At 41.9% G+C, this 60948-nt stretch overlaps 1 protein-coding gene across 1 annotated transcript; it reads right to left on the reverse strand.

The window, feature by feature from the left end:
- Positions 1-22755: 22755 nt before the first annotated feature.
- RAB18 (RAB18, member RAS oncogene family) lies at positions 22756-58755 on the reverse strand. Its single transcript, XM_038755817.1, has 7 exons — positions 58615-58755; positions 45267-45322; positions 38002-38063; positions 28844-28916; positions 25687-25805; positions 25543-25609; positions 22756-24049 (listed from the first exon to the last, which is right to left on the reverse strand). The coding sequence occupies exons 1-7, from the start codon at positions 58680-58682 to the stop codon at positions 23874-23876; spliced, it is 621 nt and encodes a 206-aa protein (XP_038611745.1). The 5' UTR covers positions 58683-58755; the 3' UTR covers positions 22756-23873.
- Positions 58756-60948: the final 2193 nt, after the last annotated feature.

Raw genomic sequence — 60948 nt, forward strand, 5'->3', positions numbered from 1 at the left:
GAGGGGAAGGAGGCAGGGCGGGGGGGATGGGGAGGAGGAGAGGAAAAGGGGGGCTCAGTCTGGGAAGGCCTCCTGGAGGAGGTGAGCTCTCAGTAGGGCTGTGAAGAGAGCTAGCTTGGCAGCTGTGTGGAGGGAGGGCATTCCAGGCCAGAGGAAGGAAATTGGTTGGGGGTCGACGGTGGGACAGGCGAGAATGAGGTACAGTGAGGAGGTGAGCGGCGGAAGAGAAGCGGAGGGTGCGGGCTGGGCTGGAGAAGGAGAGAAGGGAGGTGAGGTAGGAAGGAATCTCTCAGACAATAGCTCCTAATTGCTAATGATTCCACTTTAGAAGCACCCACATTAGACGACATTTAGATGACTGTGACCGGACCCACTTCTCAGAATTAGTAAAGCCTTATGGACTGACACTTAGTCTGCAGAAAAAGATTATGTATCCCAGACTGAGCCCCTTCCTTCCTCTCCCCCTCATCCCCCTCTCCATCCCCCCATCTTACCTCCTTCCCTTCCCCACTGCACCTGTATATATGTTTGTACATATTTGTTACTCTATTTATTTTACTTGTACATATCTATTCTATTTATTTTATTTTGTTAGTATGTTGGGTTTTGTTCTCTGTCTCCCCCTTTTAGACTGTGAGCCCACTGTTGGGTAGGGACTGTCTCTAATGTCGCCAACTTGTACTTCCCAGGTGCTTAGTACAGTGCTCTGCACACAGTAAGCGCTCAATAAATACGATTGATGATGTATCAGCAAAACCGAAACACAGAATTAGGCGATTCTGCAGAATTCGGTTTCCCGGGAATCGTTCAGTGGTACTTATTGAGCGCTCGTTAGGTGCAGAGTCCTGTCCTAAGCACTTGGGAGAGTACAATGTGACAGAATCAGCAGACACCTTCCCTGCCCTTAAAGAGTTTACAGTATAGAGGATTGGGAAATACACTGTTCAACAGATAAAGTGGTAGAAAAACCAAACCCGGGACAGTGTGTCATCAAGACCCGGACCAAACTGAAGCTATAGGAATTGACTGAAGGCCTAACCCTTTTTATAGCTAATTGGTCTGGACCTACCACAGGCACCATCTTTGGAGCACTTCCACCAACTAGAGACAGGATCATGGACAATGAATTCCTGGATGGCTATCAGACCACCAACATCAAAGCAAATCCTGTGACACCTTCGCTAAGTGGGACATGTGAGAAGTTTGGAAAACAAAGAATAAACACTGCTTTCCATTTGCTGAAAGAGGGTAACTGCTGGGCAGGGTGGACTGAGGATGATTTTAAAGACAAAGTGAAGCGATGTGGCCTAACAGTTGGCAGTTGGGAATCACATTAGCAGGCAGGTCACAATCAGAAATGGAATGACGCTTTTGGAGCAAAGCTCTCTGGAAGGTCATGAAACAAAGAGGGAAAAACCAAAGTAATATCAGGTACTGTGGGAAATGTACGCAAGAGTGTGAAAAGAGGCAATCTTTACAGGCCCACTTAATACGGAAGCGCTTAGTACAGTGCTCTGCACACAGTAAGCGCTCAATAAATACGATTGATTGATTGATTGTCATACATTGGTCTTATCACTTATACACACACACCCCCAAAAAAGAAAGAACTCCCACCATCAGTAACATCTTTGAAGGGGGGCAGTTTCTCTCTTTCTCGTGTAAATGTCATTTCCTTTTCAATCAATCATATTTACCACTTACTATGTGCACAGCATTGTACTAAACACTTGGGTGAGTACTTGTTTTGTCCTGTTGTCTGTCTTCCCCTTCCAGACTGTGAGCCCGCTGTTGGCTAGGGACCATCTCTATATGTTGATGATTTGTATTTCCCAAGCGCTTAGTACAGCGCTCTGCCCACAGTAAGCGCTCAATAAATATGATAGAATGAATGAATACAATATAACAGAGTTGGCAAACATGGTCCCTGCCCACAATGAGCTTTCTTTTCAAAGATGCGTGTGTGTGTGTGTGTGTGTGTAAAGTACCTTTTCAGTTAAAAGAATACAATTTCATTCTTTTTCAGGTCTCAGGCTTTCACCTGCACTTCAGCTTTCCAGTACCAGTGTAAAAGGAGCCATTTGCTTTCATTTCTGACAGCGGATTGAATTCATCCTCAAAAAGATCCTGAAATATGTCCTTTTATTTCATCATTTCCACCTCTCTTGACCTCTCTCCATTGGAAAAACAAACCACAACTCCATCCTTGACTTGGTAATAATAATACATAATTGTGGTATTTGTTGAATGCTTACTATATGCCAATCACTGTACGAAGTGCTGGGGTGGACACAAGTAAATCAGGTTGGACACGGTCCCTGTCCCACATGGGGCTCACAGTCTCAATCCCCATTTTACAGATGAGGTAACTGAAGCACAGAGAAGTGAAGAGACTTGCCCAAGGCCACACAGCAGACAAGTGGTGGTGCCAGGATTAAAACCCATGACCTTCTGACTCCCATGCTCTATCCACTACACTATGCGGCTTCTCAGTACTAGCCACATGACTAGAACCACCGCTCCACCGCTTACCTGCTGTGTAACCTGGGGATAGTAACTTTACTTCTCTGTGCTTAGTTTCCTCATTTGTAAAATGGGGATTTAATACTTGTTCTCCCTCCTATTTAGACTGTGACCCCTCCCCCCATTAAGGCCAGGGATTGTGTCTGAACTGAGAAATCGACCCTAGTGATATGCTTGGTACATAAGTGCTTAATAAATACCACAAATATAATTAACAGGGGCTGATGGGAGGTCCTGATTGGGCAGAGGTTGGGCAGCTTCCCTCCTGGGCTTCAGGCCTCTAACTTTACTGCTTTTTTCTCATCATCATCATCATCATCATCATCATCAATCGTATTTATTGAGCGCTTACTGCGTGCAGAGCACTGTACTAAACGCTTGGGAAGTACAAGTTGGTCATACCCACTGACTTCAGTGCACTATTTTAAGCACAAGGGAGAGTTCAACAGTAGCGCGAAACATCTTCCTTTTAATGCCTTAGGGGCAGGGACAAAATGTTCTGTTAGATACCTCTCTATCTAGAGCCAAGTACATCGGAAACTTCAAAAGACTTCCGTACAGCGCCCAGTACAACAGACACTTTGTGAATTTTCAATACAAAGGAATTGATGATGGAATGAATGGTCCCATTCTCGGTTACAGAGGGGAAGATGGGCTGAGTGATTCCCTCCCTCACCGTTCTCTCTTGGGATCAGCTGTTACACACCCCTCTTCTCCAACTATTTCGGAACCGTACCATTAGGTTTCTTAAAATTTCATTCTGGCTCCTTCTTGTTTTGGACTGAAGTGTAATGAGGATCTAAACTGCACATTTAGAGCGCTTATCAAAGTGATTAGGGCCCCCAAGCAGCAGAAACCGGGAAGCCGTGTCAAAGTTGGCTACCACCCTGCGTGTGTGTGTGTGTTTACGTGTGAGCGTGCATGCCAACTCTGCAGTCATGCTCTCCACATACAGTCCAGCAGAGTGGCAACTGTGAGGGGTTGGAAAGGAGGGCAGGGAGGCTCCATTCCTCGATGGTTGCCCCGGGCCTTAAGAGCTTTGGCTGGAACTGGGAGGGCACTATTGGCAGTGGACCACTTTCCCTATTTGGCCCAATAGCCCTAATTAAACCCACTTCTATCCCCACCCCAATCATGTAACTGTAGCCTATGGCTGGTCCCCAGCACACCTCCCCCAGGAAAACGGGAGAAATCAGTGGATGGGGGGGGCCCTACGACTTTTGAATCCTGATAGATGAGATTTCCTTTGACTGGTTTCTCCACCCAGGGATCTGATGTGATCTTTAAAGCAAGCCAGTGCCTTCCCCTTACACGGCCCAAACACATTCCCAAGCTGCTTGCATGTATGCCAAGGGAACTTTGGCCCCCATCCTTCCAGAGGCAGAGTTCCTTTGGAAAGTGACTTCACTTGCTAAAGCCACAGGGAGGCACTGGGTACTTGCTGAAAATTTACAAGTTGGAGGCTGTGACTGTGGTGACTTTCTAATAGGTCTCAGTGTCTCTACCCCATCAGCTTGGTGGGAATCCCTACATGATAAGGCAGCTTGCCTTGCCCTTCATCCACTCCTTACCTGGTAGTCTGCTTTGGTTCCTTTTCTCATTTCTACCTCCACTGTATTCTTCTGAGCTCAGCTTCGGAGGAACCAAACCTCTCCCCAACTCTCACTTTTACTAGTGAGCCCCTCTGATGGCAACAATCCTCCATAATAACTCCCAAAATTGGGTTTCCCCTGACTACCGACTCTGTGTTTATAGACCACTGAAATTCAGGACCTGGCGTAGTCCTTGCTGAGCTACTGAGAAGCATTATTCACATTATAAAAACAAAATAACACGAACAGCAGTGGAAGCCTGGCAATCCCATGCTGCTGCTTATAATTACCTTCCGGTGCATGTTGAGGTTTTTGCCACATGCTATAATGTTTCCTTGTTTTGCTAAGAATGTCCTTTTACAACATTTGCTGAACTTGGATGTCTAGCTTAGCTAGTCATATGAGCCTGGAAAATGTAGATAGCATTGTGTTAAGGGAATGATTTATTGTGAATACTTGATCAGCTCACTTGTTTATGATCTGAGACTGTTTTCTCATTTGCAGGGTCAGTACCCAACTTGCTCAACACAGTTCTCTTACTCACCCAGGGTGACTATTGCATAGGCCAACTGCACTGGTCGAGGGTGGGAAGCCCCTTGTACATAAGAACAAAATTTTAAAATATTTTTGGTAAGTGGAAAAGGAGTCGGAAACCAACAGATATTCAGTAGGGCTAAGGAAAAGATAGTATACAGCCAAATATTTGAGGAATACACTGCACTAAAAAAAATGATTTCTGCTGCAGCATGGGTATTTAGGCTAGGCATGGTGACAAAACTAATTGTAAGGATTGATACCAAGACACTGTGAAATCTCCTCTGGGAGTCTTTACCAATAGTATGCATCGTAACAAAGGAACGGGAGAAATGCCATTATTGTGTCAGTGTTCTCAACCGCCCCAAATTCTGTTTCTAAAAGTGGCAGTAGGACACTTAGGGGAGCAGTGTGTTGGTTAGCCTCCTTGGCATCCATCCTAAAGTTTAAAGACAAAGGAGTAGGAGTGCAGCATGGCCTAGTAGAATGAGCACAGGTCTGGGAATCAGAGAACCAAGTTCTAATTTCAGCTCCATCATCCGCCTGCTGCTTCACAACTTCTGTGTCCCAGTTCCCTCATCTGTAAAACAAGGATGCAAATAGTTGTTCTCCCTCCTTCTTGGACTGTGAATCCCATGTGGTGTGTCCAGCTTGATTATTTTGTATCAACCCCAATGCTTCGTACAGTGTTTGGCACAGAGTAAGGGATTAAATATTATTAGTAGGAGTGGTAGCCACCGAAGCTAGAAAATGTAGGTTCAAAACAAAGGAATACCTTCACCTAAATGTTGAATTTGTTACCCCAGGAAGTTAGGCAGGCAGGGCAATAAGCAGGTTCAAGAGAGGATTGAACAATTTATGGATGAGAAGTCCATATTATCATCATCATCATCATCATCATCAATCGTATTTATTGAGCGCTTACTGTGTGCAGAGCACTGTACTAAGCGCTTGGGAAGTACAAATTGGCAACATATAGAGACAGTCCCTACCCAACAGTGGGCTCACAGTCTAAAAGGGGGAGACAAAACCAAACATACTAACAAAATAAAATAAATAGAATAGATATGTACAAGTAAAATAAATAGAGTAATAAATATGTACAAACATATATACATATATACAGGTGCTGTGGGGAAGGGAAGGAGGTAAGATGGGAGGGATGGAGAGGGGGACGAGGGTGTGACTAGAAACCGAGTCCTTAATCTAGAGGGGGCAATTAAGGATACTAGAAAGTTTGAGAAGGGTCTAAATGGATTTATGGACCATAGGACCATGGGGAGTTATTGGAGGGAAAACTAGGTTGTACTAAATCTAATCAATTGACATGGGTCCTCCAAACATCTTCCTGTCAGTGTCAGATACAGAATGAGTTGACTTGCCCATTGGTTTGGTTGAGTAATAGCCCATGTTTTTATGTTTAGAGGTTTGCCTCCTAATATTTCCCCTCTAACTTCCTTCTACTGACTCTTTCACCCTTAGGTAACCCAAACTCTTCATGAATAATAATAATGGTATTTATCAAGTGCTTACTATGTGCCAGGCACTGTACTAAGTGCTGGTGTGCATACAAGCAGATTAAGTTGGACACAGTCCCTGTCCCACATGGGGCTCAGTCTCAATCCTCATTTTACAGATGAGGTAACTGAGGCCCAGAGAAGTGAAGTGACTTGCCCGGGGTCACACAGCAGACAAGTGGCTGAGCCAAGCTTAGAACCCATGACCTTCTGACGCATAGGCCCATGCTCTACCCACTGTGCCATGCTGCTTCTCAACATGAATATGAACCTATTGGTGTTTGGAAAAAATCCAAGAAGCAGCGTGGCTCAGTGGAAAGAGCGCGGGCTTTGGAGTCAGAGGTCATGGGTTCGAATCCCGCTCTGCCACATGTCTGCTGTGTGACCTTGGGCAAGTCACAACTTCACTGAGCCTCAGTTACCTCATCTGTAAAATGGGGATTAAGACTGTAAGCCCCACGTGGGACAACCTGATCACCTTGTATTTCCCCAGCGCTTAGAACAGTGCTTTGCACATAGTAAGCGCTTAACAAATGCCATTATTATTATTATTATTATTATTATTTCAATGGTTTTCCAACCACTGTATGGAAATGTTTGCTTTGAATCTTCCACCTTCAACCTTCAGTGGGTGCCCCCTTTTCCTGTTGTGGAATTTGGTAAACTTATTTACACACTTCATGCTATTCTTCTCTACCTGAGAGGATCCTGCTTGTAGGCAGGGGAATAGGCTACAAGACCCTTTCATGGTCCTTTCCAGTTATATAACCTCCATGCTGGCAAACGATCTTGTGACCTGGCAGATTCCGGCACTAAAATGAAATGATTTAAATCCCTTATCTCCTAAATGAACTACCGAATAAATCCAACTGCCTGTGGGTCAAAAAGTCACCTATCTCCCTTTCTTCATGACATTATATTGTTACTCTCCTAGCAAATTGGATGAGAGCGTTACTAAGCAAGATGAGAGTGGTCACAAGGACTTCAGGGACCCTGGTTTTCCCCCTGAGCACTTCTTGGGCCTTTTCCACCTTGATGCTGCTCTTTATAAACAACAGGGATTTAAAAAACACTGAAAAAAATTAACATTTAAATTAACAGCTGCATCTTGTTTAAAATTCTTTCCTTAATTAAAACCTCCCTATTTTTCTGCAGTTTAAGGGATTCTTTTTGTTACTATTTTCCAGAGACAATCCCTTCACTTTGGTCCTCCAGTCGCAGCCTTGTATGCATCTGGGGCACAGAGCTAAAAAATATGGCAGGGGTGGCTTGTGGGATGGACTTCTGGCTTTTGCTCCACAAAATTTTGCAACCAAAATGGAAATTTTTTTTCAAGGGGAGGAAGGTCAGGGTTTAGTGGGGAGGAATATTTCCACGAAGAAAAAAACAACTCACAGAATCATCCAGATGTAGAAGTGTCCAAAACCCTGTGAAAGCCCATTGAACTCCGGGGAATTTACAACAGGCAACTGAACAGTGGGAGTGGAAGAGGGTTACATGAGGGTGCAGAGATTATCTAACATTTTCTTCGTTGTTCAGCAGCCCATACATGCACCAGCAGGACAACATCTGTCAGGGAGCTGTGGCAAAAACGCTCATCCTTTGTGACCTTACCAGCTAAGCAAGGAGCCAAACTCTGATCTCAGATATTCACATACAACTCCTCCTGAACTCATCTGAAAATACCCTGGGAATCTCTAGGGGCTAATTCTGGGCATGCGTGTCTATCTCGCTCTCACACAGAGACACACACTCTTGACTCAGACCTGCCAGACCATCCTATAACAGGCAAAGAGGAGAATGAGCAGGGTTTTTCTATAGAGGATAAAGCAGCAGAAGAAAGACTAGAAATGGAAAGAGGGGCTTGAAAGCAGAAGCTGCAACACTGCTGGCTGGAAATAGTTCAGGGATAGTTTGAGGCCACGTAAAAATTTGACTCCAAGCATTCAATTTGATAGTCTCAGTATCTGAAAATGCATGGGAGAGAAAATATCTCAATCAGTATTATTTATTGAGCACTTAGTCTGTGCAGAATACTGTTCTAAACACTTGGGAGAGTACAAAAAGGTTGACATAAACCCTGCCTTTAAGGTACTTACAATCAGTTAAGGAGATTTTAGACTGTGAGCCCACTGTTGGGCAGGGACTGTCTCTATATGTTGCCAATTTGTACTTCCCAAGCGCTTAGTACAGTGCTCTGCACACAGTAAGCGCTCAATAAATACGATTGATGATGATGATGATGATGAGACAGGTACAAATAAACTTTATGTAAAGGGAAAACTAGGAGGTTTAAAGATTTGTAAAGAGGTGCTCCTTGGTAGGGGGAGGCGAATACACAAATACCTATGGAAGTCCTGAAGTGCGATTGGGGGTGAAATAGGGTGGGAATATGAGTTATTATTTAGGGAAGACCTCCTGGAAGAGACAGATTTCAAAAAGGCTTTGAAGATAGGGAGAGCAGTCCAATGCAAAATGTGAAGAGGGATGCAGATCCAGGCAAAAGGGAGAGGGTGAGAGAGATCAGAACAAGGCCCAGTGAGCAGGTTGGTTTGGTGGGACTGAAGCACATGACCTGGGGTGGAAGAGAAGCAAGAATAAGTAGGGGAGAGAGTACACAACAATATAACAGACACACTCACTGTCCACAAGGAAAAGCACCTCAGCATTTTGGGGCATTTGATTGACAAATCCCAGAACAATGAGACCCCCAGATAGAGCCTGCTCCTTCCTGGACCCGGGAGTCCAAGCACATAAAGTGATTAAGAACAGTCGGGGGGTGGTAACAAAGCAGGTTGAGCAATTTAACTGGGCAACTCCAATCATGGGGTATTTGCACATTTTTCTAAAATTCCCCAGGCAGCCTAGAAAATTCCAGACCCCGGCTAAAATTCCAGTTAAGCTTCGATATACGGTCTCTCTACTTATAAATCAGAGGTGAGGTGACTTGCTCCAGAACAAAACAGTTACCCAAGTCTCTACGCAACACAACACTGTATGGGGTTGGGACGAGTAGGAGCAAGATATTTCTAAGTGATCCTTCTGTCCCTATCTAACCCTAAGGAAACATCCTCTAGAGTCTGGGTGCCTAATTCCCCTCCCCATACCCTGTACACATACACAGCACACATTCCCAAAGTATGCTTATAAATATTTTCGCTAGCATCAAAACATCCTCAGGACGTAGAGCGTAACAATGCTATCACCCAACAAAAAAATGGGCAAAGAGGGTCTGGGGCCTAGAAAGCTGAAGTGACTTGTTCAGGGGCATCCTGAACAAGTATTTTTTAAGCACTTACTATGTGCCAAGCACAATCAGATCAGACGCAGTTCCTGGCACAGAGTCTATGGGGGAGGAGGTTCTGGTATTTAATACTCATTTTACGGATGAGGAAACCGTTATTATTATGTCAAGCGACGTGCCCAAGGCCATACAGCTAGCAAATGATGAAGCAGGATTTGAACACGGGTCTCCTAACTCCCATACCTGTGCTCTTTCCACTAGACCACACTGCTTCTAGAGTGCACAGAGTAGGTGGTCAATGAATACAATTTTAAACGCTTATTATCTTTATTACTTGTAATTGGGCCATTTAACTAATTTACTGTTATTTGTATATGAAGCAGCCTGTCAGAAAAACAGATCACTTAAAATTATGTGAATTACTGTCTCAAAATATGTCTACTACACATTTAAAGAATTACAAGTAGCTTCAAATTTCAATATTCAGAATGTTTCCAAAAATAAGAATGAACACTTATAACTGCTCATAACAACCCACAAGGATATCTTTATTAAACTTCCTATATAAGTTGCTGACATTTGAATCTAGAAAGGGAAAGATCACAGATCCAGAATAAAATAAAATAGTTTCCTGTGATTCCAAGAGGCAAATGTTGGTACATAGGCTTTTTTTTTTTCTTTAAACAGATTTGCTTTGGGAGTTAATTGGCTAATTTGGATTGCAGAATAGCATCAAGCTATACAAATTTAGATCCTTGTCAATGACATCACATCTACTGATTTTTTTTTTAATGGGCAAGTAGTACAAGTTTATACAGAAGGAATAACTCGGAAAATATTTTCACGTTTCCCTATTGCTGGTACCAAGTTTGACTATATTTTCCATATCATTTAAAGGAGAAACAGCAGGAGAAAAACCGAGGACCTCGGTTCTAACCCCAGCTCCATTACCTGATTACTGTGTGCCCTTGGGCAAATCACTTCATTACTCAGTGCCTCAGTTTCCTTATCGTATAATGGGAATGAATCCTGCTCCCTCAGACTGTGAGCCCCATATGGGACTGGGATTTATATCTACCTCAGTGCTTGCAACAGTGTTTGACATACAGTGAGCACTTAAATACCATTAAAAACCCCCAAAAAACCTAATCTGAAGTAAACCTGGGACAAAGCACTAAAATTGGTGCATATAATTTCTGGATTAATTTTACATATATGTATATCCACACATAAGCACATATTCTCCCTACGAAACATCCAGACTGGAAGGTCTTTGACTGTGACAACCAGCAATGGGGAACAAGGAGATTTCCTCCAGGGCAGAGTCAGTTTTCTTCACTGGGATATGGATAACATGCTGTCTTTGGAAGCCAGTGGAATTTTCCAATACTCCATTATCTAGTGGAAAAAGCTTATGCAAATTTCCAAATAGCCCCCTCCCGACTTGGAAATGTCAGCAGATATTCCATCAGGTCTGAAGATTTATTGTTCTTCTTGGCTCTGCTCCCATATTGGTTTAGAGAAGCCCATACTGTCCCATTTTGATACAGCAATGACTGAGGTTTTACTGTTCACATTTTCAGATTCTGGACCCTAGCCCTCTTCAGAAGGGGATCAAGAAAATAGGGAGTTTACACCTAACCCACTGTAGAGCATTTCTACCCTGTGGGATCTCAGTAAGAATTTGGGTTAGAAAGATAATCATGATGAGGTTAAGTATTCATATCGACTGTTCCATGCTAAATATGTTAAAGTTTTGCTCCGTTCAGATTTCACTTTGTTTTATAAATAACCTACCATTGATATGTATGGTTTTGATTTCAGAAAAAGCAGTGTGCCTATCAAGTAGAGTATAATTTCAAGATTCATAGTATGCACTGAGCAGTCCAGAGTACTCAAGTCTTCAAGCCAAGAAGACAGTAAGGCCCTGCCATGTGGTTCTCATAACAGACTCAAAAAGTGCGTTTTGTAACCTAAAGAGACAACCGTAGATTAAAAGCAGACCCAACACATATACATTTCAGGATTCAGTACAGGTATTTTAATTACGTAACACATGTAGTAGTTTCTGGTACACAAATTGGATTTATATTGGTTTGTGTGGCATCCACAAAAAACTTCAATCTTTTAGATCCAGTTTGCCTCTGCGCTTCTGTGCATGTGATGATTTTTGTCTTACAATTTAATATTAGAAACTGGAGTTTTTAAGGTTCTCTCCTGCGATAGGGAGCGAGGATGAGCAAGAGTCAGGAAAAGAGATTGGTTGGAGTGGGTAGGGAAGGAAGAGGCGAACAGGGCCAGTCAAGCAGAAAATTGGATATAGAGGGATGACAGAGATGGGAGTCAGGGAGGGAGAGGTAGAGGATGGAAGAGTTCAATTAAAAGAGATCATAAGGAATCCCTCTGGAACTGGAATTGGAGGTCATTAAATGTTGGGATCTGTAAAGGGTGGAGATATCTGTCAGCATTGAGAGATAGGTGTAAAAGTGATAGCTAAAGGATGCAAGTAGGGAAGATATAGGTCAGTAGAAGATGGGGTTGCATCTATAGGGGCTGAAGTTCTATCAACAAGCTTTGGGGCTTAGCTAAGGACAAACATCAAATTATAACTACTTTGGTTGTTTTTAGATAAGGAGTTTTTAGTTTTACAATAGGATTTTGGTGCCCATGATGTTTTCATCCAGGATTTCTACGTGGCTATGGATCAGAATCAAGGGATGATCAAAAATTATAAAAAAATGACCACTTTTCTAAAAATTGTAGTTTCAGTCCCAAGAGGATTCATTGCTTTTTTCAAATACAAAACCATCATCTAGATGTTTCTAAAAATATACAGAAACTTACTCTGTGGATGATTGAGAAACTAAACTACGGATCTAAACTATAATGCTGACTTGATCATATGCCAGGAGACATACAGAGAAAGAAACTGCTTATATCCTATTAAACTGACATATTTTGACCCACTGACCTTACTGAGTTGCCCAACTGAGTGGGTTAGCAAAATAAAGACATATGGTTGCACATTAACAATAACCTCTTCTGTAAGCGAGTCATTTCCCATTGCATTCATGCATTCTAACTTGTCTCTAAGCCTAGTGGTAAAATCGGGACAGCCACATACCAGATTTGGCCTGAAGAACAAGTTATCCCTTGGGTAGACATCAGATGCTGCGGGGCAGGGTTGTTGCGATTTTCTCTAGGGGTACTCTTTCATACACTAATGCAGTAAATTGCCCAGTTTTTGATTGCTGCTTGGCTGCCTGCCAGTTCACTTGCTGCTATCGGCAATTCAGATTTTTAACCAATTACTTGAAATTTGCGTATGTGTTTTACGGTGTCATTTAAGCATTTCCATCCACCCATTTTACAAGAACCCAGTATAGGCTCACTATCCATAAGAGTTCAAAATGTGTCATGCAGGGCCAGACTAATGGTCTACTCAAGTCAGAATTTTATCTTTACCAATGCCACCAAAGGTTCTTGGAGGAATAGTGTAACGATAGGTTTCTCTGATACCATCACCAAGGCTTGAGAATTTAACCGTCAATTTTTCTTTGTAGGCCCCGTCCAGTGAGGTTGGGGGTACAGCAAGCATTTATTCAATGTTGCTGACTTCATTATAAGATTTCAAAGTTAGTGCTACCTATGTCTGCCCCACAAACCCTGTCCATGAAAATCCTGACCCCCTCTTAGGTTAACCCTGGGGGTGCAGTTTGGGGCCAGACATTCAGGCAGGATATACAACATCACTCTCCTCCCTCTATCACGAACCTCTAACTTTGGCATTATCCTTGCCTCATCTCTCACGTCAACCCATAATTCAATCTGTCAACAAATCACGTCAGTTCTACTTTCCCAGCACCTCTAAAGTTTGTCTTTTTGTCCCCATCCAACTGCTACTATGCTAATCCAAACATGTATGTCCTGCTTTGACTACTACATCAGCCTCCTTGCCGACCGTCCTATCTCCTATATCTCTCTCCAATCCAGTCCATACTTCACTCTGCTGCCTGGATCATTTTTCGTAAAAAAACCAAAACAAACCAACAACAAAGAAATCACTTAGTCCACCTCTCCCCACTCCTCAAGAACCTCTGGGGGTTGCCCATCAACCCCAACTTTCGAACAGAAACTCCTTGAAGCTTTAAAGCATTCAAATCGGCTCACCCCTATCTTATCTCACTGGTTTCTTACTACAATCCACAAACTCAATCTCCTCTGTTTAGCCAAAAATCCCTTGCCCATGTCCTCCTTCTGGACTGGAACTCCCTCCCGCTTCATATGCAACAGACCACCAGTCTCCCCTCCTTCAAAGCCTTGTAAAAATTACATTTCCAAGATGCCTTGCTCAACTAAGTCATCATTTCCCCTATTCCCTCTCATTCATTCATTCAATCGTATTTATTGAGCGCTTACTGTGTGCAGAGCACTGTACTAAGTGCTTGGGAAGTACAAGTTGGCAACATATAGAGACGGTTCCTACCCAACAACAGGCTCACAGTCTCCCTTTTGTGTCACCCTTGTATTTGGATTTGTATCCTTTAAGCATATGATATTTACCCCACCCTCAGCCCCACAACACTCATATACATACCCATAATTTAATTTAATGTTTGTACCACCCTCAAAACTGTAAGCTTCTGGTGGGAAGGGAACATGTCTACCAACTCAATTGTACTGTACTCTCCCAAGCGCTTAGCAGAGTGCTCTGTAAATATCATTGACTGATTGATAGAGGTTTTAGAGTTTGCAGGCCTGAGGGGGTAGGGCAGTTCTAGTCTTTCCTCACAAGCTTTCATGGGCCTGGGGGACTTTTATTTTTTTTTATGGTACTTGTTAAGTGGTTACTATGTGCCAGACACTATACTAATTGCAAGGAAAGGGTTACAAACATAGAGTCCCAGAACTAATTTGCTGTCTTACCAAGTCCCAGGAACTACCTAATTAAACAGCCAGGAGGGCTTGGGTGAGATGACAAAACTTAGCATTTCAGGGGGGTTTTTAGCTGGAGTGGCTGCCAGGGCGGGACAGTGATGAAGCTTCGGAAGTTGTTAAAGGCAAGAGGGAATTGGGTGCAATCAATACCTTGGAGTTGCCTGAGGCCCCCACCATTAAATCTGGTCCTATTCATAGCAACAGACCTTCCAAATAAGGGTTAGGCTGTAGGACCAGACTGACTATGAACCAGCTGGGAAATACCACCATGTCCACTTAAAAATAAGGTGGGGGAGATTTTAAGAGTAGAAGCTTTTCTACTTCTTGTTGCCCTTCTCTATTTGATTAAGGAAGTAGCATGGCCTAGTGGCTACAGCACGGACCTGGGTTCTAATCCCAGCTCCACCACTTGTCTGCTCCGTGACCTTGGACAAGTCACTTGATTTATCTGAGCCTCAGTTACCTCATCTGTAAATTGGGGATCAAGACTGTGATCCCTATGTGGGGCAGGGACTATGTCCAACCTGATTAACTTGTTTCGAGCCCAGTGCTTAGAACGGTGCTTGACACAAAGCGCTTAACAAATGCCATTATTATTATTATTACTATTATTATTATTATTACTATTATTATTATTATTATTATTATTATTGGAGCTCTCTGCACGTACAGAGTCAGTCACATGCCAGGCTGGCCCACACACGTAATGGCCTCCTGTGGATTTTATCAATACTTCAGAGGGCCAGGCCAGCTTTGATTACCCAGGACACAGAAAACAAACAGAAAGCCCTGATGTGGCAAGGAAGAGGATCAAAAGATCAGACATTACACGTAGGCTTAACAACTTTTTTTTGTAATGGTATTTGTTAAGTGCTTACTATGTACAAGGAACTGTACTACGTGCTGGGGTAAATGCAAGATGTTGGACACAGCCCATGTCTCATATCATCATCAATTGTATTTATTGAGCGCTTACTGTGTGCAAAGCACTGTACTAAGCGCTTGGGAAGTACAAGTTGGCAACATAGAGAGACAGTCCCTAGCCAACAGTGGGCTCACAGTCTAAAAGGGGGTCTCATATGTCTCATATGGGGCTTATATGGGGCTCATATGGGGCTTATAGTCTTAATCCCCATTTTACAGAAGTAACAGAGAAGTTAAGTGACTTGTCCAAGTCACACACCAGACGTGGCGGAGCCAGAACTAGAACTCAGGTCCTCTGACTCCCAAGCCTGTGCTCTTTCCACTAGGCCATGCTGCTTCTCAATGTGGCAGTACGATCATCTCTGGAGACACAGAACAACGATACAAAGTGTGGCCTAGAAGAAAGAGCATGGAAGTGGGAGTCAGGACACCTGGGTTCAAGACAACTCTGCCACTGATTTACCCTGTGACCACCTACCTTCCTTGAGTCTAAATTTCCTCATCCTCAGAACTGGGGAAAAAAGATGGAGTTGCAAACCTGTGTAGGACATGGACTGTATTTAATCTTATAATTTTGTATCTACCTTAGTGCTTGGCATATAGTAAGTGCTTAATGAATGTCATTTATTGTCCCCTTACAGAGAAGCAGGATTCAAGTTATCTGCAAAGGCTTGGAGACTACCGCTGAATTTTTGGCTTGTTCCAACAGCCATCAGGGAAAGCTTTGCCTTCTTTGAAGAATTCCTACATGAATGCCTACTGGTATAACTCACATCCTTCACACTAACTCCAGAAGTAGTGTCATTATTGGGCAATCCGGTGCTTTCTAAAATAAGGACAGAGCATGATTGTATTCTTCATCAGAATTTGGCTCTGCCAAAGACAAAACTGTGTTCTTAATTCAAACCATTTGGAGAAAGGAGGCTATTAAAAAGTACTCAACTTCCAAGAGTCAAAATTACTAAGCAATTTGGTTTCAAAAGTTCAGTGGAAAATAAAGTGAAGTCTAAAATCCTTTATTTCAACTAGTGCTTCCAGAGAACAGCACTCAAGGAAAAAACAGTTTCTACAATCTCATCTTATTCCTAAAAAACCTAAAATAAAATACACTGAGGTTAAGAAGCTTCAGTGAAGGAGGATTTTTAAAAAATCACTGGTGATAGCCCTATTGCTCCTAAATTGCCTCTACTCAAATCCTTAAGGAAAACGAAAGGTATAGCCGCTAAAGGGAAATAGCCCCCGTGCCCAAAAAGGCAAGATGAATTATGCTTTCATTTTCCCCACATACAGCACAGTCAACCACTGTGAGTGCTGGACTAACTTTGACTCCAGGCTGTTGTGAAGTCTGCCTGTTGACATCAGCATCAGCATGCCATTTTAAAACAACAGAAAGCCTTGGATCAGATTTTTAAAAAAGCAATACCTAACTGATCTCTGCCAGGAAAAAATGATAGGAAATAAATCATAAGGAAGCCAAGACCGACACATGAAGGCATACCTTGTAAACGCTAGGAGTCAGATTCAACTCCTCTTCTTCATATGCTGGTCTCATATTAGGCTTGGAGTCCGCATTTCCCAGGTTACTTAAGAGCTACTGCCCCCTCATGGAATACGGAAAATCTTTATTTAGAAATGACTTTTGCTTTTTAAAAAATATGGTTATTAAAAGTAATATGCAAGGAAGAATCTTTAAACCCTCCTGCTTTATTTATAGTTATAGCTATTTATGCCTACATTTTAGGGGCTCTCTGCTACGACACTAACCCAAATACTTACATCCTGCCCCCTTGCTAACCTCTCTGCCTCCTAGATTGCTCCCCATTCCAGTCCATACTTCACTCTGCTGCTCAGATCATTTTTTTTAACTGTGAAATCCACGTCTCCCCACCTACCCAAGGGTTGCCCATCCATCTTCGTAAAGAACAGAAACTCCTTACCATTGGCTTCAAAGCTCTCACTCAACTCACCCCCTTCTACCTTCTCTCGCTGATTTCCTACCCCAGCCCAGTCCACACACTTTGTGCCCTTAACACCAACCTACTCATGGTACCTCCATCTCATCTATCTCACTGACAACACCTTGCCCACATTCTCCCTCTGGCCTGGAACTTCCTTCCCCTCTATGACAGACCATCACTCTCACTCTTCAAAGACTTATTAAAAACCACATCTCCAAAAGGTCTTCCCCAATTAAGCCCTCTTTTTCCCCACTCCCTCTCCATCACCTATGGACTTACAACAGTATCCTTTATGCACTTAATATTCACCCCGCAGGACTAATGTACACATTTCAATTTACATTAATATCTGTCTCCCTTTCTAGGCAGTAAGCTCGTTGTGGGCGGGGAACATGTCCACCAACTCTATCATATTGTGCTCCCCAAACAATACTACAGTGTTCTGCACCGAGTAAGCACCCAATAAACACCAGTTAGATACATCTCAAAGTGCTATACATGGTTTTGTAAAAAAATCATGCCAAATTAAATCTCCTTTAATAATGAGACTAACCCCGGAGACGTGCGAGAAACAAATACAGTTTTACTAAATTTAAATGCGGCTTTTAATTCCATCCCACAAAGGGACCAAAGGGGTTCCCGTTGTTCTTAATGAGAAGCAGTGTGGCCTAGTGAAAAGCCCGGGGTCTATGAGTCTAAAGACCTGAATTCTAATGCCAGTTCTGCCAATTGCCTGCTGTGTGACCACAGGCAAGTCACGTAACTTCAGAGACCCAGTGGGGATTGAATACCTCTAGTCCCTCCTACTTGGACTGTGAGTCCCATGTGGGACAGGGAGAGTGTATCCCACCTGATTAACTTATTTCTACTCCAGGGATTAGAACAGTGATTGTTACATGGTAAGCATTTAACAAATACTATTTAAAAAAAACCCCAAAAACAACATAGGAGGGCAAGCTGGAGTTGCCCTTGTCCCATCCCTGATTCCACATAACAATAATAATGGCATTTATTAAGCACTATGTGCAAAGCACTGTTCTTAGCACTGGGGAGGTTACAAGGTGATCAGGTTGTCCCACGGGGGGGCTCACAGTCTCAATCCCCATTTTACAGATGAGGTAACTGAGATATGTGTATTCATCAGTCTTTCTACCTGTCACTTATTTCAGTGTCTGTTTCCCCTGCTAGATTGTAAGCTGCTTGAGTGCAGGGATCATGTCTACTGACTCTGTGTACTCTCCTAAGCACTTAGTATAGAGTAAGCGTTCAGTGAATGCTATTGTACACCTTGCAGATTTATGCTTGTTCATAAATTAAAATAAAAAAAAATGAAAAGACAAAAGTGACATGCTTCCCTCTCTCTCATCTCTTTCCTTCTCTCTCTTTCTCTCTCTCTTTCCCCTTCTCTGTCCTTTTCTCCCCCCCCCCGGCCCGGAATCTCATCTTGTTGTAGGCAAAACTTCGGTGGATTGATTGGCGAAGGCGGGATTTGAACCCCTGACCTCTGACTCCAAAGGCCGTGCTCTTTCCACTGAGCCACGCTGCTTCCTCCATAAGCCACCTGACCACCGCTGTCAGCAGTTGTCAGCTGCCACATTGAGGCAGGCCAGCCACACCGGGCAGGGAAAGGGATCGCATACCCACACCATTTACGGGGCAAGGGCGGGACCCTCTGCTAGGCACCTTGCACACTGATAACCCAACAAAAGGTTAGACAGCCACTTCGCCTGCATGTATGATTAACTTATTTGCCTGGAAGCAGAGGCCTTGATCAGACGACTTCTAAAGGCTCCTTCACGTTCTGGGATCCCTGATCCTACACCCCAAGAGATCCGAAATGAGAACTCCTTTAGGAGATTAAGTGGACTTAATTCACTCTACAACAAGAAAAACAGGAGTAGGGAATACCCTTATTAATAGTAAATGCACCCGAAACAGAGCTTGGTGGTGAGTCCAACCAGACACAAATGAACCTATCCCAAAAAGAGAGCTGAGGATTTATTTGCTAAGTTAGCTGAAGAACATCTGCATGTAGTTAAGGCAAGAAAGAAGTAGTTCCATGCCCTAACCTGATCCTTGTCAAGCCTTTCATCTATGCCTGGCTAAGAATGCATTAATAATCAGTGGTACTTACTGAGTACCACCCTGTGTGCTTGGGAGACTATAATATGATAGAGTAAGTAGATAAGATCCCTGCCCTTAAGGAGTTCCCCTCTCTTGAAAATCGTTTTCCGTGCAATCTATTCCTTTTCCAGAAGCAAGAGGGAAAAGGTCTCCCGGTGGATTCTTTAAGAGAATGGGATAGAACTAAGTTGGGATACCTCCAAAAGGTGCAGAAAATCCTAAATGATGTACTTCAATCCCCTCCCCTAAAGAAGACTGGAAGTATATTCAATTGTGGGGCGCAGAAACCCAACCTGCTCCAAAAGGCCCCAGAGACTCCTTGAAGAACAACTCTGTAGTAGCAGACACTTTTAACTTGGAAGCGTTCCACCATCTGCAGGAAGATGGTGCTTATTATGTTACCATATGTTAAATTTGTAATAGCCAAGCATCAGGCCATTTTCCTCTGTCTTAAAGCAAAAAACAAAAACACCCCACCTTAGCAGAATGTATAGTGCTCCTGACAGGATCACTGACCACTATCCTTTTTTGATCCAACAAGTGAGCAATCCTCTGAAAGTCCCTCAAAGTGATCCAAGAGAGTCTGGAGGGCTGAAGCTACCCCAATCATGGCAGTGTGGATTATGACTTACTTCATTCCCCCAATTCAATGCTGCTTCTCTCCCTTAAGATGGTTAATCATTGCAGAAGAGTGAGATTGCTAAAAGTTACCTGTTCATCCTGAACCTTGTGAAAGGGTGGGAAGAAAGCAAACTTGCACATCCATTTCCAGCTCACCTGCACCAACTAAAATAAAGGAAGCAGGAGCCTCTGCTATTTCAAAACAGAGCTTGTTTTTTTTTTTTTTTAAAGTAGATTGGAATGCATTTTGCATTAGCAGTATTCTCTGCAGAAAATTGTGCATTTGGGGGTTGACAAGGAAAGCCTCAACATTACAAATTTGACCTAGTGGGAGAACTTGACAGTGAGAGAAACAAAGGCACCACTGTAATATATGACTATGTGATTGCCTTATTTAAAAAATACATTGGAGAATGGAGGTGGTGAGTATGCCAGGAGAGGCGAAGGCAGATTTCAGGGTAAATGGGCAGGAAAACTGGATGGAATCTCTTAAGAGACATAGCATAGCCCAGAGAAAAGAACATGGTTCCTGGGAGTCCAGAGGATCTGTGTTCTAATCTCAGATTTATCAACTGTCTGCGTGTGACCTGGGTCAAGTCACTTTCCTATGCCTCGGTTGCCTCATCCGTGAAATGGGGATTAACTGCTTAGACGGTGAGCCCTCTATGAGACAGGAACTTTTTCCAACCCTATTTCCTTGCATCTACACCAGCAGTTACAAGAGTACTTGACCCACTGAAGTGCTTAAATACTAAAAATGAACAAACAACAACAACCACCAATTCACAGAGCACTATTTTAAAATCAGAGCTTTTAAATTATATACACTCACCCTGGAGGTTTCAATTGATCTTTGAGAGTTTCTTGAGTTCTGCAAAGTAGAATATTAATCATTTAATTTGCATGCGCTAAATATGGAGCTGGGTATTTTCTGACTAGTATTTCTTAGCATTCAGGGGATAAAAAATTTGATCTGTTGTAAACTCTCCAAAATTTTAGCAGTATATAGAAAGACAGCTCCACTCTGTAACTCAACATGATGAAAGACATGCAGCCTGACTTCTTATCAATCAAGTTTATAATAGTGATGTCACCCAGAGCCAGAATATGCAGCTTTAATGCAGTATTTTATTGTACTCTTGTAAGCACTTAGTACAGTGCTCTGCATGTAGTAAGTGCTCAAATACAATTGATTGGGCATTTTTAAGAGGCAATATATAAATGAGCAGAGAATCTCATACTCCTTAGCAGATATTGAAGTGTTGAAATTATTTTCAGAAAACTATGGTGAATCTTATTTGTGCTTGTATAAAGCCCTCTACTATAACCACAAAACAAATTGTGATGCATTTTAGATGCTTCAATTTCCAACAAAAGTGATGTTAACAAATATTACATCCAAATCTTCAATTCTGGAAACACTAAACTGTCTAAATGTTCCATAATTGCACTGACAAGATTGACATTCTATAATTTCAACTAAACTGTAGCAGACAGTGTATGCCTGTACAGAGGTCTTTCAGGTGGCTTTTAATATTGTTTTTACACAAAGGAAGCTAAAAGACACAAACCTCTTAAAGTTTATGAGCTTTTAAAGAACTATTTTCCCTCTCCTCATTTAAAGATAGTAATGACTGACCAACACTTAGTATAGTGCCTGGCATATACCAAGTGTTTAAGTACCATCAAAAAAACAAACAAACCAAAACACACACCTAAAAGCCAAAGCCTAAATGAACAATTATTTTGAAATGATTAAAAATAGAAACCCACAAGTCTTTAGATTCCAATACAGAAAAAGAAACATTCAGGCCTCCCAGCCAAAGATAATTTCCAGGCAAACAGTTCTTCAGCAGTAAGACATTGAGAGAGAAGGTCTTGCTAACACAGGCACTGAATAAAGAACTCTAATGCAAATTCAAAGCTTTAATGTAAGATGAGCAGGGATTACAGGAACACATTATGGATTAACTACCCACTTTAACTTTACAGCATTAGTAGTAATACATTATTTGGTGAAAATGTGTCATGTGTAAATCTGCAGTACCAACAAACCGACGTAAACAAAATAGAAGGCAAATTTTTTAAGTGTAGACCATTTATCAGAAAACCCTAATTGTTGAGAAATGATTTTTTTGAAAGCCACTCTGCAATACTAACATAGACAAAAGACATATTAGCCATGTGTTGATATGTAAAATAAACTGCCCATAGGCCTATAAATTGAATCATTAATTTAGCCTCCGACTAGCTGTAGGATATTATGGTGATTGGTTTTATATTCATTCATTCAATCATATTTATTGAGCATTTGCCTTGCGCAAAACACTGTACTAAGTGCTAGAGAGAGTACAATACAACAACAGACACATTCCCTGTCCACAATGAGCTCACAATCTAGAGGGGGAGATAGCAATATACATAAATAAATTACAGATATATACATATGTGCTGTGGGGATGGGAAGGAGGATGAATGAAGGGAGCATGTTAGGGCGACCAGGGTGACGCAGAAGGGAGTGGGAGAAGAGAGGAGGGCTTAGTCAAGGAAGGCTTCTTGGAGGAGATGTGCCTTCAATAAAGCTTTGAAGTGTGAGAGAGCAATTAACTGTCTGATAAGAGGAGGGAGGATGCGGGAGAGAGGTCAGTGGCGAGATAGACGAGATCGAGGTTCAGTGAGAGTGTAAAGAGCACATACTATCTTTGCTTAAAAGTATCAGAATTAATCAAACTGCATGCATAAAATGCACGAGAATACAAAGGCAAGAGTTTAGAAAATGGAATACTGTGGAAAAAGTTTATTAGTCTGTACAAGTTTTGATAAACCATTGGTTGCTTGCTACAATAAACCCAAGATATTACAACAGTATTTTCCCCATACATATGAAGAGTCCTGAATAGGTCTTTCCGCAAGTCACCTTAGTGTGTGTCTCTCCAATCCCTCAAAACAAGGAAATAGAATTCCAAATATCACCTAGCCATATAAAGTAACTATATAATAGAGATTTTCATAACAACAAACTAGCTACAGTTGATATACTCACACTGCCAACATTTATAAAAGAAGTGTTGGCCTTAAAATGTGGTACGTATGTTTCACAATAAGAACAAGCTATTCATACCCTTCTAGAACCAAAATCAAATAAAACCATAGTATCACTCTGTCAGATGCTGCAGTATGAAAACTGCTGTGTCAAAGTGCTTTGCATCTACGGTAGAAACCACAGGATTAAAACTCCAGTTAGGTAACTGAGTTATTGACTGAGGTGGATTAAAAAACAATGTAAGTCCCAATTATGTTCGACTTCCCGGTGCTAATTTAGAAGCATCATCAGAACAAACACAGTTGATAAGGTGGAGGTCATACTATGTAGGAATCAATTTTGCTTAGTATTAAGAAAAAAAAATCGGTAACAGCCAGCTTCCTGTAAAAGCTGAGTGATCATGCTATTTCTGTAATACTTGCAAATAAATTTACCAGGAAGAGCTCTGTTGCACTTATAGCTCCCAGAATTCTGAGTTGTGCACGTGAAGCAATCCAATAATCGGACGAAAAAGCATTTAACTATACAAAAGGAGACCAAGAGCAGAGAGTGTAGCAATGTATATTTGCTAGGTGTTTTTAAAAATTACATGATGGATGGATGACATAAAACTGAGTGCACTTATTAATGCAAATCAATTTTATGCTACATAAAAACCCAAAATTGCAAACTGTGCATGCTTACTATAACATTTTACCAGGGAGAGCTGATGAGTGGGGTTTTTTTGTACAAGTGTTCATTGCCATGATACAAAACAAATCTGTGCAAACTGCAAGGTCCCTAAAATAGCAGTTAATGAGTTTATATACAGAAAGGTGTCTGATTAAATATGCAAGAGACAGCACTTCCCCGGGTTTATAACACAGAACAATATCCACCACAGGCTCCTCCACCATGGCCTTCTTCCCCATGCAATAGGTTCACCCCTCGGTTCTGGTTTTCACTTTCCCAGAGCCCGGGGGTCTGAATGATCTTTTCAACGAGTTCTTCAAAGGCACACTGTACTCCATCACAGGTTTTTGCACTTGCCTCTGAAATCCACGAGAGAAATATTATTTTTTTTTCCTCGCTTCTCTTCAAACAGTGTTAAGGTTAAAAACACTAAGAGGAAAATAATCTGGTTAAAATGTTACAATCTGATTGTTCTCTGGCCATATCTGATTCAAATAAATTGTGGCTTTACTTACCAGGTTTTTGAGTGGTATTCCTCATTGTTTTCAGACTGGAGGCCCTCAGGTATTGAGCCTAGCATCCTAAATTGCAACATGCACATACAGGCATGCTTGACAGGCTTGGGAAAATTCAAGAAGGCTACAGGGCTAAATTCCTGGGCAAAAATGTAAGTATCTTAATGCAGGCTCATCAGGAAACCATGCTCTAACAGATGGTTCTTATTCAATAGTCACCTTACTCTACATATACAGGAGACCAAGAGCAAAATAAGCAGTCAAAATTCAAAAGTGCTGATCAACTTTCATGCAACGCAAACATCTGAGGTTAAAGATGGGGGTGAGGAGGGAATTCAGTTCACAGGCATTCTACCCCATTGGTAGCTTCAGGTGGGGCACCAAAAGCTTCAGGGCCAGAAGCCCTAATAAATATCAACAATACCACTGGCCTGTGCCCTAGGGTCCCAGAGGGCTTTGGGGACTCTTAAAACCATTTATTCTGCTGGTCCAGAGCCATCCTTGGGTGGCCAATAGTTTCTGAAAGCTGTGCTCTAACCATCCCTACCTCCCTCCTCCATTTCAGAAGGTTCAAGATGGTCCTGAAGAGGCCAGAGGGTAATGGGAGCCCTTGGTTCAAGATATTTACAAGCTCACTGTAACCTCTGGAGAGATGAAGATGGAGGATGATCCACGAACCATGTGAACGCCCAGCATAAGCTCTTCCTCACAGACAAAATGAGACCCCTGGGTTCAGGACAGGGCTGGCCCAAAACCCTAAAGTGACCAACCCAACCTACAGAAGGCACCAATCCCACCCCTCAAACAATTCACTGAGCTGAAAGTCTGGTAAAAAAATAGAATTAAATTAAGTGAAAAAATGGGAGGGGTAGGATTTTGGTGAGGAATGAATTGATAATCTAACACTCCTCTATTATTGCCTTATTGACAGTCCCCCTCTGTGGCTTAAGTCTGATAATTGCTAAAAACTGTTTAATGTTGTAATATCTACTGTCCTTTTCATTGAAAGAAGTTTAAAGCATTCAGGCTTGATAAAGACACACAAAAGAGCTTGATCAATGATAACATTTGCAGGGATACAGAAGATAAGATTTCTCGTGCCTTTCACGGTTTGTCTCCCTTAACCATGAATATCCCTGAAATACGAATCATTTGGGTTCTGCTGGGTGAGACTGTCTAAAAATCCCCAAAAATGTCACTAATAGCTCGAACTGAGACTTTTTCATTTTCCAACCCAATGCTCTTTTCCTCTAAGTTACACTTCCCCTGAAAGTTATGCTGATTTAATATCCATCATTTCAGGAGAAACTGTTATGAGAACACCCACACATACGTACCTATAAACAACATGGAATGCTTCCGTGCAAATTTTAGACCTTCGTTTCTATCAACTTCCCGATTTTCCTGAAAGAAAAACTTATTTATTAGTAAAAACTTTTGAAGCATAAAGATGAACTGTAGTAATGTTGATGCCTTCTTACCTTATCAATTTTGTTTCCAACAAGCATTTTCACTATGTCATTCCTTGTGCAGTATGTTTCCAATTCGTTTAACCAATTATCCAATTTAACAAAAGTGTCTCTTCTCGTAACATCATAAACTGAAACAGAAGGTTTACTAGTTATTTTTAATTTAATTTGACAATAAAGTGCTAATCCAACGTGTACCACATTTTTCGCTACATCAAAAAGTCTTTTTTTTTAAATATTACTAATGCCCACTGTGTCCTTTTAGATGTAAATCTATAAAACAGTTCACTTCAGGTACAGCTTTAGAACAAACACTGTGGCCTAATGGAAAGTACCTGGAGTCAGAAGACTTGGGATCTAAGCCTGAATCTGCCAAATGCTTACTGTGTAACCTTAGGCAAGTAACTTCTCTGTACCTCAGTTTCCTCATCTGCAAAATAGGGATTAAATATACCTGTTCTCCCTCCTACGTTGACTGTAAACCCCATGTGGGACAAGGACTGTTGCCAACGTGATTAGCTTGAATCTACCTCAGTGCTTAGAACAGTGCTTGACACATAGTAAGCACTTAAATGCCATCATTATTTAATTATATTATATAAAGCCAGTGCTTATAACAATGCTCCAGTGCTTAGAACAGTATTTGGCACATAGTAAGTGCTCAACAAATACCATCATTATTATAAACACAGTCCCAAGTCTGTTTGGTAATGGCAGTGTAGGATTTGGGAATTTGTAAACTGTTTAATTCACCATCCTGAGGATTAGGATGACATCAAGGGTGATTAATAGTTATATTTAAGTTATTAGGTATGTCAGGCGTAGTTAATGCCTCACCACCATAATGAGGGACTGCTAAAGCAGGTGTTCTCCCAATGAGGGAATACTAAAGCAGGTGTTCTCCCAACTTGACCCCAGCAGTCCCTAAGCAAAGGTTTCTGGTGGTGTTTATCACCTTCTCACTTTTGAAATATAGTATTTAGGTCAACTAGGATGAGATTAAAAGGCTGTAGAAGAACAGATAGTCTTAAAGGTAGCATTTAGGAAATTTTAACATGAAGATAGTCAAAAAACAGAAAGCCTGATCCATGGGGGTCCGTATGCGACCCTCTCATTTCATACACCTGGATGAAGTTCTAGGAAATATAATAATAATAATAATGGCATTTATTAAGCGCTTACTATGTGCAAAGCACTGTTCTAAGCACTGTTCTAAGAGCTGAGCACTGTTCTAAGTATTCTTAAGGGGAGCCACTGAATAACAACAACAACAATAATAGTAACAACAGCAATTGTGATATTAGTTAAGTGCTTAATCTGTTCTGAGCATAGACCATATGGGGCTCAAAGTCTAATCAGGAAGGAGACCAAGTAAAGAATTTGCAGATGAGGGAACTGAGGCACAGAGACATTAAGTGACTTGCCCAAAGTTACACAGCAGACAAGTGGCGCGGCTGGGATTAGAACCTAGGCCCTCTGACTCATTTATTCATTCAATCGTATTTATGTTGCCAACTTGTGCTTCCCAAGTGCTTAGTACAGTGCTCTGCACAGTAAGCGCTCAATAAATACGATTGATTGATTGATTGATTGATTGCTCCCAGGACTCCCAGGCCTGTGACTTCTCTTCCACTGGGCCACACTGCTTCCCTTATTTGAAGTATTTCCTCTTGGCAGCCAGCAAGTCTACTACTGTAATAGACACTTCACTTCTCAAACAAAATCAGGGACTTGACTGAAGTGTACTGCAAAGGAAGTTAGTCACAAAGGGTAGTCTATTATACAAAATGTTCAGAAGATTGTGGAAACTACAGACAAGAGATCCTTAAAGAAACACAGCTTCTCTCAACTGTCTGGAATGGCTTACAAGTGGCCTTATTTTCCCCGATTAGAGCATAATCTTCTTAAGGGACCTTTCTGCCTCAAATGAAGTGTTCTGCTGAACTGGAATGGTCACTGTCAAACATTAAATAAATAACATTAAATAATAAAACAAAAATTAAATAACATTAAATAGTCTTCTCTAGATTTTGAGCCCGCTGTTGGGTAGGGACTGTCTCTATGTGTTGCCGACTTGTACTTCCCAAGCGCTTAGTACAGTGCTCTGCACACAGTAAGCGCTCAATAAATACGATTGATTGATTGATTTTTTAAAAAATCTCTGCAGAGGACAGAGGTCTCTAGGGTCTAAAAATGAGAACCTGATAAGTTTTTGCTCTATTTCCTTAGCCTAAATCTTTGTCAGCTCATGGCATAAGTAACTCACCACTATTTCTACATATGAGTCTTAAAAGTTGGAGGATTAAAACAGAAATCTTAGGTCTCATTTTTTGTGTAACATTTGGTACTTTTCTTGTTTGGGTGACGAAAAGAGAATAGAATAGAGCTTCAAGTGGCATAATGGAGTAATAAAATATCCAATACCATAGACAGATTCCCAGCCGTTTACCACATACACCAAAAGACTTTCTAATACTATATTAGAAAGAGAACAATCTAGTCCCATAAGCAGGAAAATATTTTCCGCTGTGGTCCTAGGTTGCTCAGCTTCCCCACTGTGTCTTTTCACAGCTTAGGTAAATAACACCGAAAGAGAGACTTTCTGTTGGACATGGATCTTTGTGAATGCAAGCACCACCAAGGGAAAAGTGTTACTAAGAGGGTCACAGAGGAATGAACAGTAATCATAAGAAAATTAATCCAGCGTGCTGCATGCTCTCCAGCCTAGGCAAGACCAGCACTAAGACTAGGTGGAATTTTGGGTTCCAGCAGGCTCAGGCTGTAACTAATTCCATATTACGGCAAATCTCATAGCAGGATCCGAAGTTATTAATAATCAATGGTATTTACTGAGCAGACATTCCCTGCCCACAATGAGCTTAGATGGCATGAGTAAGCTCATCCTCTAGACTGTAAGCTCTTTTTGGGCAGGGAGCGTGCCTGCTAATTGTACTGTACTCTCCCAAATGCTTAATACAGTGCTCTGAGCATAGTAAATACTCAATAAATACAATTGTTTGATTGGATAAACACTAACGCTGGCCCTGGAAAAGCGAGAAATATATAGTATTTGTAAAAACTTGTTTGAGCGATGTTCTGGAAAGGGTAATTCCAATCACCTATTCTACATCAATGCATTGTTGAAGAGCACGCTAAAGGAAAAGCTTACCTAGTATAACACCTTGGGCACCTCTGTAATAGCTTGGTGTCAGTGTTCTGAACCGCTCTTGACCCGCTGTGTCCTAAAAGTGACAGTCAGAACTGATTGTAAGTCTTATGCAATAAATCTTTTCATCATCTTTCAACTACTGATTTAAAATAAATCTTGATTTAAAGGCTGGAAGATCCCCAAATAGTATTATTTTGGAATGTAGGTCCAACAGCACAGCAACCCAGATACCAAGATTTAAAGTACAACTGCTCAAGAGCAGAGAAGTCACTGATGGCAAAGATACTTGGGGTCCTTCTGCTAACCCACAACAGATGTCCGCGATGTAAAATGTAATGAAATGACAACATACACTGCATATGATTACATACTGCACGTTCTGCAGAAGCCCCCAGAACCCAGACAATTTCATCTGGGCTACCCTAGGGTAAAGGCGAAGCTTAACTCATTCCACGATGGCAGGCAGAAACCTGAGGCACCTTTAACTGCCTGGCCTCTCTCAAAACACCAGGCAGTGAGCGAGGGGTGGGCAAAGAGAGACATTCAAAACCACGGTGAGTGGAGGGTGAGACTCCAGATCACCCTGCAGTCCAATATGTAGGAGGGGAACCCCACAAGTCCCCAGGTCGGCCAGGGGCCACGTATGTCAGCTGTGAACTTAAGAAAGTAAAACTGACTCTCAGTCTTCAAGACCACAATAATTTTGGCATGTACACCAACACAGTACGTATGGCAGTGCAGAAACCATTTAGCAAACTTCTGTTTACCTCCACGAATTAGGGGACCCACAGACAGAATTGTTGAGATTTTTGTTTTTACATAATTATGGTTCTTGTTACGCACTTTATGTTTACCATGCTAAACACTGTGATAAGATACAAGACAATCAGATTGGACACAATCCCTGTCCCACATGGGTTCACAGTCTAAATAGGAGGGAGTAAGATTTAATCCCTGTTCTACAGATGAGGAAACAGACACAGAGAAGTTACTGGCCCAAGGTCATACAGTAGACATGTGGCAGAGCCAGGATTAGAAACCAGGTCCTCTGACTCCCAGGACGAGGTTCCGTTCACCAGGCCATGCTGTTTCCCCTAGGCAGAAAAAAGGTAATTCTTTGCTCATAATCTGAATATGACGAGCCATTATTTTGAAGTATCTTGGAAAACAAATTTAAACCTAAACCAACCACCCACCAGAGGTTTTGCAGCTTTGGGAGAAAAAAGCTCCAGGAGAGGAAGGAGAATGATGCTGGAAAAGGGAACGACAATAAATGCATACGTGAGTCTTCTAGTCTGAGTCAGTTCGTTAGGTTTTCAATTTATGATATTCTCTGTCCTTTGGTTTTTCTTTTTTGGTCCCTCCCCTAACCACCCTGGGGAATTTTGAGGATGGAGAGTGTTGCTGGAATGAAAATTTCAGTTTGTGAGACACATGATTGGGAGTATTCATTCCAGCAGCCAAAAGGAGAGCAGATGGAAAGGCATCAGCATCTGGTGCATGATGGATTGAGACAATTCCCTGAAAAGAGTAACTGGCAACTGAACTAGCGATAAATAAAAACTGCTTATATGGTTACGTTCCTTGGAATGATTTTAAGAACCAAGTAGCTTCAGCTGAACAGGTGCTACTTCACTTCTACATAGAGTTCAGGGAGCAAGGTTGACTGCCAAATGGAGTGTCCTCAACTGAATCCCTACACCTCACTGTTAGCTGCACGGCAGTTAGAGGATACAGTTCATTCCTGATAGAAAAGTGATTCACAAACTTAATTTGGGAAAGCAGAATGCTATGATCCTTATGGACAGTCTTAGGCCTATCCCAGAATGTCTGCAGGCTGAGAACTTAATGTAACATGTTGCCACATAAATTGAAACTTGGAAGGGAGAGAAGGGGCAGGTCAAAGATCAATTCCCTTCCCGAAGATGGGGCTGATTGGAAGAGGAACAATGACTTCTTGGAGGTGGGCTGGGTTTTAACAATGGTCTCCTTACCCAATTTGATGAAGTTCTCAACTGGAATTGGTGAACACTTGTGGCCCTCTGTCTTAAACTAGACATTACGAGATACAACTTGGCCTAACTGGAAAGAGCATGGGCGTAGGAGTCAGAGGCCCTGGACTTTAATCCCTACTTCACCGCTTGTCTGCTGTGTGATCAAAGCCACTTAACTTCTCTCTTCCTGTTTCCTCATCTATAAAATGGGGGGATTAAGACTGTGAGCCCCATGTGGACGTGGGCTGTGTCCAACCTGATTAGCTTATATCTACTTCAGCACTTAGAAAAGTGCCTGGCACATAGTAAGCACTTAACTACCATTTAAAAAACAAACAAAAAAACAAAAAAAACACTTAGGCCACATATGCCTGTCCTATGCTTTATCCTAAATAGGGAACAGAATTTTTCAATTGAGTACCTCTACAGAATGAGTTTAGTGCAGATGGAAACAATTGATATGGTCTTTAAATTTTGTCAACTTTAAAAAAAAGGCAATTGTACTTTCCAAGCACTTGGTACAGTGCTCTGCACACACTAAGCCCTCAGTAAATACGACTGAATAAAACCAAACTAAAAATATGAAGGATGAAGTTGAAGTGCCAATCAAGAAAGAAAAGAAAACAAATCAACATTCTCCTATAACCATAAGTGGCAGTGGGCTTCAAAAGTCAATCCAATATCCTGTTCAGTTATTAAAGGGCATCCTTTTGAGGTTAAAATGGGTGTTATGCAAGGTTGGTTCATTGCTCCAACACTGTTTGACATTACATCAGACCATCAATAAACTCCCAAAGTAGAATTACATTACCCAAAGAGATAATAATCTGTTCAATCTCAGTTAACTTTAACCTAAAACTAGGACCAACTAAGTCTCAATCACTGAACTTCAAACACTGATGCATACTTCCCCCAAAACTCTAGATTATTGTTGCCATCTTTACTGTAGTTTATGAAAAAAGGGACCGTCTCAAGTGCCAAAATGACTAGGGAACTTCATCAAAATGCTCTTAATGAGCATATTAAAACCCTAATAATTCCAATTCAAAGGCAGTTATTACAGGATGAGCATTATTTCCCATGTCTAGGAAGCTTTTTCAAAGCACGCAGGCATTCAAGAAGAAACTCAACCTTTCCGCAAGAGTCCAGGAGCAATTTGTGGCCATCAAAAGAAGTTTCAGAAATCAGCTCATTTCCCCTCAGAAGGATACAACATATAATCTGAGAAGTAACAGTGAGCTCTCTCCTCCTGGAAAGCCTTCTGAAAGACGCAATGAATGTGACTGTACCACGTCATCAAATGTTCAATTAGCACTCCTTATTTAACTGGGGACATGGAGATACAAACTGTTTTAGGCAATCCCAGATTTGCACCATCCATGTAAAGCTGAGACGGGTTCACTAGGAGTGAGGGAGCCAAAGTCGAATCTCCCCCATCACTGCAGGTTTGGGGGAGGAAAGAAGTTTGAGAGTTTTAGGACTGTCTTCAGCAGGATTACAGCTGTCTTCTGCTAGACGGAGGCAAGCTTCAGAGCTCTCCAATACGGCTCTTGCAACCTCACCACATTTTGGGGGGTTTGGGGAGTTCTTACAGTCCACAAACTCTTCCAGTCCTCCCTCCAGACCCTAACATCTTGAAAGTTCAATCACAGACTCCTTGCCTGACTTAATTCTCAGAACCACATGCCAGAGAACCCGCCCACATGCAGCAGGCTACCATACTATGACTTGGAGACTTAATTATACTAGCATCTTCTCATCTTAATCCTTTGGAAACCTAGAGTCTTAATGACCAACTGAAAATGAAATATAACTCTTACCTCACTTCCTTTAGACCCTAAATGAGAATTCAAGTAGCTTTAGATTCTAAAAAGAATTTGGCAAATATTATGTAACCTCAATCTCAAGGGAGCTAAGCACCATTTGTTTCACAGTTCTATCAAGAGAATAACAAAAACCCACTACATCCAATTCTCCTGTAACACAGGGGTGGATTCTTGCCACACTCTGTGTTAAGTAAAACTCATGTTATAATACCCATGTAAAATGTCACACGTATTTCATCGGACTCCTACTCACACTATAAAAATCATTATTACTGACTGAATGGCTGCTGTGTCAAGACGCTGTACTAAGCACTGAAGAGTAAACGTGAATTACTAGACATGATCCCCGCCTTCAAGGAGATGATAATCTAGTGAGACAGAGACCACAATAAATTACATATACAAGTATAAAATAAATACAGAACAGAGTACAAAAATATGTATTCCTTGGGGTGGAGGAATGGGGAGACTGAGTGTCCTAGTTCTTTGATGGTGCAGAGTGCTGAAATTGCAGTTGGGGTATCTAAGGTGGGGAGACCTTGTAGAGGAGATGTGATTTCAGAAGGGTTTTGACGATGGGGTGGGCAGCTGCCTGTTGGATATGGAAGGAGACGGAGTTCCCGGCAGGAGGGATATAATAAAAAAAACGAGGTCAGTAATGACAGATGAGACTCAGGCACAGTGAGAATGGAAGAAAGGTGTAATCTGGGGTGATGTGGGGAAAAGAGTGGATAAATCAGAGGGAAAGAGCTGATTGAGTACCATAAAGCCAATGAGTAGGAGTTTCTGCTTGATGTACAGAGGAATGTGCAACTTACTAGAGATTTTTGAGGAGTGGGGACATGAGTGTACAACATCATTTGAGGAAAAAAAATGAATCAGGTGGACTAGCAAAAGGAAAGACTGGAGGCAGGGGGATCAACGAGGAAGATGAGGTAGTAGCCAAGTCGGGAGATGACAACTGCCTGGCCTAGTGTGGTGGCCGTGTGGATGGAAAAGCAGGAGCAGATTCTGGAAATGATGTGGAGGAAGAACTAATAGGCTAAAAATATGGAAGTTGAAAGAAAGGGAGAAATGAAGCATAATGGCAGGGTTACAGGCTTGAGAGATGGGGAGGATGGTGACTGTGTTATCCGTGAATTTTTGCACAAGTGTATACGAATAATGGTACTTGTTAAGCACTTAATATGTGCCAAGTACTGTTCTAAGCATGGGGGTAGATATAAGTTAATTAGGTTGGATACAGTCCCTGTCCCACACACGGTTCACACTCTTAATCCCCATTTTACAGATGAGGTAACTGAGGCCCAGAGAAGTGAAGTGACTTGTCCAAGGTCACACAGCTGACACGTGGCAGGGCTGGGATTAAAACCCATGACCTTCTGACTCACAAGCCCGAATAGGTTCATGCCGAAGTTTCTCATTTTCTTCAAAAGCATCCTAACCAAAATTCGTAACAACAGTAAGCGCTCAATAAATACCATTACTAATGAGTCAATGCACTCAAATGAGCACTTGGCAAAGTTTGGACAAAATACACATACTTTGTATACAAAGAGTCTATAATTTAATGGAGGAGAGAACACACATTACAGCAGAAATGAGTACATGACTTTCTTCCTATACACAGATGTAAGAGTGCATGTATGTGCTATAAATGGTGACGATATACTAATCATGCATTGAGTGTACCTTAAAAGAAATATACATGACTGATCACTTTTTTTCCCTACGGGGCACACAAAGATTAGCCTTTGTTGTACTGATGAGTTTGCCAATTGCACTGCCTATAGCTTCTATTTTCTTGGCACTCTGCTTAAGGAGATCAAATTTTCCAACTGTTTCCTGCCCCACTGGTCTTTCTGGTGAAAGGACTCCCAACAATCAGCTGTGCTTGCCAAAGGGTTTGACACCGATCTTCACTCTGGAGGATACCATTTAATATGCAGTTGCTATGGAAAGCTGAAATGAAGGGCAGATAAGACGTACTATTCTTAGGAAAGATGTGTTGCAATATGAATTGCCTCAGTGTCAGTCAACTAACGGTGTTGGCGATCCTGTCTGGCTATTTGACTCAGGCGAAACTGGTGAAACTAACAGAGAAGCCAGATGTGCCTTTTGAAGTAGGCCCAGTTGAATATTGCCGCTGCTTTGAAGACACTTAAATTGGGGGCGAAGCTTGACGTCATCCTATTCTGTCAGTCTCCTAAAGGGCAGCCACATTTGGCCTTCTTGATTCAGTTCACCAGGTCTTTGTAAGATAATTTTAAGATACTACTACTGCCTAGATGGCAGAAAAATCCTAATATCTCTAATATATAGTTTACAAAAATGATACAATCAGTTTTATGTAAAGTGGTACATTTTAGTTCTCTTCCCAGTACTATATGCAACTGGTAAATGTTTAATTAAGTGGTAGCAATCAACACCACTCAATAATTGTTCATTTTCTTGAATGACAACTTGATTTTGTAGATTAAAAAATCTCCAATCATGTTTCGCAATGATAAACAAATGGAGATTTTTGCAGTTGATTCTTAATAGAGAAAAAATGTGTGAGGGCTGCTTGCTACTGCAGAATTACCACAACTTCATCACTCAACCTCTTGGAAAACACCCTGGGGTTTCCATTCCCTCTCACAGCAAAGAAGCAGCATGGCCTAGTGGAAAGTGTACAGGCTTGGGAATCAGAGGACCTGGGTTCTAATCCTGGCTCTGCCACTTGTCTGCTGTGTGCGACCTTTGGCAACCCCTTAACATCTGTATTTCAGTTCATTCATTCGTATTTATTGAGCGCTTACTGTGTGCAGAGCACTGTACTAAGTGCTTGGGAAGTACAAGTTGGCAACACATAGAGACGGTCCCTACCCAACAGCGGGCTCACAGTCTAGAAGGGGGAGACAGACAACAGAACAAAGCATATTAACAAAATAAAATAAATAGAATAGTAAATATGTACAGGTAAGATAGAGTAATAAATATGTAGAAACATATATACAGGTGCTGTGGGGAGGGGAAGGAGGTAAGGCGGGGGGGATGGGGAGGGGGAGGACCTGTGGGACATGGACTGTGTCCAACCTGATTACCTTTTATCCCAGTGCTTGGAATGGTGCCTGGCACATAGTAAGTCATCATCATCATCATCAATCGTATTTATTGAGCGCTTACTACGTGCAGAGCACTGTACTAAGCGCTTGGGAAGTCCAAATTTGCAACATATAGAGACAGTCCCTACCCAACAGTGGGCTCACAGTCTAAAAGGGGGAGACAGAGAACAAAACCAAACATACTAACAAAATAAAATAAATAGAATAGATATGTACAAGTAAAATAGAGTAATAAATATGTACAAACATATACACATATATACAGGTGCTGTGGGGAAGGGAAGGAGGTAAGAAGGGGGGATGGAGAGGGGGGCGAGGGGGAGAGGAAGGAAGGGGTTCAGTCTGGGAAGGCCTCCTGGAGGAGGTGAGTGCTTAACCGATACCATTAAAAAGAACTGGAGCCCCATTCTGATCTCTCCTGCAGCAGGGTGAGGTTGAACAACAGCATGAGAGCCAGCACTATCATTCAACCGCTATATTGGGGCCTATCCGGCTCTCGCCCGTGAGTTAGGTGAGGGCAAGTTGCCACACGCCTTCCGCACGTTCAAAATGCCAGGGCTGGGGTGACTCTGCCCTTTGGCATCTCAACAGTCTTGCCTGGGCACTGAAGAGCAGGAAACTGCTCCTTTAACCACAATATCTTGCAGCTCCCGTAGTATTTATTCTTGTCATTGGATGTGTTTTTCTGTCTAAAAAGCAGAAAATAAAACTGTTCCATTTTTCCTTTGCGCCCATCACCAGCCCTCCCATACCTACATTCTTTGACTGTGAGACCCTTGAGGAACAGAGACAGGAGAGGGCAGGGAAGAGGCACCCTAACGGGCCAGGTGGTTTGGGAATGGTGTTTTTGTGGTCCTGTGGGGTACAGACCACCACGGTGGCTTAGATTTGGGGGACAGGGGGAAAGAAAGGCAAAACTAGCTGTAGGTCTGGTCCCAGAAGGTGCCTGGGGAAGAGTATTTAAGCCTTAGATTTGTAGGTTTTAATCAATCAATCAATCGCATTTATTGAGCGCTCACTGTGTGCAGAGCACTGTACTAAGCGTTTGGGAAGTCCAAGCTAGCAACAAATAGAGACAGTCCCTACCCAACAGCGGGCTCACAGTCTAAAAGGGGGAGACAGAGAACAAAACCAGAATAACAAAATAAAATAAAAAGAATCAATATGTACAAGTAAAATAGAGTAATAAATATGTACAAACATATATACAACCACAATGAAACTCCAGCTACAGTAAGGGTCAGTTAAGTGTTTGCAATTATCTTTAGCATTTCTTTGATAACCCCTCTCTATTTGGAGGGTTTTACTAAAAAAAATTTTGAAATATTTCAAATCCAGATTAAGAATTAAGTTGACAGAGTGGGTACAGCGCAACTTCAGAAAGACTGTGGGGTCTGACTGAACAGTCAGACCATTCCAGAGGAATGGGCAAGAGATGAAATAAAAGAATAATAAGAATAATGGCATCTGTTAGGCACTTACTACGTGCAAAGCACTGTTCTATGCGCTGGGGGGCTACAAGGTGATCAGGTTGTCCCACGGGGGGGCTCACAGTCTTAATCCCCATTTTCCAGATGAGGGAACTGAGGCCCAGAGAAGTTAAGTGACTTGCCCAAAGTCACACAGCTGACAAGTGGCGGAGCCGGAATTAGAACCTATGACCTGACTCCCAAGCCCAGGCTCTTTCCACTGCGCCACGCTGCTTCTCTAATAATCACTCCCTGCTCTCCACCAGTGGACAGACAGACACCTCAAATCTCCCTTCTGCATTTACAGTAGGCCTAGGCCCAATATAACTTTTGGGCATTAGGAAGACAGAGCTGTCCAATCTAAGAGAGAACAGTTGCTAGTAATAGTGTGAAGACTATAGCTTGAGTCTGGGTGGGAAGCAGAAGGATTTTAGATGTTTCCGCATCCCTCCTGCGAATTATTGTTCATAAAACAACTCTCCAGGGTGAAGACAAGCAATACACCCAAGCAAAAAGGTTGTCCAAAGTCCTCTACTTCTGTTTTCAGCTATTCTTCAGGTCAATAAAATCTAGCTGCATAAAAAATAATGTCCTTGAGATAGTTTCAGGCTTTTCCCATACTAAAATCACACTTTTAAAGAAATGAGTATCTGTGATTAAATCAGCATCCTCCTTTTACAATACAATTGCGTTAGGCACCAAGAATATTTGAGCTGTGCACCTGTTAATTTACTTTAATCACAAAAAGTCTCTCATTCTTACCCATATTGCAAGTTTTGCCTTATTTCCATCAACTGAAATGGTTTTCACCTTGAAGTCAACACCTGAAAATGAAAGACAATTAAAATTTCCTATAGACAATGATCAATTTTAAGAAATTACATTAAATCTCCATAAAATGAATAAAAAGGAAACCTGAGCATGCTCTCTGCTTTAACTATTCATTTGCTTGAACAAAGCAACTTCTGGAAGACATTTCTCAAATGCTCATATCCTCAAATGATTAGGTCTTTGTTAGAGGGAATAAGCGGGTGCCTATTCTGTGTAGGGGACTGTCTGGGGAGCTTGGGATAAGACAGCAGCAGTAGAAGACATGATCAAAGAACTTATAATCAATAGGGAAGACATGTAGACGAGTTAAATAAAATAAAAAGTTTACAGTTATTGATCATATTATCAAAGCCAGGCAACTAAAAGTCACAAACGTTTTGGCTCACTCACCACCTGCACCGTCCTCAAAAGACAACAAAAAAAACCCCCAAAAACCAAACAACTCTCCCCTCCTCCCCTGAATTTGCTTCTTAGGGTCTTACCTGGGCCCTCAAAAACCTCTCCCTTTCTAGAAAAGGACATTGATAAATGCTAGCGGACTCATGTGTGAATAGTAGCTGCCCAAGCTCCCTTTCGAAATATCAGAATAAGTTGCTTCAGAGGGAAGAGATTAACACAAGAAATTTGGAAGATCTTATTAATTTATCACAGTCTGCTTAGTAGAATCAGATGAGATTAAGACAGATTTCACACGAATGCAACACCTGTCATTGAACCTGAAATACACAGACCAATTTCAATAGTTCAGGGGAATGGGGGCAGGGAAAAGGGAGAAAGAGAGAGTGAGCGAGAGCTAGCAAGTGACACACACACACACAGAGCCAAAAAAAAATCCCAAAGTTAAAACATGGCAGATTTCCCCTTTACACAAGAACTGCATTTATTGAATATGCTTTTTGGTGTTTTCTCTCTTCGACTGGATGATGCTCAGAATTTTGTTGAATTCTGGGGCTGCAGATGGCCTCTCTGAATAATAAAGTGAAGCAGGAAGAGGTGTGCATGCTTGGGTGATGAAAGGCATATACAGGTTCCTCACCCCTGGTCTTGATAAACCATTCTCTAAGCCATACATGCCCAACCACCTCATACAACTGACATCTCCACTGGGAAGGGCTAAACAGGTAATTACTGAAAGCTATCAGAACAGAAAACGATCTCTCAGATGGCTTCTGTCTAAAACAGCAAGATGCATTCATTCATTTACACAGCTCTCCTAGAATGGGGGAAAAAATAAAAATAAAAATCAGTGGGAAAAAGGAAAGGTACTAGGTGAGTGGGTAAGGTGAATGCAGTAGCATCCATTAGTTCCTCCATCACACCACCACCCAGAAGAAAAGGTTTCAGGTTCATGACTTGATGGACAAACCACATCAGCCTCCCCACTTCAAAGCCAGAGCTGCTCCTTTGTTCACGGGGTAGGGAGAAAGAGCTCTCCAACTGCATACACCCAAAAAGGCCAGGTATGTGTTTCTGTGGACCAGCTGTCTTCTTTCTCCAATCCCAGCTGAGCCTCTCAAGGAACACGGAGCGAGGGAAAAGGGAAAGAGAAGGGAGCTGCCTTAGATTCCAATACCCTCTAAGGGAACCCCACTGCTTCCTTAAAGCAGTAGAGGAAGCTGAACAGAGAACGTGGATTTCTGCAGAAGCATAGAAGTTTCACCTATGTCTTCCTGAACATGCCCCAAAATTGCATGTACTCAAGTGTGGTCTCCATCCCAAAATAAGACCTTTGTTTCAATATAAACATTAATGAGATTAGAAAAAAAACAGCTCTAACAACCCTCTATTTAGCCTGTTAAAGCTAAAGTCACTTTACAAAAGGAAAAATTCAGCTATCCCTTAAACAATATAGAGCCTCTGTACCAAAAAAATTCTAGACCTCCCTGCACACTCCTTTGACTGGGCCTAGCTCACGTTAGCCTGTTTATCCTCATGATTTTTTCTAAACTTAAAGTTATGTCTTTCACTCAGTTTTACAGAATTTTTCCCCTTTTGTGTGTAACCATCCAGTGGCTTGAAATGATTCCTCCAAAATTGCTGCTGCAAACAGCTTGTGGATTGGTTCCTAGCCCAGTCTTTATGCCTGGGTACAGCTGCCTTAAAAAGCTTTTTATGTCCCACTCTTTCCAAACATACATTGAGTATCAAAAAGTAGCAGTCCCAGAGCTTGGCTCATCTTAAAAAACAAAATGAAACAAAACACCCTGATACTCTCCATCCTCAAACTGCTGCCCTCAACTGACCCTAAACCCCCAGTTATACAGGTGAAACATCAGAAAACAAACACTTTGGTACCACATGCTCTGCCTGTAAATTACCAGAAGACAAACAAATAACCTGGACACCTCAAGGCATGGAAATTAATCTCCTGATCAACTGTATTCCTTAGCTACCAGTCAGGTTCCCGGAAATTGCTTCAAGTAACTCTTCTGGGAGGCACTGCCCTCCCCAGTGAGGAGAAAAGTGTTGCATTTTTTAAATCCAGGCTTATATTTTTTATTTAGAATATAAAACTTATATAAATTTATTGACTTTCTTTGTCTGCCAAATGCTTATTCACAAAAATACAGAAGCATTTAAAACACTTAAAGGGTAACCTGTGCTGATTGCCACTCCTGAGACTTTCATCATCTGGAGAGTCTTATTCTTTGCTCTTCCTGGGTCATTTTGAAAATGGAAGCCTATTTCAGTAGTTTGGGAGTTCCTACCTAAAATAAGGTGTGCTAAGAGAAGCTGTAAGTACAGAGCCACTACAATGTTACTGGGCTGGCAGTGAGGCCTAGTGGAAATATAGGCTGGGGAGTCAGGGGAACTGGGTTCTAATCCTGACTTCATCTGCTGTACAATCTTGGGCATTTGCCTTTGTTGTGTCTCAGTTTCCTCACCCATAAAACAGAGGCTTGATTTTAACAAGGCAGGCGATGAAGTTCTACTCACAACATTTTTTTTCTGGGGTGTTAATTTTCCACAAATTCAAATTGAAAAAGATAAAAAGACTTGAAGACTGAACTGTTAACATATGTAGTAATATGGATGAAGATATTGATCCTATTTTAAACACCTATACAAAATTACCTTCCTTGGGTAAACTTGGGCAACTTCCTTGGGTAAAATGAGGCACTAACACCTTTATTTTAAAATAGGTGGGAAAATACCAACTTCTTTATCATGCATGAAAAAGTATAGGATTGGGGAAAAAACAGGTTATATAAATTAAACGCAGATTTGTCAAGTTTGCATAGTAGTCCACGGCACCACCAGTTACTTCAGGATTACCTGCAACTGAAGCCCCACAAGGAGATGAATGACTTTTCCGGCCCAATCTCATACATCACTGAAGATAGGCTGATCAACCAGAGCAACACAGTTGGCAGACCCAATATACAGTCAGACACCTTCATGACACTACCTCCTTTGACAGGGCCCATCTAAAATAGGGGCAGCGTCTCAATTTTTATATGGTTCCCCATGGAAACATAGTTTAAAGACAATTCAAAATGAATTCCACGAGGGTGATAAGGAAATTCCCATATCCCTTCATTTAGTTTTCTAAGCTAATACCAAAATGACCAGTTCTTTTGCCTTTTACCATTGTGGCCTAAAATAAGATAATTTGAATGTTTTACAATGTATCCATCCCTTCACCTGGAAATTTGTTTTGAACATGCTGAAACCTCACAACTTGATAGGTGTTAATATAAAACCAATCAATGGTATTTGAGTGCTTATTGTGCACTGAGAACTGTACTAAGACCTGGGGAGCGTACAAGCCCACAAGGAGCTCATAGCCTAGAGGGGGAAGATACTGTTGTAGGGTATATTAATTTACAGTTATACTTTTGACCATCATGAGGGGCTCAGATTTAATGCTTACCTGTAAAATAGATAAAGCATCACACTGTGATTTGATAAGTATTGCAATGTGCTGGGTATAATTAAGACAGATAAGATATGCAAGTTAGGGCACGGAAATTATGGTATAAGTTTAGTGCCTAAGCCCTGGGAGCCAAGGGGACCTAAACATAGGACCTATCTAAAATAAGACCTTCATTTTCCTCTCTGTAAGCAAACAAGTCTAAAATCTTGTGGGAAGGACTGGGGAAAGTGAAAAAAAAACCACACAGACAGTGGGTTGTGGGGAGGAAGCCCAAAGTTTAGCTGACCAAGGTTAATACAAGAGCAAGGCAGCTTCTTGGTAGAGAACCAAGAATGTTCATCTCTCCCTCCCAACCACTGAATTTGGTGAAAAAAGCAAACAAGTTTAATGAGAAAGGGATCTTTGGGCTTGAGACTATCACATCACTACAGGAACAGCGTTGCCGTCATTAGCAACCCAGTTAATTGAATTTACAGGAAAAATAGAATTGTTCCCTTCTGCTACAGTCCTCCCTGCCAATGGGACAATTAGTAGAAAAATTACGAGGCAGGGCTCTTTGTTACCCAAAAAGGGAAAGTGGGGACATTGCCGGGGGAGGGAGGGGAGAGGGACACTAACAGAGTGTGTGCCATGATAACTCCATGCACTTTTATTTCAGCTTCTTCACTAGTGCATTAGTGATCCCAACACTTGTCAGCATTTATCAACAGTTTTTTACATGATGACCTGCACCAAAGCCATGCTTACATGGCTAGACAGACCCTAATTCTCTCACCCATAAACGTGACTCACAACCTGCACTGGCAGACAAAATGCACTTACTCATAAGCTTCCCAAACTCTGATGTCCCTCTTAGATGTTGCTCAAAATGATCCCTCAACTGCAACTGGTGCTAAATATTCTAAGGTAGGTCTCAATGCCCCTGACCACAGGACAGGAGAAGTCAAGCTCCCTCAACCCGGGTAGAAAACCTCATGATGCATGAACTTTTTTTTTGTTGTTTCCTCGGGTGAATCTTCCCACACATGTATCCTCCCTATTTCTTCAATGCTCCTCCAGCAATTTTTCTCGTGGGCTGTGATCAATGATTAACAAGAAACAGCATGTCCCAGTGGCTAGAGCTCGGGCCTGTGTGTCAGAAGGACATGGGTTTTAATCCTGCTCTGCCACGTCTGCTATGTGACCTTGGGCAAGTCACGTAACTTCTCTGGGTCTCAGCTAGCTCATCTGTAAAATAGGGATTAAGACTGGAAGCCCCATGTGGGACAGGGACTGTGTCCAATCTGACTGACTTCCATCTACCCCAGTGCTTGGCACATAGTAAGTACTTAAGAAGGACCATTACTATTACTATAAAGTATATGAGTACAGATCCTGATAGTGTTGGCTCTGCTCTCACCATTTGATTCCTTCCACCATCAGCCCATGAGGAATGTTGAGGGTTTTTACTTCTCTCAATCACACCTATTAAAGGTTATGCCAGGTCTTTAAGGCCAGAAAGAGTGGAGAAACGTTTGCAAGTTGGACGAAATTTAACGAAGCTGCACTCTGACCTCTCCAGTAAAAGTCTACCAATGTGTCGCTCAAGGAATGATGAAGAAGTTGGTCCCTGGATTTCTAAAGTTAACTTCAGTCCCACTCTACACATTTCCTTTAGATGTGTAAAGTGCATCTGCAGATGAGGTTACAGTGGGAGAACCAAGTGTGGATTTGGATAGAAACTCTGTGTTTGGAACATGAAGTGCACAGTGTTGAAAGTGCTTTGGTGTAAAAAAAAACAACGCAAAAAACCCAAAGGATGTGTTATTTTACTTCAAATTTTCTCACAACACACCTAGTCAGCTATAAAACATTTCTATGAGATGCCCCACTCCCATTTTATGGAGATATTTCCATTCCATTCATTTTTATAGACAACCTATATGATGCGTTGCGTTGCTCACCAAAGAGCATGGTTATGGATGACAGAGACAAGGTCCTTGATCTCAAAGAAGCTAATGGTAGTTGAGAGGTCAGCAGGCTTAGACTGGACTATATATTAAGTAGCAAAATGAAAGAAAACCTCAATTAAGCTGGCAACTTGATATTTAGCTAATTTTTATGCTTTAAATAATAGAAGTGTCTACTAGAAGCTATTGGTTTGCATGAAATTTGATAAGAAACTATCCTGGTCCAAAGCTTGTTAGAACAAAACTTCCATGCTGGGTTTTTTCCTCGTTAATTAACCAGCTATCAGGAGTTATTGTCCATTCAGGTACTTCCAGAGTTGCACACTGTTACAAGATTATATTTCTTTGCCTAGATTTTAATAAGCCCTTCATAAGCAAAGGATGAATAGTTATCATCCTGGGGACTTCTCACCAGAATGCCTCTCCCACTCACCATAATGGTACCTTTAGTAGTCACTATGGACCCATGCCAGGTGACTGAACAAGGAAAATGCCACTCCCAACTCCTAACTTTTCCTCCAATACTCAGAGACTCTTACAATGTTTTTGATAGTAAAGTGCACATTTTACAAATGCCAATAACAGTCTTCCTAAAATCTTGAGAAGCAGGGCTGAGCTTAAATTTCCTTCTGGTTAGACATGAAAGAAATAATATTCCTATCATAGAAGAAAAGCTAATCTAAAAGTTGTGATATTCCTTTAAAAAACAGATGACTGATGAACTCTGGCAGTGATTTTTAGCATAAAACCCTCTACGGATTCCAAAGCAACTCTATTTCAAGATGAAGGGCCCACTGTGACCAAGTTGTAATGATCTGATAATTATGTTTAATACACAAATGAAGCTCTCCAATTTTGATTTCAGTCTCCTGGGCTGCCAGACATTAACAGATCTCTTATAATGAGGATTGATCATTCAAATGCCAAGCACTTAGAACAGTACTTGGCACATAGTAGACACTTAAATGCCATTATTATTATTGTTATTAAGTACTATTTTGTATCTAGAGAGTCAATTCTGAGCACACTGAATAGTGGTTAATTTATCCCAGAGACTAGGTAAGAAACAAATATCATCACAGGCTTGGTTAATGGAGAAACTGAAGATAACATAGCCTCTCAGTTACAATAACCACTTTTCTACAGATTCTTTCATAATAACTAAGACTTAGAATTATTAAAGCTAAAAATTGAGAGCACAAAAATAAACGCATAATCTACTTTAATAAGGTGATAATCCTACTATTTACTTATGACTTTGAAAAAAATCATATTAACTAGTTTTGAAGCAAAGTATACCTTCTAGTACACAAAATACGTTTAAAGGTACTATGCCATTAACAACACCATTTTTCCTCACAAAGTCTTACCTATTGTTGCTGCAAGCTCCGGATCAAAGGTATCATCTGTGAACCTCAACAGAAGGCTGCAAGAGATATTAAGAGAAAATTTAAGGAAATATATTTTTGAAGAATCTCAGCAAATCACACAAAAAAAGGAAGCAACAGACACTAGATCACCATGGAAGTGTATTTACAGGAGAGTGAAAAAATGGCACCCACGGTGTGCAGCACCTGCAGCAGGCGACTGTGTGCCATTCGCGATCAGTTCTTCATGTAAACAAGGATTTTTTTTGTTTTAATGACACACTCTTCAAGAAGAAAGCTGGGTAGTGACCAATTTTATGAAAAGGCTTAACTGTAAAGTTAAATTTCTCAACTGGTCTATTTTTCCCTCTTCCCCTCACTGCCCAGATTTTAACTCAAACAGAATGATAAAATGCTTTCTGTTTTAAAGTATTTATTGAAAAACCTGAAATTTTGTACCATTCTCCATAGAACTATCTATACCCATTCCACCCCCCACAATAAAAAAGGTGTAGTGCAAGGAATGATATAGACTGTAAGCTTATTTGGGGCAGGGAACACGTCTACCAACTTTTATATTAGACTCTGAAGCACTTAGTATTCATTCATTCAATCGTATTTATTGAGCACTTACTGTACACACAGCACTGTACTAAGCACTTGGTACAGTGCTTAGCACATAGTAATCACTCAAATACCCAAGATTAATAATCAATTTGGTACTATAAAATTAAATTTTCCCTCAACTTCTGATGAGCAATTTTTTTCATGCAAATGATGATAAATGACTGTATTTAAGCTCATACACTGTGCAAAGCACTTAACTAGGGAGTAGGGTAAGTGCAAGATAATCAAGTTGGAGACAGTCCCTTTCCCACATGGGGCTTTGGTTTTATGTGGTAGCAGCATATTTTTCAATAAAATCTTTTGGGCTTTTAAGAGAAATAAAAGTGTTTACTACTCATTTTCCCTATTTCCCTGCTACCCAACTCAGGTTACGTTCATTCCACTAAAAAAAAGTGGGTTATATTATCACATAATAACAATAATAGCATTTATTAAGCGCTTACTATGTGCAAAGCACTGTTCTAAGCGCTGGGGAGGCTACAAGGTGATCAGATTGTCCCACGGGGGGCTCACAGTCTTCATCCCCATTTTACAGATGAGGGAACTGAGGCCCAGCGAAGTGAAGTGACTTGCCCAAAGTCACACAGCTGACAAGTGGCGGAGCCGGGATTTGAACCCATGACCCCTGACTCCAAAGGCCGGGCTCTTTCCACTGAGCCACGCTGCTAACGCCTCTTAGCAAAGAATACTAAATCACATCTTTAGAATCACATCTTAGCAAACTTCCCTATAAAGGCATTCCTCTTATAGGAAGAACAGATACGGAATCCCCATTTTACAGATGAGGAAACTGAGGCACAGAGAAGGTAAATGACCTGCCCAAGCTCTCACAGCCGGCAAATGGCAGAGCCAGGATTAGGACTTTTAGACCTATGCTTTTTCCATTAGGCTACGCTGCTTCTTTTTGATGATGTGGTCACCTTTGAAGAATGATGGGTGAGTCTTGGTCCTACATCATCATCATCATCAATCGTATTTATTAAGCGCTTACTATGTGCATCAAAACACTACGATCCTGAATTCAGTCCTGGAGGCTCTTTGTGGTAAGAGTTAGAAGTTCATGTCCCTATTTGTAGTCCATATTGTGAACAGTAGGTGATGAGTGAGGCTGCCTCACCATAATTTAGGGAAAAGAGGAAAGAGAAGAAAACAAGCGACTTAAAAAGCAAAGTCCGATAATTCACCTATTCATTACCATTCACTGAGCAGAAAGGGATCACAGTGACTCCACTGTGACAACATTCCTTTTTTATGGTATTTGTTAAACACTACGTGCCAGGCTCTGTACTAAGCACTGGGGTAGATACAAGAGAATCAGATTGGACAGAGTTCATGTCCCACATGGGGCTCATAGTCTAAAATCCTCAATTTTCAGATGAGGGAACAGGAACAGAGAAGTTACGTAACTTGCCCAAGGTTACACAGCAGACGAGTAGTGGAGCCAGGATTAGAACCCAGGTCTTAATTCCAGTTTCAGAACTTGAACCAGAGTCAGGATGAGAACAGGGAAAGCAGCTTTAACTGGCACAGCGGTAGAATATTCAGATTCCATTAATAAGTCAATTCCATTCACTGTGAGCAAAGATTAGAGTGTGAGGCAAATTGAAGTGTTTTTTTTTTAAATATATATAATAAACTTACAGAGTAAAGATGAAAGTAAAGACCCTGTGGTTATTTTAAAACTTTGTTAGGGGAGGAAGGTGACGGATGAAGGAGCAGAGGATGTAGTATTATTGAGAGCAGCAGATTTTTCAATTAAATCTTTTGGGCTTTTAAGAGGAGTAAAGATGTTCACTATTCACTTTACCTCCCTGCAACAGCTATCCAACTCAGATTATCTTCATTCCAGTTAAAAAAAAAAATGCGGGTCATACTATCACATTTTAGCATTCCCTACAAAAGCATTCCTCTCCTAGAATTTCTCTCTTTCAATACTTCCTAGATACTTAAAGGTTTTAAGGTATAAAGGAATATATTTTACTGACTTCAAGGAAGCATTTATAAATGGTTAAAGACAAATACAAATAGATGATGAGTATGTTATATTATTATTTGGAAAATTCTGAGATCTCAGATTATTTGCCAAGTTTTTTTTCTGCCAATTTTTTTTTCTGCCCTGGGATCCCAGAATTTTTGCATAAATTGATACTTTTTACCTTTCATTTGATACATCTTCTGTAAAATTAGATCCTGCATGTGCATTCTTCCCCAGTGCTTTGCACATAAGTGTTTAAGTACTACCTAGTAATGTATTTTCTCCACTGATGCTAATAAATGGAGGCATGTTACAAAATGTTCAGGGGTGACAAAACATGTAGTGACAAAAGTTTACATTCTGCAACTACATAGTGCAGGCTTACAAATGAACAGATACACAAAAATGTAGCTAGCCAGGTTTAAATAACATTCATTCATTCGACTGTATCCACTGAGCACTTACTGTGTGCAAAGCACTGTACTAAGTGTTTGGGGGAGTACAACAACAAACCAGCCAGGCCTTCTACCATCAAATTGCGATAAATGTGCCTACATAGTAGACATGTTTTGTAAAGAATTTGTCAGCCTACATTCCAGTTCCAGTTTTTCATCTTATTTTTTAATATTATTATTGCCGCATTGACAGAATATAACAAAGTGTTGCCATATTTGTCAGAACCAAGTAATGATGCAGCAAGTTATGGCAAGTTTCTTCTGAGGCTTGACACACTCATTTGTTTAGAAATCCATTTTGTGAACTAGAGTAGAGAACCAGCCATTTTGAAACATCAATTCCTTCAGTTTGAGAATCAAGATCTTACATTCTCACGGTGAACGTGATCAGTGCCTCTGATGACTTTACAAAAATAACCTGCCCTTTATTTTACTTTCCTAATCTAAAAATGAAGGTAGGAGGGGCAGTTACTGGGGTATTTCCCACAAATGCTAAGACATTCCCTTTGTTCAGCTTTAACTTGAGGCCCAGAAGTGAACTTTTGGCCTAGTACAGCATCAACTTTGGAGCCTTTCCCTGACATTTAACTTCTAAAAATATATTTTCTTTAAATGGAAGCATAACCTTCCCTTTCAGTAAAAGGTATCATTAAACGCCCAATCGAGTAATGGTATGTAAGCACTTACTGCGTACAGAGCACTATATTAAGCACTTGGGAGAGTAAAATTGTTGGTAGACACAACCCCCAGCCTCATCACCCAAAAACTGTCATAGCTGTGGTATTTTCAAAAACCGTGGAGACCTGAGATCTAAAACTTAAGAAGCAAAGACTTCAGAACCAAAGTCAACTCCCCCACAAAAATGCTCTTCTTGGAATACATAAACTCTTACACAAAATTTCATTAGTTTTATGGCTATACTTATTCTATCTGCAAATCTCACACTTTTTTTATTTTTGATACTCACAGTTGATCTGTCTCTCCCAGACACACATGCTTTAATAGGGATATCCCCATTTTATCCATCAGCAGAATGGCCAACCTAGACCCTGGGGCCTATCCAAAATTTCACAATCTCACCTCCATACAAGAGGATGAATTTAATAACGCAGAATACTGTTCTTTTCACCTAAAAACAGGAAATGCTACACCATATAGCCTACTGAATCACTGGGTGGTAAAATCATTTTTTAGCAATGAGTCAAAGTTTCAGGTAACGCGTATTTCTAAGGCTGTCAGAGGCGGTCTTAAGATTAATAAACACTAAAATGAAAGATTAATCGTGAAATTTTCACCTTATTGTATAAAAGAGACTCTTCCCACAATAGGCAGAGGACATTCTGGAATTATGAGTTTGTTTACATATGAAAGCTGGGAACAGTGCTTGCCACACAGTAAGCGCTTACCAAATACCATCATTATTAGTCATAATCAGGTGGCCCAGTAATGATGATAAAAAACTTGTATCAAATCATAGCTATCGTAACAATCCTGCAACGATTTGGGAGAGGCATATCTTCTGGCTGTTCAAAAGGTCAAAGTTTACCCTTTAACTCGAATGATCAGCTGGTTTGGCTAACACTGTCAGAAAATATACACACACATATTTTTACATAGAAGCAGCATGGCTCAGTGGAAAGAGCACGGGCTTTAGTACAGTGCTCTACATACAGTAAGCGCTCAATAAATACGATTGATTGATTTGGAGCCAGTGGTCATGGGTTCATATCCCAGCTCCGCCCATTGTCAGCTGTGTGACTTTGGGCCTGTCACAACTTCTCTGTGCTTCGGTTACCTCATCTGTAAAATGGGGACTGACTGTGAGCCCCCCACCGTGGGGCAACCTGATCACCTTGTATCCCCCCCGCGCTTAAAACAGTGCTTCGCACATAGTAAGCGCTTCATAAATGCCATCATTATTATTATATAGCCCGCTGTTGGGTAGGGACTATCTCTATAATGTTGCCAACTTGTACTTCCCAAGCGCTTAAGTACAGTGCTCTGCACACAGTAAGTGCTCAATAAATACGATTGAATGAATGAATGAATATATATATATATATTTTGGGGGGGTTAAATAGAGAACTTATATATATATATATATATTTTGGGGGGGGTTAAATAGAGAACTTATATATATATATATATATATATATATATATATATATATATATATATATATATATATATATATTTATTTTTATTTTTTTTGGGGGGGGGGTGGGGTGGTTAAACACAGAATGCCTCCTCACCCTCCCTGCAACAAGAACACCGGTTGTTTTTCCTCTCCTGGATGACGTGGCCTAAGTACATATCCATGTCCTTAATTTAAAGGGAGAGTCTGGCTGAAGCTTATTAGCAATAAATTCGCATTAGACACTTCTTAGGGGGGCGGGGGGGGGGCGGGCACAAGTTTACCAACTAGTCCAAGTACGGGGCAATTCCGTCATCATCATCATCAATCGCATTTATTGAGCGCTTACTATGTGCAGAGCACTGTACTAAGCGCTTGGGAAGTACAAACTGGCAACATATAGAGACAGTCCCTACCCAACAGTGGGCTCACAGTCTAAAAGGGGGAGACAGAGAACAAAACCAAACATACTAACAAAATAAAATAAATAGAATAGATATGTACAAATAAAATAAATAAGTAGAGTAATAAATATGTACAAACATATATACATATATACAGGTGCTGTGGGGAAGGGAAGGAGGTAAGAGGGGGGGATGGAGAGGGGGACGAGGGCTGAAAAACAACCACGACCGACTGGGCCAAGGTGACAGGAAGGTGCAGGAGGGGGGCCCTGAGTAGTTCCAAAAATTTGGACGGACTACTGGATGGACAAAGCGGCGGTTTCTGGAGGAAGGACTGAAGGAGAAGCAGCGTGGCTCAGTGGCAAGAGCCCGGGCTCTGGAGTCAGAGGTCACGGGTTCAAATCCTGGCCCTTGCCAATTGTCAGCTGTGTGACTTTGGGCAAGTCGCTTCACTTCTCTGGGCCTCAGTTCCCTCATCTGTAAAATGGGATGAAGACTGTGAGCCCCCCCCCCGTGGGGCAACCTGATCCCCTTGTAACCTCCCCAGCGCTTAGAACAGTGCTTTGCGCATAGTAAGCGCTTAATAAATGCCATTATTATTATTCTCTGGGCCTCAGTTCCCTCATCTGTAAAATGGGATGAAGACTGTGAGCCCCCCCCGTGGGACAACCTGATCACCCTGTAACCTCCCCAGCGCTTAGAACAGTGCTTTGCGCATAGTAAGCGCTTAATAAATGCCATTATTATTATTCTCTGGGCCTCAGTTCCCTCATCTGTAAAATGGGGATGAAGACTGTGAGCCCCCTGTGGGACAATCTGATCCCCTTGTACCCTCCCCAGCGCTTAGAACAGTGCTTTGTGCATAGTAAGCGCTTAATAAATGCCATCATTATTATTATTATTCTCTGGGCCTCAGTTCCCTCATCTGTAAAATGGGGATGAAGACTGTGAGCCCTCCCGTGAGCGCTTATTGAGCGCTTACTGTGTGCAGAGCACTGTACTAAGCGCTTGGGAAGTCCAAGTTGGCAACATCGAGAGACAGTCCCTACCCAACAGTGGGCTCACAGTCTAAAAGGGGGAGACAGAGAACAAAACCAAACATACTAACAAAATAAAATAGAGTAGATAAGTACAAGTAAAATAAATAAATAAATAGAGTAATAAATCTGTACAAACATATATACACATGTATATATGAAGATATATACATACCTGGGATATGTATATATATGTATATAACATACTAACAAAATAAAATAGAGTAGATATGCACAAGCAAAATAAATAAATAGAGTAATAAATATGTACAAGCATATATATATGAAAATATATACATATCTGGGATATGTATATATATGTATATATATGCATATATATGTATATACACATACATATACATATATATATATATATATATACACATATACATAGAAACAGTGTGGTTCAGTGGAAAGAGCCCGGACTTTGGAGTCAGAGGTCAAGGGTTCAAATCCCGGCTCCGCCAACTGTCAGCTGTGTGACTTTGGGCAAGTCACTTCAATTCTCTGGGCCTCAGTTCCCTCATCTGTCAAATGGGGATGAAGACTGTGAGCCCCTCATGGGACAACCTGATTACCTTGTATCTACCCCAGCACTTAAAACAGTCCTTGGCACATAGTAAGCGCTTAACAAATACCAACATTATTATTATTATATATCTTCATATATACACATATATATGTTTGTACATATTTATTACTCTATTTATTTATTTATACATATATATGGGATGAAGACTGTGAGCCCCCTGTGGGCCAACCTGATCCCCTTGTAACCTCCCCAGCGCTTAGAACAGTGCTTTGCACATAGTAAGCGCTTAACAAATACCAACATTATATATCTTCATATATACATATGTGTATATGTTTGTTCATATTTATTACTCTATTTATTTATATATATATATATATATATATATATATATATATATATATATATACACATACATATGGGGTGAAGACTGTGAGCCCCCCGTGGGATAACCTGATCCCCTTGTAACCTCCCCAGCGCTTAGAACAGTGCTCTGCGCATAGCAAGCGCTTAACAAATACCATTATTATTACTATATATCTTCATATATACATATGTATACATGCTTGTACATATTTATTACTCTATTTATTTATACATATACATGGGGTGAAGACTGTGAGCCCCCCGTGGGACAACCTGATCCCCTTGCAACCTCCCCAGCGCTTAGAACAGTGCTTTGCGCATAGTAAGCGCTTAATAAATGTCATTATTATTATTGATAATAATTATAATTAATAATAATTATAAGGAGGCCCCATGGTGGGTTCCTTCGTCCCAACCAGACTGGGGAAGGTGGGTCGGAGGGGAAGCTCCGGGAGGCGGGTTCGTCACGATCTCCTGAGGAGAAGACATCGAGGGCCCGGCGGAAGGCGTCGGGAAAGGGGAAGAGGGTGGCCAACCTGTCCTTCCCAAGCGCTTAGCACAGTGCTCTGCACACAGTATTCAATTCAATAAATAGAATAGATGTGTACAAGTAAAATAAGTAAATAAATAGAGTAATAAAAATGTACAAATATATACATATGTATATGTGAAGATATGTACATATCTGGGATATGTATATATATGTGTGTATATATGTGTGTATATATATATGGATGTATGTATATATATATATATATGTGTATATATATGTATACATATATACATATACATGGGATGAAGCCTGTGAGCCCCCCGTGGGACAACCTGATCCCCTTGCAACCACCCCAGCGCTTAGAACAGTGCTTTGTGCATAGTAAGCGCTTAACAAATACCAACATTATTATTATATATCTTCATATATACATATGTATACATGTTTGTACATATTTATTACTCCATTTATTTATACATATATACCTATATATGGGGTGAAGACTGTGGGACAACCTGATCCCCTTGTAACCTCCCCAGCGCTTAGAACAGTGCTTTGCGCATAGTAAGCGCTTAACAAATACCAACATCATTATTATTATATATCTTCATATATACATATGTATACATGTTTGTACATATTTATTACTCTATTTATTTATACATTATATACCTATATATGGGGTGAAGACTGTGGGCCAACCTGATCCCCTTGTAACCTCCCCAGCGCTTAGAACAGTGCTTTGCGCAAAGTAAGCGCTTAACAAATACCAACATTATTATTATTATATATCTTCATGTATACATATGTAGATATGTTTGTACCTATTTATTACTCTATTTATTTATACATATACATGGGGTGAAGCCTGTTGAGCCCCCCGTGGGACAACCTGATCCCCTTGCAACCTCCCCAGCGCTTAGAACAGTGCTTTGCACATAGTAAGTGCTTAATAAATGTCATTATTATTATTAATGATAATTATAATTAATAATAATTATAAGGAGGCCCCATGGCGGGTTCCTTCGTCCCAACCAGACGGGGGAAGGTGGGTCGGAGGGGAAGCTCCGGGTTCGTCACGATCTCCTGAGGAGAAGACCTCGACGGCCCGGCGGAAGGCGACGGGAAAGGGGAAGAGGGGGGCCAACCTGTCCTTCCCAAGCGCTTAGTACAGTGCTCTGCACACAGTATTCAATTCAGTAAATAGAATAGATGTGTACAAGTAAAATAAATAAATAAATAGAGTAATAAAAATGTACAAATATATACATATGTATATATGAAGATATGTGCATATCTGGGATATGTATATATATGTGTGTATATATGTGTGTATATATATATGGATATATGTGTGTGTGTGTGTGTGTGTGTGTGTGTGTGTGTGTATACATATATACATATATATGGGATGAAGCCTGTGAGCCCCCGTGGGCCAACCTGATCCCCTTGTAACCTCCCCAGCGCTTATAACAGTGCCTTGCGCATAGTAAGCGCTTAACAAATACCAACATTATTATTATTATTATTATTATATATCTTTATATATACACATGTATACATGTTTGTACATATTTATTACTCTATTTATACATATATATGGGGTGAAGACTGTGAGCCCCCCGTGGGACAACCTGATCCCCTTGCAACCTCCCCAGCGCTTAGAACAGTGATTTGCGCATAGTAAGCGCTTAACAAATACCAACATTATTATTATATATCTTCATATATACATATGTACATATGTTTGTACATATTTATTACTCTATTTATTTATACACATATATGGGATGAAGACTGTGAGCCCCCCGTGGGACAACCTGATCCCCTTGCAACCTCCCCAGCGCTTAGAACAGCGCCTTGCGCATAGTAAGCGCTTAACAAATACCAACATTATTATTATTATATGTCTTTATATATACACATGTATACATGTTTGTACATATTTATTACTCTATTTATACATATATATGGGGTGAAGACTGTGAGCCCCCCGTGGGACAACCTGATCCCCTGGCAACCTCCCCAGCGCTTAGAACAGTGCTTGGCGCATAGTAAGCGCTTAATAAATGTCATTATTATTATTATCATTAATAATTATAATTAATAATAATTATAAGGAGGCCCCATGGCGGGTTCCTTCGTCCCAATCAAACTGGGGAAGGTGAGTCGGAGGGGAAGCTCCGGGTTCGTCACGATCTCCTGAGGAGAAGACCTCGACGGCCCGGCGGAAGGCGACGGGAAAGGGGAAGAGGGGGGCCAACCTGTCCTTCCCAAGCACTTAGCACAGTGCTCTGCACACAGTGTACAAGTAAAATAAGTAAATAAATAGAGTAATAAAAATGTACAAATATATACATATGTATATGTGAAGATATGTACATATCTGGGATATGTATATATATGTGTGTATATATATATGGATGTGTATATATATATATATGTATACATATATACATATATATGGGATGAAGCCTGTGAGCCCCCCGTGGGACAACCTGATCCCCTTGCAACCTCCCCAGCGCTTAGAACAGTGCTTTGCGCGCATAGTAAGCGCTTAACAAATACCAACATTATTATTATTATATATCTTCATATATACATATGCATATATATTTGTACATATTTATTACTCTATTTATTTATTTATTTATGCATATATACACATATATGGGGTGAAGACTGAGCCCCCCCATGGGACAACCTGATCCCCTTGTAACCTCCGCAGCGCTTAGAACACTGCTTTGCGCATAGTAAGCGCTTAACAAATACCAACATTATTATTATTATAAATCTTTATATATACACATGTATACATGTTTGTACATATTTATTACTCTATTTATACATATATATGGGGTGAAGACTGTGAGCCCCCCGTGGGACAACCTGATCCCCTTGCAACCTCCCCAGCGCTTAGAACAGCGCCTTGCGCATAGTAAGCGCTTAACAAATACCAACATTATTATTATTATATGTCTTTATATATACACATGTATACATGTTTGTACATATTTATTACTCTATTTATACATATATATGGGGTGAAGACTGTGAGCCCCCCGTGGGACAACCTGATCCCCTGGCAACCTCCCCAGCGCTTAGAACAGTGCTTGGCGCATAGTAAGTGCTTAATAAATGTCATTATTATTATTATTATCATTAATAATTATAATTAATAATAATTATAAGGAGGCCCCATGGCGGGTTCCTTCGTCCCAACCAGACGGGGGAAGGTGGGTCGGAGGGGAAGCTCCGGGTTCGTCACGCTCTCCTGAGGAGAAGACCTCGACGGCCCGGCGGAAGGCGACGGGAAAGGGGAAGAGGGGGGCCGACCTGTCCTTCCCAAGCGCTTAGCACAGTGCTCTGCACAGAGTATTCAATTCAATAAATAGAATAGATGTGTACAAGTAAAATAAGTAAATAAATAGAGTAATAAAAATGTACAAATATATACATATGTATATGTGAAGATATGTACATATCTGGGATATGTATATATATGTGTGCATATATATATGGATGTGTATATATATATATATATATGTATACATATATACATATATATGGGATGAAGCCTGTGAGCCCCCCGTGGGACAACCTGATCCCCTTGCAACCTCCCCAGCGCTTAGAACAGTGCCTTGCGCATAGTAAGCGCTTAACAAATACCAACATTATTATCATTATATATCTTCATATATACATATGCATATATATTTGTACATATTTATTACTCTACTTATTCATTTATAAATATATACCTATATACGGGGTGAAGACTGTGGGCCAACCTGATCCCCTTGTAACCTCCCCAGCGCTTAGAACAGTGCTTTGCGCATAGTAAGCGCTTCACAAATACCAACATTATTATATATCTTCATATATACATATGTATATATGTTTGTACATATTTATTACTCTATTTATTTATACATATATATGGGGTGAAGACTGTGAGCCCCCCGTGGGACCACCTGATCCCCTTGCAACCTCCCCAGCGCTTAGAACAGTGCTTGGCGCATAGTAAGCGCTTAATAAATGTCATTATTATTATTAATGATAATTATAATTAATAAAAATTATAAGGAGGCCCCATGGCGGGTTCCTTCGTCCCAACCAGACGGGGGAAGGTGGGTCGGAGGGGAAGCTCCGGGTTCGTCACGATCTCCTGAGGAGAAGACCTCGACGGCCCGGCGGAAGGCGACGGGAAAGGGGAAGAGGGGGGCCAACCTGTCCTTCCCAAGCGCTTAGCACAGTGCTCTGCACACAGTATTCAATTCAATAAATAGAATAGATGTGTACAAGTAAAATAAGTAAATAAATAGAGTAATAAAAATGTACAAATATATACATATGTATATGTGAAGATATGTACATATCTGGGATATGTATATATATGTGTGCATATATATATGGATGTGTATATATATATATATATATGTATACATATATACATATATATGGGATGAAGCCTGTGAGCCCCCCGTGGGACAACCTGATCCCCTTGCAACCTCTCCAGCGCTTAGAACAGTGCCTTGCGCATAGTAAGCGCTTAACAAATACCAACATTATTATCATTATATATCTTCATATATACATATGCATATATATTTGTACATATTTATTACTCTATTTATTTATTTATGCATATATACACATATATGGGGTGAAGACTGAGCCCCCCCATGGGACAACCTGATCCCCTTGTAACCGCCCCAGCGCTTAGAACAGTGCTTTGTGCATAGTAAGCGCTTCACAAATACCAACATTATTATTATATATCTTCATATATACATATGTAGATATGTTTGTACCTATTTATTACTCTATTTATTTATACATATACATGGGGTGAAGACTGTGAGCCCCCCGTGGGACCACCTGATCCCCTTGCAACCTCCCCAGCGCTTAGAACAGTGCTTGGCGCATAGTAAGCGCTTAATAAATGTCATTATTATTATTATCATCATTAATAATTATAGTTACTAATAATTATAAGGAGGCCCCATGGCGGGTTCCTTCGTCCCAACCAAACTGGGGAAGGTGAGTCGGAGGGGAAGCTCCGGGTTCGTCACGCTCTCCTGAGGAGAAGACACCGAGGGCCCGGCGGAAGGCGACGGGAAAGGGGAAGAGGGGGGCCGACCTGTCCTTCCCAAGCGCTTAGCACAGTGCTCTGCGCGCAGTAGGCGCTCAATCAATACGATCGACGGATTGATCGAGAGGGCAAGGCTGTGGGGGGCCTGAGGCGCGGGGCAGGGCCTCGGCCCCCGCCATTAGCCTTCGGCCGTCCCGCTCCTGAGGCGAGGAGGGAAGGGGCGGCCACCTCACCTGGACTTGCCCACCCCGCTCTCCCCGATGATTAAGATCTTCAGGGTGGTCAGCACGTCCTCCTCCATCCTGACCCGCTCGCCTCTCCGGCCCCCGGCCTCTCGCCTCAGTTTCCCCTACGTGGAGGGGACTGCGGCCGCCGCGCCTGCGCACTCGCACGGAGCTCGCGGGGCTCCCCCATCGGCCCCGCCCGGGCGGAGCTTTGCGCCTGCGCATTCCGAGCGCCTCGCGCTTTGCCGGGGCCGGGGGGGGGGGGGGGGGAGGATTGCTTTGCGCCTGCGCATTCCGAGCTCCTCGCGCCCTGTCGGGGCGGGCGGGCCGGGGGGGAGGATTGCTTTGCGCCTGCGCATTCCGAGCTCCTCGCGTTCTGCCGGGGCGGGGGGGGCGGGGGGGAGGACTTCTTTGCGCCTGCGCATTCCGAGCGCCTCGCGCCCTGTCGGGGCGGGGGGGCCGGGGGGGGGGGGGAGGACTGCTTTGCGCCTGCGCTTTCCGAGCGCCTCGCGCTTTGCCGGGGCCGGGGGGGGGGGGGGGGGGGGGGGAGGATTGCTTTGCGCCTGCGCATTCCCAGCGCCTCGTGCTCGGCCGGGGAGGGGGGGCCGGGGGGGAGGACTTCTTTGCGCCTGCGCATTCGGAGCGCCTCGCGCTCTGCCGGGGCGAGGGGGCCGGGGGGGGGGAAAGGACTGCTTTGCGCCTGCGCATTCCGAGCGCCTCGGGGCCGGGGGGAGGGGGGGGGGAGGATTGCTTTGCGCCTGCGCATTCCGAGCGCCTCGCGCTCTGCCGGGGCGGTGGGGGGGGGGGGACTCCCTCGCGCAGGCGCACTACAACGGTGAGCCTTGGCCTGTAGAGCCTTATTGTAGCTGGACTTTCATTGTGGTTGTATCTGTGTTTGTACATATTTATTACTCTATTTATTTATTTATTCATTTTACTTGTACATATCGATTCTATTTATTTTATTTTGTTAGTCTGTTTGGTTTTGTTCTCTGTCTCCCCCTTTTAGACTGTGAGCCCACTGTTGGGTAGGGACCGTCTCTGTATGTTGCCAACTTGGACTTCCCAAGCGCTTAGTACAGTGCTCTGCACACAGTAAGCGCTCAATAAATATGATTGATTGATTAAGTGGCTTGCCCAAAGTCACCCAGCTGACAATTGGCGGAGCCGAGATTTCAGCGCTTACTAGGTGCGAAGCACTATTCTAAGCGGTGGGGACGTTGCAAGGTGATCAGGTCCCACAGGGGGCTTACAGTCTTAATCCCCATTTTACAGATGTGGTAACTGAGGCCCAGAGAAGTTAAGTGACTTGCCCAAAGTCACCCGGCTGACAATTGGCGGAGCCGGGATTTAAGCGCTTACTAGGTGCGAAGCACTGTTCTAAGCGCTGGGGGGGATACAGGGTGATCAGGTTGTCCCACGAGGGGCTCACAGTCGTACTCCCCATTTTACAGATGAGGTAACTGAGGCCCAGAGAAGTTAAGTGACTTGCCCAAAGTCAGCTGACAATTGTCAGAGCCAGGATTTAAGCGCTTACTAGGTGTGAGCACTGTTCTAAGCACTGGGGGGGATACAGGGTGATCAGTTGTCCCACGAGGGGCTCACAGTTGTACTCCCCATTTTACAGATGGGGTAACTGAGGCCCAGAGAAGTTAAGTGACTTGCCCAAAGTCACCCAGCTGACAATCGGCGGAGCCGGGATTTAAGCGCTTACTAGGTGTGAAGCACTGTTCTAAGCGCTGGCGGGGACACAGGGTGATCAGGTTGTTCCACGAGGGGCTCCCCATTTTACAGACGAGGTAACTGAGGCCCAGAGAAGTTAAGTGACTTGCCCAAAGTCACCCAGCTGACAAGGGGCAGAGTCGGGATGAGAACCTCCCAAGCCCAGGCGTTTGTGGAGGTTATAGAATAGGGCTTGCTGTTTTCTTCGACGCCAGTCCTCGGAAAGAGCCAGGGGGACGTCTCAGACACCAGTAGCTGTGATGATGATGATGATGATGGTATTTGTTAAGCACTTACTATGTGCAAAGCACTGTTCTAAGCGCTGGGGGGGATACAAGGTGATCAAGGTGTCCCACGTGGGGCTCACAGTCTTCATCCCCATTTTACAGATAGGGGAACTGAGGCTCTGAGAATTTAAGTGACTTGCCCAAGGTCACACAGCAGACATGTGGCAGAGTCGGGATTCGAACCCATGACCTCGGACTCCAAAGCCCGTGCTCTTGCCACTGAGCCACGCTGCTGAGCAGGTACAGCTTTGTAGTGACGTGCCACTTCTGCTACCGCAGAGAGTAGGGGTTTCGAACCACCACCGACTATGTCCGTCTGAACCTTTCTTCCCTA

The sequence above is a fragment of the Tachyglossus aculeatus genome, chromosome 13, assembly GCF_015852505.1.
Source record: "Tachyglossus aculeatus isolate mTacAcu1 chromosome 13, mTacAcu1.pri, whole genome shotgun sequence".
Taxonomy (NCBI): domain Eukaryota; kingdom Metazoa; phylum Chordata; class Mammalia; order Monotremata; family Tachyglossidae; genus Tachyglossus; species Tachyglossus aculeatus.

What these genes read in the sequence shown, in the direction of transcription:
- RAB18 (XM_038755817.1), bottom strand. Translation starts at nt 58,682, where the DNA reads ATGGAGGAGGACGTGCTGACCACCCTGAAGATCTTAATCATCGGGGAG. An exon ending in AGCGGGGTGGGCAAGTCCAG is followed by an intron (nt 45,323 to 58,614) that starts GTGAGGTGGCCG and finishes TATCTCTTGCAG; the next exon opens with CCTTCTGTTGAGGTTCACAG. An exon ending in GGAGCTTGCAGCAACAATAG is followed by an intron (nt 38,064 to 45,266) that starts GTAAGACTTTGT and finishes TTTCATTTTCAG; the next exon opens with GTGTTGACTTCAAGGTGAAA.